Source organism: Aulonocara stuartgranti, assembly GCF_965226115.1.
Source record: "Aulonocara stuartgranti genome assembly, chromosome: 15".
NCBI lineage: Eukaryota > Metazoa > Chordata > Actinopteri > Cichliformes > Cichlidae > Aulonocara > Aulonocara stuartgranti.
The window spans coordinates 22,841,421-22,911,064 of record NC_138951.1 but is presented as its reverse complement, the minus strand read 5'-3'; the positions used below and the strand labels follow the sequence as shown (position 1 = coordinate 22,911,064).

General features: G+C 40.0%; 7 protein-coding genes and 2 long non-coding RNA genes across 15 annotated transcripts in view; 5 read left to right on the top strand and 4 right to left on the bottom strand.

Moving 5' to 3' along the window:
• Positions 1-2,915: 2,915 nt before the first annotated feature.
• Positions 2,916-7,036, top strand: atf3 (activating transcription factor 3). The gene is made up of 4 exons (XM_082505181.1): positions 2,916-3,055; positions 4,227-4,485; positions 4,617-4,724; positions 4,896-7,036. Exons 2-4 carry the CDS (start codon positions 4,228-4,230, stop codon positions 5,196-5,198), a joined length of 669 nt encoding a protein of 222 aa, XP_082361307.1. The 5' UTR covers positions 2,916-3,055; position 4,227; the 3' UTR covers positions 5,199-7,036.
• A 5,434-nt stretch (positions 7,037-12,470) lies between these two features.
• LOC309689041 lies at positions 12,471-23,878 on the top strand. Its single transcript, XR_014271234.1, has 3 exons — positions 12,471-13,477; positions 19,707-19,786; positions 21,832-23,878. It is a non-coding gene; the product is annotated as an uncharacterized lncRNA (long non-coding RNA).
• Positions 23,879-23,972: 94 nt separating this feature from the next.
• On the bottom strand, positions 23,973-26,300 carry batf3 (basic leucine zipper transcription factor, ATF-like 3). The gene is made up of 4 exons (XM_082505182.1): positions 26,072-26,300; positions 25,623-25,727; positions 24,604-24,648; positions 23,973-24,427 (listed from the first exon to the last, which is right to left on the bottom strand). Exons 1-4 carry the CDS (start codon positions 26,144-26,146, stop codon positions 24,284-24,286), a joined length of 369 nt encoding a protein of 122 aa, XP_082361308.1. The 5' UTR covers positions 26,147-26,300; the 3' UTR covers positions 23,973-24,283.
• An 824-nt stretch (positions 26,301-27,124) lies between these two features.
• Positions 27,125-34,846, bottom strand: nsl1 (NSL1 component of MIS12 kinetochore complex). 2 transcript variants are annotated; one of them, XM_082505179.1, is made up of 6 exons: positions 34,596-34,846; positions 32,958-33,030; positions 32,720-32,853; positions 32,409-32,463; positions 28,008-28,075; positions 27,125-27,914 (listed from the first exon to the last, which is right to left on the bottom strand). In XM_082505179.1, exons 1-6 carry the CDS (start codon positions 34,785-34,787, stop codon positions 27,657-27,659), a joined length of 780 nt encoding a protein of 259 aa, XP_082361305.1. In that variant the 5' UTR covers positions 34,788-34,846; the 3' UTR covers positions 27,125-27,656. The 2 variants fall into 2 exon arrangements, with proteins under 2 accessions (XP_082361305.1, XP_082361306.1); XM_082505180.1 differs by having other exon boundaries at positions 32,720-32,850.
• A 36-nt stretch (positions 34,847-34,882) lies between these two features.
• tatdn3 (TatD DNase domain containing 3) lies at positions 34,883-43,459 on the top strand. Of its 2 annotated transcripts, XM_082505177.1 has the most exons (10): positions 34,883-35,048; positions 35,196-35,228; positions 35,451-35,524; positions 35,958-36,042; positions 39,075-39,137; positions 40,966-41,075; positions 41,508-41,563; positions 41,632-41,744; positions 41,835-41,915; positions 42,003-43,459. In XM_082505177.1, the coding sequence occupies exons 1-10, from the start codon at positions 34,992-34,994 to the stop codon at positions 42,135-42,137; spliced, it is 807 nt and encodes a 268-aa protein (XP_082361303.1). In that variant the 5' UTR covers positions 34,883-34,991; the 3' UTR covers positions 42,138-43,459. The 2 variants fall into 2 exon arrangements, with proteins under 2 accessions (XP_082361303.1, XP_082361304.1); XM_082505178.1 differs by lacking the exon at positions 39,075-39,137.
• LOC309689040 lies at positions 36,583-38,498 on the bottom strand. Its single transcript, XR_014271233.1, has 3 exons — positions 38,189-38,498; positions 37,902-37,989; positions 36,583-37,217 (listed from the first exon to the last, which is right to left on the bottom strand). It is a non-coding gene; the product is annotated as an uncharacterized lncRNA (long non-coding RNA).
• Positions 43,460-43,465: 6 nt separating the features above from the next.
• spata45 (spermatogenesis associated 45) lies at positions 43,466-45,439 on the bottom strand. 2 transcript variants are annotated; one of them, XR_014271232.1, is made up of 2 exons: positions 44,155-44,530; positions 43,466-43,546 (listed from the first exon to the last, which is right to left on the bottom strand). XR_014271232.1 is itself a non-coding variant. In XM_082505183.1 (2 exons), exons 1-2 carry the CDS (start codon positions 44,896-44,898, stop codon positions 43,527-43,529), a joined length of 261 nt encoding a protein of 86 aa, XP_082361309.1. In that variant the 5' UTR covers positions 44,899-45,439; the 3' UTR covers positions 43,476-43,526. The 2 variants fall into 2 exon arrangements, 1 of the variants encoding a protein (XP_082361309.1); XM_082505183.1 differs by lacking the exon at positions 44,155-44,530 and adding an exon at positions 44,658-45,439 and having other exon boundaries at positions 43,476-43,546.
• Positions 45,440-45,586: 147 nt separating this feature from the next.
• Positions 45,587-62,452, top strand: flvcr1 (FLVCR choline and heme transporter 1). Of its 4 annotated transcripts, none has more exons than XM_082505164.1 (11): positions 45,587-45,830; positions 46,840-47,606; positions 48,073-48,217; positions 48,957-49,097; positions 51,756-51,823; positions 53,857-53,960; positions 54,881-54,991; positions 55,391-55,496; positions 55,826-55,937; positions 56,075-56,142; positions 57,977-62,452. In XM_082505164.1, exons 2-11 carry the CDS (start codon positions 46,908-46,910, stop codon positions 58,073-58,075), a joined length of 1,653 nt encoding a protein of 550 aa, XP_082361290.1. In that variant the 5' UTR covers positions 45,587-45,830; positions 46,840-46,907; the 3' UTR covers positions 58,076-62,452. The 4 variants fall into 4 exon arrangements, with proteins under 4 accessions (XP_082361290.1, XP_082361289.1, XP_082361288.1 ...); XM_082505163.1 differs by lacking the exon at positions 45,587-45,830 and adding an exon at positions 45,841-46,091; XM_082505162.1 differs by lacking the exon at positions 45,587-45,830 and having other exon boundaries at positions 46,107-47,606.
• A 5,380-nt stretch (positions 62,453-67,832) lies between these two features.
• Positions 67,833-69,644, top strand: part of LOC309688643 (uncharacterized protein) — a 3,892-nt gene continuing 2,080 nt past the window's right edge. The window contains exons 1-4 of the mRNA XM_082504521.1: positions 67,833-68,525; positions 69,094-69,275; positions 69,434-69,535; positions 69,613-69,641. Coding sequence (XP_082360647.1) covers positions 68,254-68,525; positions 69,094-69,275; positions 69,434-69,535; positions 69,613-69,641 — 585 coding nt within the window. The 5' untranslated portion in view covers positions 67,833-68,253. The remainder of the gene's footprint in view (positions 68,526-69,093; positions 69,276-69,433; positions 69,536-69,612; positions 69,642-69,644) is intronic.

Below are 69,644 nucleotides of genomic sequence, written 5' to 3'. Positions count from 1 at the left end.
TTACATGAATTTCTAGATCAGTCATGGCAGTCATCGTTCATGTGACAAGTCATGTCTCCTTGGCTTCATTTCAAGTAAAGTTAAGAAAAGATGAGATGCAAACATAGTGACCACTTGATGATCACTCGATTTTGACATTTCATAATTTCATGAAATAGTGAAGCAATATTGTTTCCAAGAAAGTCTTGAGTTGGCAAAACTGAAAGTCAATTTTGTTGGTACACTCAGAGAAACTGGGAGTTTCAAAATTACAAAACCGAGAGGGCATTATACTGAAAATGGCAGGAAATGAGAAAAGGAAGGAAAAGATAGAAAGACTACAAGGAAATAGGAGGGAAAGAACCTTTTCTTCAGTGTGTGAAATCACTCGAACAAATAAAAAAAACCTATGACACTTACAAGTTAAGCACATAAACTGCAGTAGAGGTCAACAAGATGCCCAAAAGCTTGCATCTTTTAATCAGAATTAAAACATCCTCATGAATCAGGTCACTTAAAATCTAGTAGGAGTAATCTAGTGGAAGCAGGATTTTACAAAACTGCAGAGCTGTTGTTGCATGGTTCGTGTTAGATAACAATCTATCAGGAAATTATTGTATCATGTACGCAAAAGTTGAGCCGAGTTTTCTGCTTTGACAGGATATGTAGGCATCATAACAGACACACACACACAAAATAATAACGTTGTTCTGTTTTCTGACAGAAATATTTGAGACAAAACAATCTGTTTCTTCTCTTTTCTTTCTTTTTTGGAATGATTCTGAATCAGGATGACGTCAGCATGCTCTGCTTGTCTTTGCTAGATATGTGTGCACTTTAAAGCCATGCTGCTTTCTGCTTTATGGCTGCACATTAAAACAGCCCAACATAAACAGCTGCACCTGATGTGGGTCAGCCCATATGGAAAAAAATAAAATAAAATAAACGTGCGTTTCATGAACCATCTTCTTTTCCAGTTTTGGACAATTCAGTAAGCATAAAATAAACATTATGTTACAGTAGCAGAGTTTTATAGCTAAGGTAAAACCCTTTAAAATGTATTTTCCTTTAATCTGACTGCTAGGACGAGGACATTACTGCTAGTGCTGAAGTTGCAGGTGTAACTTTGAAACTATTATCAATAATAATACATAAAACTAGTGTGAAAGACTGCTAATAATATCGATTATTATGTCTGAATATTATTAACATATAGATGCTTACTAGTTGTGTATTTCCACAGCTGCCACGACTTACAATTTAAATTTAGATGTTAAATAGTGAAAATTCGCACATATTTTTGTATTCTGAAGCCAAAAACCAACATTCTCACAGGAAATCTGTGTCAGCAGTCGAGTAAACAAGATCATCTGATTACGACTAATCAAGAAAATCCCTGCGTGTAGATTACATTTACTGGCAGTCTACAAATCTGTGACACACACACACATGTAAAAGCACAAGTAGTTCAGAAATGAAAACATGCAGAAAGTTTTCTTTACCTGTCCTCACATGACAGGTAAATGTCATCATATCATCAGACAGGAAAAGGAAAATCATTATAATCCTTCCATCCATCCATCCATGCAAAGGTCCATATCTGTCTGCATGTCTGTCTAACCTCTTTTATACCCCAGCTGGTGAGTGTGGTGTAACCGCACAATAAATAACCATCCACTGTCACTCAGCCTGAACGGCCTTATTCACTCGTTAGTGTGGAATGCCTGGAATGGAAATCCATGTCAGTGTCAAAACAGGGAGAGATGACAGAGAGGGAAGGGAAGCGTGTGAAGAGGTGATGCTTATGGAAACAATAATGGAGGGCAAAGAGGAATAATAAAATGAGGCTGATTAGTACAAGACGGGACATGTATGGGGGTGAAAAAAGTGGAGGAAAGAGAGAGAAGAGAAATAAGATAAAAGAAGTAGAAGAAAGAGGGCAAAAGACTTCAGGTGAATAGAAGAAGGAAAGATGTACAAGTACTATGATGAAAGAATATAAAAACATGGATAATTAAGAAAAAAGTATCAAAGTAAATACTGGGAAAAAGTGAGCAGAAAGAACTTGGAAATATAATGATGGAGGAGTGAAAAAGGAAAAGACGTGAAGGTTTTTAGTAGAAAACAGGAGACAAAATAAAAAGGGAATAAAAGAAACTGCAATTTTAAAAAGAAAAAGATCAAACAGGTTAAACTGGTTATCTGTAAATACCATCAACCTACCAGGTGTCGCAGAGGAAAATTAGCCCGTATTTCTAAATTTGGTAAATTTACGAGACAATAACAAAAAAAGATTCAAGTGATTAGTGGAGATGCGTGTGCAGGAGGTACAGCAACGAGTGGAGAAGAGACAACTGGAAATAGGATGACAGAGATTAGATGGGAGGGAAGATAAGAGAAAAACATGTTATGAGAGTGGCAAAGAATAGAGGGATTTTGGGACATAAACCATGGAAATTTGTGAAAAAGGCCAAAGCTGATGGGGGGGATTAAAAAAGGAGGGGGATAGAAACTATACCAAAAAAGAGGATTGGAGATGATGAATGAAGTGTTGAAAAAAGAGACAAATATAAAAACAAAAAAGGAAAAAAAAGATTAAAAGATTGGGAAAGGAATAACGCGTTGGTGGGAAGAGGGTAGGAAGCAGAGAGGAGGAGGAGGAGAATGAGGAAGAGCTGAAAATCTGCGGGAGGATAGGCAGAGGAGGAAAAAACATGAGGAGGAGGAGGGAGGGGACGCCTGTCCTGTTATGGCAGAGAAGAACACTCGGGGTTGCTAGATTGCATCATCGCCGGATCAGCCTTCTAAAAATAGGATGACGTCACCCCCCCTACTCTCAGGCTCCCAACCCTAGCACCCTCCCTCTCTCGCTCTCTAGTAGCGTTGCGTTGCGTCATGTGTCCCGCCCCTTCAACCAATTTAAAAGCGCGAGGTGACGCAACGTAAAGGCCACAAGAGCAACCGTAGCCAACGACCAGGAAGCCGACACAGGAAGAGCGGAACGCACAGACATAAGAGAAGGTTTATTTTCTTCACGGCGCACTTCATCCGATCCGGACACTCACAGCTTTAACAGGTAGGCTGGAGATCTGTTTCCCGTGGAGGAGGACGGGGGTGTTTGAGCGTGTGTGTGAGGGGCAGAGAGGCGGTGTTGTCGCTCTTTGATCCCGGTGAGAAGCGCAGAGAGCCGGTGTCTCCGTGCGCTCCGTCCCGGGACACTGCGAAAACTTCCGCGCGTGTTTTTGCGTGAAAATATAAAATATATAAACAAGCGCATCTTTTTGGAGCAGTTTGCACTAACGATTTTTCTTTTTTTCTTTTTTTTTTTAATTTTAGCGTATTTTGTATTTATAAAAACTTGTTATTGTTTTTGTTTCAAATATGACATCATGCGACGTTTTTCTTGGATTCTGCTTGAATGCATTTTGTTACACTTTTTTTGTAACTTATTTATAATCAGGTATTTCGGATTTTTGCACTTGTTTCCTCACTTTTGACGAGACTTTTAATATTGTTGTTTCTTTTTTTTCTTCTTTCTTTTGAGTTAACTTTATAATAACAAAACCAAAACAAACATATGAATAGCACAATTCTCTTTTATAATTACCTGAACACATAATAACGAAACTGAAGGGAACAGAGGGAGGCGGTGGTAAAATATTTGTAGAGCTAACAAGACTTTTTAAAACTTTTTTTTTTAATTCTAAGAAGGTGCAGCTGTGTGCAGACTAATACAAACCATATCATTAATGACTTCGTTGCAAATGATTTATTACTGGAGAACATAAGAATATAATATAAATGTGCTTGTTTTGGTTTTGGTCTCAGAGCTGATGTAAACACCTTCTTATCTGGCTGATGGCCATAATTCAACTCTTTTCACTTCTCCGTTTAGATAACAAACATCCACACCTCCCTAATTAATGAGCCTTTTTTACAGCATGTTTTCCACAAAGCAAATATTTGCTCAGTTTTGAATGACACAGCTATTTGTCTTGTCATCACAATCTGTTTGTCCTCCTTAACATGCCATGTTGACCTTTCAAACCGATCTTAGCTTTGGACTTCCTTCTGACATTTGTGTCATTGTTACTCAGCAAAAAGTTGAACATTCCTTTATTATTCTTCCCACATTATTTATCTTGTGACTTTCAGCGTTGGGTTCATAATGACTTTAGCTCAGTTTCTTTTGAATTATATTAAGTGTTTCTAACCCACCTGATGATTTTCATCTCTTGCGTTTACAGAATGATGCTTCAGCACTCGGGTCCTTCTCTGGCTGACATCAGCTGCTCCGCCTTGGTTCCTTGCTTCTCCCCTCAAGGCACACTCACCCTGGACGACTTCACCAACTTCACACCCATCGTGAAAGAGGAGCTCCGGCTGGCAATCCAGAGCAAGCGACTGTCCAACGGGCTTAGCACCGACATGAGCTCCGATGGTGCCAGCTCCAGCTCGGATCGAGCCTCTGAGCTAACTTCATACAGGAACGGGGTCAAGCGAGAGGTAAGGCAGAGGGGGAATTACAGCATGTAGTTATCTGTAATGTGTCTGTTATATACATACATACATACATACATACACAGAGAGAGAGAGTATTTTTTTCTTAATGGTCTATATTTCTCACTTTTTTTTAGTTGACATCTGAGGAGCATGAAAGAAGGAAAAGGAGGAGGGAGAGAAACAAAATCGCTGCCGCCAAGTGCCGCAACAAGAAGAAGGAAAAGACTGAATCACTCCAGAAGGTAGTTTTCCACTTTCATCAATCTGAGCATTGGTTATTCTGCACCTACTCTTAGCTTTTTGCACCCTCACAGTTAGACAATTTATAAAGCATGACATTCGCAGCTTGCGGTGAGAAGTAGCTTATGTTTCTCGGGTGAATAACAGTCTTCTTCTTCCATCCTTCTCTGCAGGAGTCTGAAAAGCTGGAGAGCATCAATGCCGACTTAAAAGCTCAGATTGAGGAGCTTAAGCAGCAGAAGCAGCAGCTGGTCTACATGCTCAACCTGCACCGGCCGACGTGCATCGTCCGAGCCCAGAACCCCCAGACGCCCGAGGACGAGCGAAACCTTTTCATCCAGCACATCCAGGAGAGCACCTTACAACTCCACAACCTCACCTCCACCACCACCTCATCCGCATCCACGTCCACAGCAGCGCCTCTCGGCGGAGGACTTCTGACTCTCGATCATGTCCAGTGCCCCAGTCACTTATGATCGCCCAGAGTGTTATCTAGGGCTTGCAATTCTTCCATCTCCTGCTGCTGATGTAGGACTGACTGGTTTCGCAGGAGGTGGAGTTGCCACATACAAACTTATGACCTGAGAATGAAACGCCACCTATGACTCCTCACGCCCACCTGCCGTCCATAATGCTGCTAGAGAAAAAGAGAGCGGTGTAAAGTGACCTCAGCACCTTCCGCTCCCTGAACCCGTAGCTGCTGATTGGACAGGAGTGAGAAATGATGGACAGCACTTTGACTTGCATTGTGTTTCTTTTTTTTTTTTAAACATTTTAAAAAGTCAGGGCCAAGAACAGATGCTAAAGCACTTAAACAAAGTTCAACAGCTTTTCTTGATTTATTAGTATTTTGAATAGTCGATGGTCTGATTTTTGTACCAAAGCACGATTTCAAGGTGATCAAGGCACATTATTTAAGAGTTCACCCCGACAGTAAGGAGATTCAGAATGACTGTGTGAGTGTGTACAGATGCAAGTCACTGACTTTAAAAAGAAGCGGTCTCTGTTTAGTGTACAGCAAAGATGACATATTTATTAAATGATTACTGTATGTTAGGATGTTGCTGTTTTAACCCTGTCTGCTTGTCCTGTATACAAAGTGAATTACTAAAAACGCTGCTACTACTAACCACTCAGGACCTAGGTATGCTATAGACGTCCGTTTTGTTATACATAATATGAGATGACTCGTCCAAAAGCATGAGTACGGGTCGGGTTCCTTGCTGTGAGTGTAGCAGACACAAAAGGGAAATGTACGTTGCAGGCAGGGTTTCTAATTCTGCACTTAATGAAAAAAGCCTAGTACAAAAGACAGTGTAATCACATGTATAGATAAGTGTTTTGTTGTGGGGTTTTTTCTTAAGAATTCAATATTTTATGGCAATCACAATTGCCCAATGGACACTTTATTTATCACTGTGTTCTCTCTTAAAGCAAAGGGGATTTTTTTTCAACCTGTTCTGTGACAATGAAGCTACATAAGTGTTATTTTACAGATGTGTTTTCTACCCAGTGTCTTGTATAAAGTATCAAATGCATATTAACTATGTGCTGCTGTATGTAAACACCAATGCCTCCTTTGGTCTCAACAGAGCAAAACCAAAAGTTATTTTTTTAAAAATGTATTTATTGAAAACATTTGGTCCGGATGTTGTGTTCATTAGATATCGTTAGCTAGGTATCAGAAGCGCTGCATCAGTTTACTCTGAAGTTATGCAAGATTTGTTGACACGTTAGAATCTAAGTGTGTCGTGAACTTCCACTGTTTGAAAACGAACTGCCAAAATAGTTGTTGTTCACTTGCACACCCTTTTCCATTGTAAAAAAAAAAAAAAAAAAAAATAGCCCAAGGAAAAAAGCAGTTTATTGCTCAAATTGCTGTTTGTTGTTTATTGGCAGTAAAATAAAGCCAAACATGAGATCAGAAGCCCTTTATTCCTGAGCGACACTCTAACTTCTCATTCTCAATCAAACTGAAACTCTGACGCACAAAGCGAAGGATGAGTACATACCAGAAGGGGTTTCCTTTGACAGAATAATAATGAATTTTGTAGACTGAAGTTGTATTCCTCTGTTAGAAGGTTTATATTGTTGTATGTGTTGTGTGAGAGTCACATTGTTAAAGGGACGCAGGCGTCTTTGTGGTCATAGTACTTTTGTCACCTGTTGTCCCGATGCTAGTCATTACTAGATAGTCACTGAGCACTGAGTGCATGTATTCATATTGTGCCTATTTCTACTACTGAAGACTTTTTTTTTTTCTCTATAGCTGTGTCATAGCAGAAATAAATAAAGGATGTCAGGTACAACTGCACTGCTACTATCACTGTGTAACTACTTCCATCTTTGTTTTGATTTTTGATACTTTGATAATTAAAGATGTGAACTGAAAATGCGACCTGTGAGATGCCTTTTCTGGAAATGGATGGGCAGATGTGACATCAGGAGTTTCTGGTAGAGAGCAGAATTCATGTTTCCATCAATTACAGCAACCAGTGAGGTCCTGAAACAGGACAGCAGTCCCAGACCGTCACCCTGACACCACCATGTTTGGCTGTCGTTTAATGAAATGCTGTGTTAGTTTCACACCAGATGTAACGGGACTCATTATTGAAAACATTTGGCTTTGTCACCCTGTCCAGACTGATAGATGTTAGCGACTAGTTATCTCTTTCTAATATTATATTTTGTTTGATGATCTGAAACATGTAACTGGGACAAAAATGCAAAAAAAATTGTTATTAACATATCAGTAGTACATAATAATAATAATAATGGTTAGAGCTTAATAAATGTGCAGCAATAATTGTAGAACCAAAAACAAGCTCCCTGAAGCTCAGTGGAAGTGGGCTGAGTAGCTGATTTCTTATGATAATCTTAAATTAAATTATGATATGATTATTGCTACAGTGAGCTCACATGATGCTGTTGGAAAAAAAGCTGTGATAGTACGTTGATAACACTAAACAGAGCAGAAACAGAAATATTAGTGCCTTGCTCTTCGCTGTTGGAGCTGTACAATATCATATACCTATAGACTTTCTGCACTTATGAAAACATGTGCCATCTGATGCAACACGTTGTAAAACAAATGTTTGCAATGCTTATCATCAATAATCACCACTTTCTGACAATGCAGTTGACCGGTCAGTTGCTTTGGATTGCATCAGATCAGTTTTGAAACAATGATTTTCATTTTGTAGCCATTAACCCGCTCGCGTATGTCTCATGTTCTCCATGTCTGAAAATGACAACAGCAGAACTAACAAAACTCATGCTTGATCTTTAGAAAACTAACTCTGCAGCTGTGGTCTTCTGCTTTACTTTAGGAACACAGTTACATCAGCACCGGGCCCTCTCTCATTAAAATAAAGAGTGTGTTATGAATATCAGGAAAAATAACACAGTTTCCTTGAAGGATACTCGGTTTTAAAATGTTTTAAAAGCTTACATTCCCAGATGTACTAGCAGCTTCCTAGTACCCATGGGTACTAGGAAGCTGCTGTACTTCTATCACCATGTTTTTTTTCCACAAGTGGAACAATTTCACAACATAAACGTTTGCTTACAAAAATCTCCAACAGAATTCCTACATGTAATCACAGAGCAACTGTGCATGTGATGGAGCTGAAGGACAAGACTGAACATGTTCTCTTCAAAGAGGTAGAGGCCGGCAGAAGGGTGAGGTAACACTGCCTTGTTAGATATGACTGGATGTTTTCTACAGTATCTGTCCAAGAAGGCTCTGACATGCAGTTCAAATAACAACAAACCCGCCCAATAAGGCCACTGGCCTTAGAGATGTGCGGTACATCACACCGTAAACAAGCGTGTTCAAACACGAGCCAATATGTGGAATGTGCAAAATCAAATCCATTTGTTTCCCGTCTTTTTTTTAATACATAGTTATGCCAAAGTTGCAACATAGAATGATGTGAATGATGTGATAGGGAATTAATCCGATGAAACCATTCAAATTAGCTTTCTGATGAAACGTGACATATGTGTTCTAAACAATCCCGGCAAACTGAAAGTGTATAAACAGATAATTATGTGATTACACAAGAAGCTTCATGCCCTCAAGCATCAAATCTCACCCACCTGCACCAGGACGTTAAAACTCACACAGAAAATAACTTGTTCCAGGTCTGCCAGCCCGAGATCTGCTATGGTTTGACCCCACCTAGCTGTCACTGAAAGTGGATGAAAGCAAACATCCAGGTATACAATCACTGTAATCAATACTTTGCACCTGTCCTAGTGAGTTTCACGGTACCAATAGTTAGTATTCCGGTAAGCTGCCCAGAACCTAGAGAACACATGACGTTCCGCCTCTTTCCTATCACAAGTATTCTGATTTCCTGTTAAACTCCTTAAAGAGCAAGTCATCTCATTTCAGGAAACCATGCATGGAATAAAAGAGTGAAAACAATCAATAAAGAAAGAGTTCAGTTCACAATTGTGCTGATATTTTCAGAAGAATCCTTGTGAGTAAGATTCTCATAAACCAAGCAGCGTGAGAAAAAGTGGGTGGGGCAGCATTTTACCGAAGTTGATGTCTAAACCTGCCCATCAGTTTAATTTACACAACTGGTATGTTAATTACAACTCATCACAAACCAAAAATAACATTCCAGTTACTCTCAAGTTTCTTCCCGCTCTGTTTCCATATTGACATTTTAATAATTTCCCCAAATACTTCTCCTAATAGGGAGAAGCAAACCTTTTTGATGTTGAGCTCGGTGGCATTTTTTGTGTTCACATGTCAATTATTCAAGGCCTTTCACAAAAGCTCTTATCGTTTATCAATCTAGTTGTTGAAGTGATGAAATAACGACACTCTTTGAGTCTATTGTACACTGCAGCCCTACAGGTGGTGTCCCAGCCTCCAGATATATGTGGACATCAGTAGTATCAGTCTTGGGTTACCTAAGATTTCAGTGGATATTAAGGTCAGGTTCAGGATCTTTGCGCCCATATATAAATCTCTAACCTTGTGCTGTGTGTGGGCTCATCTCAGGCATTTCTTGGCTGGCGTTTAGTCCATTTTTGATGTTTTTATGCTCTCAAATGATGTTTGAACATGAGAGACTTTCAACTTGTTGACATTTTAGAGAAATGTATCCTTCTACAATTTCCTGTAAAAAAAAATAGCTCACAGATCATATCTGCCGGCTAGTCCAGGTTCACTGACACTCACTTCTGTTGATACCTGTCTCTGCTGACATTCAGAGTTGTTCATGAGACCACTGGGATCTGCTTGGCTCTGAGTCATCAGACATTGAGACCGAGGGTCCATGTGGATGTCTGCATGCTTGCCAATTTTCGTGACTGCACAGACTTGTCGACAGATCATTTACATCACGTTACAATGTACCGACCATACGATATGACAACTTTTTTGACTTCTACTTCTCCAGCTCCGGCAGCAGAGTACAATTGAGGCCTGGATTTTGGATGTAGTTTTTTATTTTTTACAGATGGAGCTCCCAGACAGAAGGAGGAAAAGAGGAAGACCACGGAGGATTTGTGGATGCAGTGAAGGAGGACGTGCAAAGACTTGGTTTGACAAAGGAGGATGATAGGGATAGAGTTAGATGGAGGCAGATGATCTGTTGGGAAGACCCCTAAAGGGAGCGACTGGAAGAAGAAGAATTTATCTTAAGTCCAGAATTGAATCCACACCCTAAACACTCCTGTCTATAAATGCCTCTGTGCCCACATACGTTTCTCATTGTTTCTATGCCCTACCCTCTCTCACGCGCACTTTGTCAAAGGTATCAGTCAGGGAGCTGCTGCCAATACTTCATAAGGCTCCAAGCTTTGTTGCTTCATTATTATAAAACATTCACATGTGGGGTTTTGGTACTTGCTAGTGAATGATGAGTGCAACAAATAGAATAAAAGAGGACTCCACTCCTCATTATTCAGTTTATTAGAACGCTGGGATGAACAACAACGGGACTGTGACCAATTTATCACATCTGTATAAACACCTTAGTTTCATTATTATCATCTTGTAAAGAGATGACTTCAGATTGGCTTAAGGTATACTCCTGTGTCATAAAAAACTACAATAAAAAGTTCAAAACTGTGTATGGGATCTTTTCAGAGGTGAGCCAAGGTTCAGCGTTCTTCAGCTGCAGGCTGTAATTAACAGGTTCAGTGGGAATGTCAGGAGGAGATACATCAGCAGAACAGCATCTCACATGAAGGCGTTTGTAATGCAAATGGGATTTCTCCTTTGCTTTTGAGAAAAAAAACAGTTCCAACTATTTGGTCAATCTTTTTGTGCGCTCGTTAAAAAGGAACTAAGATTGCACTACTTCACAGTATGCAGGCATGGGGAGTGTCGTTATGCACTGATATGACAATAGTTTTCAAACTCATTAAAGTGTTAGTAATGGTAACTAAGGTGAACTCCCAACTCTTGAGCCACGATCGCCCCGCAATCTCATTGCACACAATCACAAAATTAACAAACATTGCTAAACTGTTATAGTGTAAGGGCATAATATGTGGCAGATAACATTATTTCTGGCCCATAACTTTTAAGTTGAGTTTTTATGTTGCTTGTTGCCATGCAGGAATGTTTACTTTTGGCAGGTCAACAAAGTTGTTGGGACAAGTTTAATGGCAACACCATTAAGGGCAGGGTGGCTTACATAAGTGTTATGGTTTTATAAGCATGCACACATCTGTTTGGGTCCGAGTTGTGCTCTGAGACAAGTTACGAAAAAATTGTGCGTCCGTTCTTCAGCCTGATTCTAAACAGACTTTAAAAATAGACAACTACTTGTCCCTGGCTCTGTTTCAATTCATTTGACACTATGTGACATAATAATCAGTTTGTTTGAATTTGTACTTCCCCTCCTCTACCAATCCTAAAGTTCATTGCTCTATAGTGCCTGCGACCTGTTGATTACAGTGATGTTTGGCCATGTTTTAGGAAATGTCAGACACCAATGATGCTGGAGATTTAAGAATATTTTCCTTCTGTAATCATTATAGTTTGTTTGAACATTAGTCTATGAATAAAAGTTTATTTACAAGAAGTGAAAATGGCTGATGTTTTCAACCTGATGAGAACTGTTCTGCTTCATTGCTCAGTTTAATGTCATTTTGAATTCATTAATAATAAATAATTAAGTTAAAAAAAATAAGCTGCTGAAATAAAGTTTTATATTTTCAACAGCAATCAATCTGTAACTTAACTTAACTCAAAAATAACTGAAACACAAATTAACATCCTTTATGGGTTGTTTCTCTTTAAATTATTTTTTTTTCTTTTTAAAAAGTAACTTTGTTTCTCAAATTTCAAGCGGAAGTAGAAGTGGGAAGTGCATGCTTTGACACACCCTGAGTGCTGCGAAATCAGAGGACAGTTTATCCTTGGGTCTTTTTGGGGTCAAAAGGTGACATCATGTTAAGTCATTCCAGAGGGCGAACTCAGTTTCTACCTCTATGTTTGATCATAGTTGGTTGTTTCACTGGCAAACACGTATTGCTGCCTGTGGTCTCAACTGCTGGTTGTTTGTCTTGAGTGTGTCCCATGAGTTGTTGGCTAATATGGAGCCAAAGTACACACAGGCAGGAAGAAGGGGGGTTGTAATGGAGAGGAAGGATGGTTGGTCACTTGCTTAAATGAGAGGGAAACTGAGGCAATTCAGTGACAAACAGAGGAAAGACAACTGATGAAACAGCAGTGTCATAATCTCTAACCAATGTCACCCTGTGTGGTCAAAAGGTCCAATGAAGACTAAAAGGTCATTAAGGGAGCAGTTCACGGTTAACGAAACTACATTCAGTGCATTCGCTGTTCTAATCATCACAGCTGCTTACTTAGCTACTGACGCATTAACAGAATACGAGAAAGATGAGTGTGAAATATGAGGAAAATCTGGCATCCAAAGGGCTCCATTTTTCAAAGAATCTGTCTGGGTAAGTATCCGCTAACATCTGGGAAATGATTTGGTAACACTGGAATGTATTGCATTATTAATGTAGGAGTATCCTGTCAAAACATTTGATTTAATTAATATAGTCACCCTGGTGTCAAAACCAGTTTCAACAGCTTTGATTGTGTATTTTGTATTTTGTGGTAAAAACACAGCACATCCTCTTATAAGGTTTGATTTAACAGCACAAAAAATATTGGTCATTATGAGGTTTTAAAAATTACAACCTGTGTCATTATCTCTTTATTTGTCAAAATACAGAAGGAGAGTGTAGATAAACGGTCTGATTTGGCAATGGCCCAGGCAAAGTCCACATCTTGAACTGATTGAAATGCCGCGTACAAATAAATGCCTGTAGTCCTCAATGAACTGACGCAATATTATCAAGAAGGGAGGGCCAAAATCCCCCCCCCCCCCCCCCCACTGAAATGTAAGAGATAAAGATATGAAATTACACAGATGAAATAATAAGATAAAATTACACAGAAATGTATCACTTACTTACTCAGATTCTTGTTACGAAGGGTGGTTCTACATTCCTGTTCCTAGTAATTCAATTCAATTCAATTCAATTTTATTTATATAGCACCAAATCACAACAAAAGTCGCCTCAAGGCGCTTCATAGATACAGAGAAAAGCCCAACAATCATATGACCCCCTATGAGCAAGCACTCCCTTTTAACAGGAAGAAACCTCCGGCAGAACCAGGCTCAGGGAGGGGCGGCCATCTGCTGCGACCGGTTGGGGTGAGAGAAGGAAGACAGGATAAAAGACATGCTGTGGAAGAGAGACAGAGGTTAATAACAGATATGATTCAATGCAGAGAGGTCTGTTAATACATAGTGAGTGAGAAAGGTGACTGGAAAGGAAAAACTCAATGCATCATGGGAATCCCCCGGCAGCCTAAGTCTATTGCAGCATAACTAAGGGAGGATTCAGGATCACCTGGTCCAGCCCTAACTATATGCTTTAGCAAAAAGGAAAGTTTTAAGCCTAATCTTGAAAGTAGAGATAGTGTCTGTCTCCCGAATCCAAACTGGAAGCTGGTTCCACAGAAGAGGGGCCTGAAAACTGAAGGCTCTCCCTCCCATTCTACTTTTAAATACTCTAGGAACAACAAGTAGGCCTGCAGAGCGAGAGCGAAGTGCTCTAATAGGGTGATATGGTACTACAAGGTCATTAAGATAAGATGGGGCCTGATTATTTAAGACCTTGTATGTGAGGAGCAGGATTTTGAATTCAATTCTGGATTTAACAGGAAGCCAATGAAGGGAAGCCAAAACAGGAGAAATATGCTCTCTCTTTCTAGTCCCTGTCAGGACTCTTGCTGCAGCATTTTGGATTAGTTGAAGGCTTTTCAGCGAGTTTTTTGGACATCCTGATAATAATGAGTTACAGTAGTCCAGCCTGGAAGTAATAAATGCATGAACTAGTTTTTCAGCGTCACTCTGAGACAGGATATTTCTCATTTTAGAGATGTTGCGCAAATGGAAGAAAGCAGTCTTACATATTTGTTTAATATGTGCGTTGAAGGACATGTCCTGGTCAAAAATGACTCCAAGGTTCCTCACCGCGTTACTGGAGGCCAAGGTAATGCCATCCAGAGTAAGAATCTGGTTAGATACCATATTTCTAAGATTTTCAGGGCCGAGTACAATAACCTCAGTTTTATCTGAATTAAGAAGCAGAAAGTTAGCGGCCATCCAGGTCTTTATGTCTTTAAGACATTCCTGCAGTCTAACTAATTGGTGTGTGCTATCTGGCTTCATGGACAGATAGAGCTGGGTGTCATCGGCATAGCAGTGAAAATGTATGCTATGTCTTCTAATGATGCTGCCTAAGGGAAGCATGTATAATGTAAACAGAATTGGTCCTAGCACTGAACCCTGTGGAACTCCATAATTAACCTCAGTGTGTGAAGAGGACTCTCCATTTACATACACAAATTGGAGTCTATTAGATAGATATGATACAAACCACTGCAGTGCAGTACCTGTAATACCTACAGCATGTTCTAATCGCTCTAATAGGATATTATGGTCAACAGTATCGAATGCTGCACTAAGGTCTAGCAGGACAAGCACAGAGATGAGTCCACTGTCAGAGGCCATAAGAAGATCATTTGTAACCTTCACTAAAGCTGTTTCTGTGCTGTCATGAGCTCTGAAACCTGACTGAAACTCTTCAAATAAACCATTCCTCTGCAGATGATCTGTTAGCTGTTTGACAACTACTCTTTCAAGGATTTTTGATATGAAAGGAAGGTTGGAGATTGGCCTATAATTAGCTAAGACTGCTGGGTCTAGAGATGGCTTTTTGAGTAAAGGTTTAACTACAGCCAGCTTGAAGGCCTGTGGTACATAGCCGATTATTAGAGATAGGTTGATCATATTTAAGATTGAAGCATTAATTAATGGCAGGACTTCTTTGAGCAGTTTTGTAGGAATGGGGTCTAAAAGACACGTTGAAGGTTTGGAGGAAGTAATTATTGAAGTTAACTCAGAAAGATCAATTAGAGAAAAAGAGTCTAACTTAACATCAATGGTACTAAGAGTAGCTGTAGATAATATTACATCTGTGGGATGATTACTGGTAATTTTTTCTCTAATGATAAAAATTTTATTTGTGAAGAAGTTCATGAAGTCATTACTAGTTAACGTTAAAGGGATGGTTGGCTCAAAAGAGCTCTGACTTTTTGTCAGCCTGGCTACAGTGCTGAAGAGAAACCTGGGGTTGTTCTTATTTTCTTCAATCAGTGATGAATAGTAAGATGTTCTGGCTTTGCGGAGGGCTTTCTTATAAAGCAGCAAACTATTTCTCCAGGCTAAATGATGATCCTCTAAATTTGTGACACGCCATTTCCTCTCCAGCTTACGAGTCATCTGCTTTAGGGTACGTGTTTGAGAATTATACCACGGAGTCAGATACTTCTGATTAGAGACCTTAGTTTTCACAGGAGCTACAGTATCCAGAGTCGTACGTAGTGAGGAGGTGAAATTATTAACAAGATAATCGACCTCTGTTGGGGTAGCGTTCAGATAGCTGCTCTGCTCTGTGTTGGTACAGGGCATTGAAGATGATAACAGTGGGTGGATTATATTCTTAAACTTAGTTACAGCGCTTTCAGAAAGACATCTACTTTGATAAAGTCTACTCTCCACTGCTGTGTAATCAATTATTGTAAATGTAAATGTTATCAGGAAATGATCAGACAGGAGAGGGTTTTCAGGAAACACTGTTAAATGTTCAGTTTCTATGCCATATGTTAAAACAAGATCTAGAGTGTGATTAAAGTGGTGGGTGGGTTCTAAACAAACAGTAAACAAACAGCTACAGGGTGGATTGTTCACATGTTTGTTTCAGTCTTCACCCCAAGGCTAATTTAACATTGCAGGCATGTAGCTTTAATTTCCGAGATGTGTCAAATCAACTCGACCTGACCTTATTTATTTGTGAGGGGACCAAGTCAAGTTGTGGGCGAATGCGCTGGGAACAGTTTAAAAACCAAAAAACTACTGAAATCCAATAAAGTTTACCTCTAAAAGCAGTAGTATTACAATATACAGTTTGACTGTGGTGTTCAAAAAGATGATGCCTGAAGGGACATGTGGCTATTACATTACATGACTGGTTGTAGGATGTATTGTTTTTAATTTGCTATCTCTCTAAATAACATTGGAACGAATGGTATAACCTTCCTGGAAAAAATTGGGAAAGACTCTTTTGTGCTCAACGGCACATGAATCCACTGTAGTTGCTCAGGTAGTTACAGGAAGCATGGTTTCTCATGGTGTCAATGACGTCCAGCATCAGACCTGTAAAAAAAAAAAAAAAAAAATGGAAATACCGCATATAAAAAATGAGGGCACCTGTCTGTGATGGCCTTTACGTGGAAGGTTAACATTGCATTAAAGTGCAAGAGGTTCCAGTGCAAAGACAGAGACACCATTTTGCTTTGGCTTTGTAAACACGTTGCTAGAAGCAGCAAAACAAGCCCTCACTTATAATTCCAGAGTTAAAAGAGGATTTGAGTGAACTGTGTGATGAAAAAGGCATTCAAAAAGCTTTCAAAGTGTTTATAATTATTTAGTGCTGCTTGCACTAAATTAAATCTATTTGTGAGTTGCAGACCAAAACCTTAGACACTTAAACTACTGCAGAAACAGATGATCTGTCCATTGGCACAACCACTACTCTTCTAGGGAACTTACTGAGAATGCAGTTCATATTTCAGCAGAAGTGTGTGTGTGTGTGTGTGTGTCTGTGTAGATGCGTTGGAGGTGAATGGAATTTTTATGTCAGTATGTGGGTGCATTGTGTCTGTGTGTGAGATAACATTTTTTATTTTTTTTATTTTATATTTCTATTTTCCCTCAGCTTTCCATCAGTTTTTGAGAAGTTTCTAAAGGAAACTGGAATTACTCCAATGCTATTTCATGCACCCCACCACTCAGCAAGTTAGCACTTTATTTTAATGTCTCATAATAAATCTAGTGAAAGCTTTATTAAATAGATGGTCACCAATAAACTGATAAAATAAATCATTTTAAATTTATAATATGTTCATGATCTCCCTTTCTATCCCTGAATTATGCAACTGAGTAATTGCTAGAAACGTTATGGTGTAAGTCGACTTTAAAAAAGACAGAGAAGTTGTAATTTGATTTAATTTGATCTCATTAACATTTATGAATACATTTTATAATTCGCCTAGGAACTTTTGAGCTATGGTCACTGAGGTCACCCATTAGCTTACTGAATTTTTCGGACCATGAGGCGCACAAGATTTTAAGGCGCACTATTGATGAACACGTCTGTTTTCACATCCGTACATCCGTACCATTGATTCATTAATGGCCAGAGGGGCCGATGGCGCGATATGGCAGCCTCGCTTCTGTCAGTCTGCCCCAGGGCAGCTGTGGCTACAACCGTAGCTTGCCTCCACCAGTGTGTGAATGCGAGAGTGAATGAATAGTGGTATTGTAAAGCGCTTTGGGTGCCTTGAAAAGCGCTATATAAATCCAATCCATTATTATTATTATTAATGTTGAATTCTTTCGCAGCTGCTCTGTTCCCGTGTTGTTGCAGTATATGAATGACTAACCTCGTATTGTGGATACATTACCTCAGTTGTTCTCCTGACTGAAGTTTGGTCCGTTTATAGCATCCTGCCATGCGATTGCATTTGTCCCTAACCATCGGGAACCCTTGGGTTTCCACCCTAGTGGAAAAAACGCATTCATCTTCCAGCTTCACTGTGTTTATGTTGTGCTAACATAGCTGTGCCGCTAGCGATCACATGGCACATCATTATATACCAGCTAGTCCAACTTCAGCAGCCCTACAAAAGTAACTGCTGTTTAGTTATCTGTCTTCATTTATGTTGAAAGTGATAGCAGAGCTGTAAGTTTTAATTATTTCAGAAATCTCTCAGTCAGAACATAGTATATCATGTTTACGTGGAAACTAGCGAGCTAACTTCCTGCTAACTGTGAACTCCGTTAAATGTAATAAATTCTGTTTTCGTGGTTGCCTGGATGTGAAACTTAATTGTTACACCTGGTAAAGCAGCAACGCTGATCATTTTATTAAAGAAAGAATTTAGAAACAATTTAGACAGTTTTTAACTCTCAGTGATGCCGCAGTGTTCTTTTGAATTTGGGACCTGAAACAGACGGAGTTTTGGACCCAGATTACTCTGCGAGGCTCCTGACTACTCTGACAATCCATCAAGCAGTGCAGCTTTGTAGCTTACCAAAGTCGTACTAAAACATTTTTTTGAATGCCGCGTACCACATAAAATTGGTTTGAGGACAGTAAGTATAACCAGAATTCATACATAAGGTGCACCGGATTATAAGGTGCACTGTGCCTTATGGTACGGAAAATACGGTAGTGCTGTAATTTAGTATCATAATCATCTATTTTATGAGTGCAGCTCACAGAGACACATAATAAAGAACTTTCATTTCACCCACAAAACTGAAGTGCAAGCTTTCCAAATAGACTTTCATTCACAAAGAGCCAAATTATATGTCAGATAATTAAAAATCAGTCAATTCATATAATTCAAAGACTTGTGTTGTCAAAAGTAAAGCTTAGTAGTCAGTAATCAGCAACAATGCTTTTTTTCTGGCAAGCCCGAACATCCTAGTGTATTGCATATAGTTATAGAAACACTGTAGATATGTTTGTTTCACAGCTGAAGATGGACATTTTAACATGAGAGACTATGGTGACTGACTCACTTTTGGAGACAGCCTCATGTGACCATTGGAACTGCAGTTTTGGCATTTCTGCACTGGCTTCACCTTTTAACCATGAAGGTTTCCTGTTTTTTTTATCATGTCGTTCTTTGTGAAGCCACTTCGATCTTTTAAAATCAGTTAATCAGGTCACGGCTGTCCCAAGAATAACCAATCACAGTTTGTAGCAGGATACCAACACAAAGGGAAATAAACTGTAGTCTGTGAGAGACTTGATTTAAAATATAACAACGCCTAGGCTAAAAAACATGGACTTTAACAAATACAAACAAACAGCTATAAATTTGGTAGAATTTGAAAAGTTTAGTGTGGGGATACTGTACAACATCATACTGTCTAAACATTGTCAAGCTAAAAGGCAACAATGGGACTCAAACTGTACTCTCCTGAGTAAATGTCCTCCTTTAAAACAAACACTTGATCCCATTCCCATGCAGAGTTTGTTTGCAATTTAATATTGGTCACCTCTGTCACTGGATAAACTTTTCCATTACAGTATACGTTTCCTGAAAAACGGAAATTTTACTGTGGAATTTCATCTGATTTATGATCTCAGCATTTCTAAAACATTTCCTACAGCCCTGTTCTCATCATTCTTTATCTGTACACAGAATGAAAGATTGTATCAGAATTTCAGCAGAACTCTGTGGATATTTGTGTGTGTGGTGTTACTTCACAGCTGTGTAGGTGCCTGAATGCCTTTATCTTTGTTCTGTGTGATTGAACATATATTTGTAGCTTAATTATCTGTCTCAGCAGGCTGCCTACTGGATTCCTCTGAATAAGTCAGTGACATATTCGTTTCCGCCTGGGCAGCGTTTCCTTACTTATTGTGCAAGGTGAGTTGTTTTAGAGAATGGTTCACTTATACGTTGGTCTTGGCTCAGTTTCATAGAGTCTGTGCTGCCAGTTTCCTGAGGATGTCTGAGGAACTGGAGAAGCCAGGCCAAATATGGTTTAATTTGTGTAACTTGGAGACCTTGATGGGTGGAGTTCAGCACAGTAAGGCAACTGGGAGTTGTCCAAGTTTTTTTTTTCCCTGAAACTGTTGATCTGTGTTTCATTAGAAAACATTTTGTACTGTTTTTTGGCCAGTGGTGTTTACATTGCAGCAGATTAATGAGTGGATGTACGGTAGGTCAGCTTTTTCTGGGTCCTAAGAATTTTTTTTTCCAATATCCTTGCAAAATATTTTCTCTTAAATTCAACAGCTTAACATGATTCGTTTCTTCAGGCTGTAAAAGGTAAAACTTCCTCATTTTCCAAAGTATTCAGACACATGGACAATAAAATGAACATTAGAAATAATTTAAAACCACTTGTGGAATATTTTAACCTTCACGCTGGGGGAAGCAATTATTTGATCCCAACTGAATTTGGCAGAAATGACCAGTCTCTCATTTTTACGGTAGTTTTATTTTAATGAAAAGAGAAAATATCAACCAAAACTCCAGGAAAAAACACATTACATCGAAGTTATAAATTGATTTCTGTGTCATTTAGTGAAATAAGTGTGTGATCCCCTACGACACAGCTAGAATTCTGGTTCACACAGGTGCAGTGTGCCCATGTGACACACAGATTCCAATCAGTCAATCAACCAGTAAATCAGATACTCATGAGCTAAACTTGTTATGTGTACAAAGCACACCTGTCCACAGAGTAAGTTTCTTCCATTCCAACCTGTCTATCACCATGGGCAAGACCAGAGGAGGCGTCAAAGGACATCAGGGACGATCCGCACATGGCTCGATTTGACAATATGACCATCAGCAAGAAGGCAAGTGAGAAGGTGCTAGCTGTTGGTGTGATATAAAATAACCCTCGGTCTGGAGCTCCACGCATGCAGAAATGGGGGGGATCAGCCCAAAATTACATGGAGTTTTTTAATGATCTGATAGATTGAAGTCTTGCAGTGCCCCGCAAGGTGAGAATGACCCAAAGAGCACCATCCCCGCAGCCAAGCACGAAGGTGAAAACATTATGCTTTGGGGCTGTTTATCTTTTAGAGGTACAGAACTTCACCGGGATCAATGGACAGGGGCGTGTATCGTAAATTCTTGGACCACAACCTCCTTCCCTCAGCAAGAACACTGAAGATGGGTCATGGACATGTTTTCCAGCATGACAGTGACCCAAAACATATCACCAAGGCAACAAAGGAGTGGTTAAAGAAGAAGCACATTAGGGTCCTGAAGGCATACCTCAGTGCCAACTACTGGAAACATCTTATCGCTGGCTTTGCCAACAAGGTTTTCTCCACTAAGTACTATAACATGTTTTACGTGGGATCAAATAATTATTTCTGCCACTATACATAGAGTATGGGTTAAATTTGACCTGCTGCAGCCTATCCCCACTACCATAAATTCTTTTAACCTGAAAATTAATGACTTCTCTTAAAGTGTGCAAAGAGGCTTTTCCCGGTCAAATTTGACCTGTATGTGGTTAGATGGATTTTAGAGGGAAAGTTTCAGGGAATCCTGAAACTGTGAAAGCATACTATGGGAGGAAGTGGGAGTACTTGGAAAGAACTTCCTCAGAAAGAGGGAGAACATGCAAATTTCACATAGAAAGGCCCAAATGTGAATTTGACCAGGACCTTTTTGCTGTGAAGTGACATATCTCTTTAAGTGTTTATTTAAAAAATTCCACCAATGTTAAAAAATATCCAGAATCTAAGTAGATTTAAAGTTTTAAAGAAGTTTAAAACCTACTATTCATCACACCTCTTTAATAATACATATTATTATAATTTATTCATTATGTAGACATCATTAATGTTGTTTTGACTGATTTTCCATGGAGCCGCCTACTGCCAGCTGTAATTCTAACACGCTGAAAACAGCTCACCTTCTCACTTTGTTTCTTTTTGTCTTCAAAGAATTCATCAGCAGGTTTGTGGAAGAAAAGCATCCGTTTGGCTTCCCTGAAATCTTTTGCTACGAAATGGTTGGTCTCTGGTGGTTTGCTTCATCATATTCTGTGTCGAAATGATCCACTCACCTCTTCATGTGAAGGGGGAAGGAAGGAAGGAGGAAGGAAAACTGAAGTGGGCTCTGTACTGTGCTGTCTTAAACTCTGATGCAGTTGCGGTCAAAATGGAGAACTGGTAGCATTTACCAACTTATAGATTTCTATTCATATGCTCAAAATGACCTCAGGACTTCAAGTAAAAGGATGTGATGTCCTCAAAGACGTTTCTGTTACTTAAACTGATGATGGTGAGCATTAGCTTCGCAATTAGCCCGTGACACAATTGAGAGATTTTGCAGTTTTCATACATCATGCAGGTCTGGTGAGCTTGACCTTTTGTGATTTTGACCCACACAAACACACACAATTCACGGTGAGCAGTTTTAACGTTCTCGTTGTTTGGTGTGGTGTCACTGTGGGACTTTGAGAGGCAAGCATGGGAAGAACATGGAAACTCCACACAGAAAGGCCCCATGTGACCAGGAGATTTAAAACCAGGACCTTTATGTTGTGGGGAGACGGTGTGCTAACCGCTGCACCACCGTGCATTAGAAAACAAAGCTTTGATTCAAAGTGTGGTCTGTGGGTTTAGTACTTGACGTGCTAACATTTCATGTGTCTCTTAAGTGCAAAATAAAGTGCATTGCTGTGCTTTTCTTTCAACCAGGGCTCATGGCGTATTAGCATATAGCAGCACAAAATAATGCTAAAGGAACATTTTACTTCAGTGTCAGCTTCTTTAGGGATTATCATAAAATTTGGTTTTAAGATTTGACTTTTTTTTAATCACTGGCAGAGTGAAACAGCTACTGGAAGAAGCATTCTCACAGAAACTGTCTGTCTCTGAATTAAAGTTAATAAACAGGTTATTAACGGGGTTTTTTAATATGTCTTGTGCTTTAGGAAACTGTATTGCCACACCACGTAGACACAGTCAGAAAAACCTGCTGAAGTTCAAGCCAAGCATCGGAGGAGGAAAGAAATCTGATTTACACTACATTGCACTCAGTATGGTTGTTAGTGCCAGATAGGCTGGTCTGGACATTACAGAAACTGCTGATCTGCTGGGATTTTTCTAAGGCCATTTCTAAGGTTCACAGAGGATGGTCTGAACAAGAGAAAATATGCAGTCCTCTGGGCAAAAATGCCTTGTTGATGTCAGAGGTCTTAGGGGAATGGCAGACTGCTTTGAGCAGACAGGAAAGAAACAGGAACTCAAATAATTACTCATTACAACCAAAGAAGGCAATATCTGTATGCGCAACAGGTCCAATCTTGAAGCAAATGTGCTCCAGCAGCAGAAGGCCACACCAGCTACCACTCCTGTCAGCTAAGAACGGGAAACTGAGGCTACCGTTCACACTGGCTCACTGGGCTGGTATTGTATTGTAGAATCAGTATTTGGTGAAAACAACATAAAGCATGGATCCATCTAGCGTTGTAACAGCAGTTCAGGCTGCTGCTGGTGTTGGAGATATTTCCATAGCACACTTTGGGCCCCTTAGTACCAAATGAGCAATGTTTAAGCCTGAGCAGTGATTATTGATGAGTAGGGTGTGTCACGATCTAGCAGGATAACACACCCTGTCACAAAACTCATCTCCACCGGGTTTCTAAAACATGACAGGGAGTTCGCTATACATGGATGACGTCCACAGTTACCAGATGTCAATCCAATAGAGCATCTTTGGAATGTCATGAAACAAGAGATTCTCATCACGGATGTGCAGGACCTGTGTGAGGCTATCACATCAACTTTCCAGCACCTCGCTGAAGCTACGCTACACTATGAAGAATTATAGCAGCTCTGTGGGTTAAAATAGGGTCCAGTCTTGTACTAGTGAGGTGTACCTAATAAAGTGGCTACTTAATGTGTAATTTCTTTCAATCCCTATCCCTGATTAAACTAATGTTGTTTTATGAGCAAAGGCTTCAGACTAGCTTCTATGAGAAGAAGAAGGAGATAATAGTAATGGCCCATCTTTCATCATTTAGGAACAGTGAAAATGTATAACCAGATCCTTTTTGTTAAACATATGTCCACATACGAATGAGTCAGTATTTTATTCTGATCACAACAAAGATAACAATATTACACTGACGTTACTTTTCGACTGATAGCTTCGTATTTGCTGCAGCTCAGGTCTGCTCTCAGTAACATGATCAGCTCTATAACAGCACCACCAGAGGACGCTCTTCACCTGGATTTCAGATCAGCAGCAGCTCGAACCTGTTGCATCGTCACTGTGTGTAAGCGTGGTGAACAGCGCTCTCTAGAGGTTCACTGCAGCATTACAGAGACACCAACTCTCAGATACATTCAGAAGTTTAACTCGTCTTCAGAGACTTTGTTCCCTGCCTCAGACAGAACGGGCTGCCATGTTCTCGGGCTGCAGGGTGGAAGAGGTGGAGGAGGCAAAGGAGCAGTGCATGATGGGACAGAAGGGCTCGTGGGCTCTAAGAGCTTCGGTCAGCAGGTGCTGCTCCTCTGACAGAGAATCCACCTGGAGATGAATTCACTCTGTTACTGCTGTGTAAAAGCAATGGAGGTACACCAGAACTATTTGCTTTCATTTCTGCTGTGTTTTATGCATTTCATACAAACAGGACTTGCTGCTGTTTGTATAAAATAAAATTGTCTATAAAAGACGAACAGAGACAGAATTAGCAGTGTGTTTACCTCTCTCCTCAACTTCCTGTTCCTCTGCTCTAGCAGCTCACAGGCCTGGAGGTGAAGAGGGGGAAACAATGTGGGAAATACATGTTACATTAAAAAACAAAAGCTTTCATATGAATAAAAAAAAATATTTATTTGAAAACAAAAGCTAGACTGAACATTTCATCTTTGGGGTATTTTGATTGGGATTGTAACTTTGGAAATGTGATTTTTGCATAGACACATAAATGTGGCTGCCACACATTCATTGCATAAATGCACAATGGGATTTTTATTGCTGCAGTCCCAGCTTGTAAGCACTCAGTCATCTCTGGATTTGAGAATATGGAGACAGAGAAATCAGAGAGCACTCTCCTTGCCCTATTTCAAAAGCCAACAAACAGTCAGGAGACACGCATCACTTTTTTTTTTATTAATAAATTTAAAAAAAAAAAGCTATAAAAGTAATATTAATTAACTCAATTTCACTTCATATTTTTATCCCGGTGGTCCACATGTAAATTTGCTCTTCAACTGACAGTTTGCTTTAAACCAGCAGCTTCAAGCAAGAAAGGACCTGTCAAAATACTCACTCTAGTTTATCAGCCACATACAGCCCAATTTGATCTGAACTGTAGTAAAACCTAAAACAGTTTGAGAAACAAAACAGCCAGCCAGAAACACTCCAGCTGTAAATCAAAGAAACGTGTTGGCATGGTCGTTGGTTTAACCACCTCACTTTAGCCGATGTGTTATGGTCAGTAACAAGTCTGTAAAGGTGAGCGGGCGGTCATCTGGCTGTGATGAAATTAACGTCTCAGACAACCAGTCTCAAAGACACAATCTGTTCTCAGTGACTTGCAAAATAAACCTTCATGGAGGAAAAAAATACAGTGCAAAAAATATTTGCAACATTTTGCAAACCTGTTAAGAGCCCAAAAATAGACCTTTTGGTGGGCCACTTTGGGCCCAAGTGCCATATGTTTGACACACCGACTTAATGCATATATCAGAATCTGATCAGCAGAAATACGTTCACCCACCTCGTGCAGCAGGTCGGCTCTCTGAGTTTGTCTTTTGCGGCTCTTCTGAGCTGCAACTCTGTTCTTCTCTCTCCTCTTCATCCTCCGCCCCTCATCCTCCGAACACTGACACAAACAAACAAACACTATAATCCGTTGACACGTTCTACAATTGTGATATTTTACGTCTCGTTTTTTACTGCTTAACCAGAGTTTGTTTGTGCAGATTCATGTGAGGACACTGGCAGCGTTACATCACATATCTGCCTATTTCTCACACAACCTCCATGTGAAGCACCGAGGGCGACCATAGCGATATCAGCCTATATACACAAGATGATGTTTTAAACCATCTTTAAAACCTCTTGACCCTTGACCTCCCCGTGGATTAATAGGAAGGTAAACAGTAAAAAAAACAAACCTAAATGTACACATGTTAAGAAAAAACACGATGACGTGATCTTTCTTACCTCCCATCCTTCACAGAGCTGGTTGGTGCTGATGTTATTCTGTTGAGACTGGCATGAAAAACCAGAGACTGACATCACAGGCTTTAAAATCAAAACCTAAAAGGAAAGACGACGGTGTTCTTAACACTGGTTCTGTCAGGAGACTGATAGGTGTGTGTGTGTGTGTGTGCTGGGCACTGAGTCCAGTCAAGTTCAAACACACTGGGTAGAAAACTAGCTCGAGTTTCACTTCAGCTTACTTTTCAATTTCGCTGCCTTTTTTAAAGAAGTGGCGAGCACAGTTAATGTAAGTCACGTGACTTGTGGGGCCCCATGGTTAACCTGTATTTAGCATATGGAAGAAGTCTGTCTTCAGGACTACCAGACAGCCAACTGAGATAATCAACAGACGAAGCAGATTCTATTTAAAAACAACAAACTGGTGAGACGCAGGACTTTCACCCTGGAAGTTAGGGTTCAGCTACTGTTTACACTCACACATTAGATTTATGCACCAAAACTATTTGGTTAGATTTACAGAATGAAATGTTGTGCATTAAAATACACACTTCTTCCATTCATAAACATGTTTTAAAGTTTCTGTTTTTACTGTGCGCACAGATCATTCCCATATTCTGCAGGTGACAACTATAAATCCACTACTTACAGTTTCTCTCAGTTAAAGTTTTGAAAAACAGAAAAGGGATTTAAAGAGTTATGACATAACAATATATTTAACTAAGCCGACAGCTTTTACGGAGTTTTAACCATAAATTTAAGGTTTATGAAGCTCTTTAAAGTGGATTAAAGTGACCACAAAGTGACCAATATGAGAAAGAAGTACAAGCAAAGCCCCTGGAATTGTATTATATACACATCATGCACAAGATAACAGAAATGACATAAATGATTTAATTTGATTCAACACTAATCAGTTTTTCCTTTACAAAAATCAATTTAGACTAACAAATCTGATGCTGATCAAGTTGAGATAATATGCAAAAACATGCTGCACGTAACTCCACAAGATTAAACCTCTGATGCTACTTTAGTCCTTGCAAGTGGACAAACAAATCAGCCAGTTTGAGGTATTTTTATTTGTGCTTTTGACTTGCCAAACAGTATCTCTGTTGCCGCCCACACATGGAACTGAAACTTCTGTTTGGCTTCATGGAAAAGAATGATCATGTTTACACTTATTAATTTCAGCCACAGACTGGATATTAAAAAGGGATGTATCCACTTTGACACAATCTGGTATATTTTAAGGCCCCAGTGTTGCTATTTTGGCCACCACAGTGCTGGTGAAGTGCTGACAAAGAGAGCAGTGAAAAGTTTTTGGCTAAGTTTGGACGGCAAGCTGCATACAGACACAGACCAGATCATACTAAAGCTAAACCTTGTACAATTGTTAAAGAGGGTGGAGCAGGTTACAGAGAGCAAAACATTTTTGTAGCAGCTTGTAAAGCACATTTATTTCCGCTGTAAAGTTAGACATTTTAATGTGGGAGTCTATGGATGTGCTGGCTCTTGGGATCAGCCAAGTGGCCATTAGAGGAACTGCAGTGTTTGGGAATTTCACACTGGTTTAATGTTTCTTGAAGTGTCACTCGAGCTTGTCCTCTCCCACGCAGCACTCTGGTTTCTTGGCTTGGGGCACATAGCCCTCTGCGGCTGCTGCTTCCTCTACAGCTCTCTTAATTGGTTGCTTGTTTCCCATGGCTCTTTTCGCAGGAGGAAAAGGAGCCTCTGATTGGTCATTAAAACCAAACACTTCTCTGTGTATCTCCAGAGAGGCTTGGCTGGGTTTCATTTTGAGGATTTCGCATAGGCCTTCAACTTGTGTTTGCAGAGTGTTGATTGACTGTAGAAAAAAAATATGTGAGTAATGACTCCATACATGAAGGTGTGACTCTATACATGAAGGACAACTTGCTAAGAGCTTTCAGTGTGTTACCTTTATGACCTGGATGGCCTGCTTTACCACACTAGGAGCGGCTGCTGTCAAATCATTCATGATGTTCTCTGGTAAAACACACAAGAACGGCTCTGTTATCGAGGGTAAACTGCACGTCAGCTGTGTCTACAGTTAGTCTTGTCTGTCTGCTTAGGCATTGTGGAGATTTGCTGCAAAATAAAAAGAACTGTCCACACTGATTTAACACAAAGAATATCACAAAATAGTCACAGAATCATTGGAAATACTGAAACTAAACTTACTCTAGGTGTGTGCAGAAGGGAATACTGTCTGGTATAAAATTTGTAAGGAAACAGTGACTATATCTGGACAAATACTGCGGTTTTATTTATATAGGACTGGATCGAAACAACAGTTACCTTGAGTTAAAGACCCTACAATAATACAGAGAAAACCCAACAATCAAACAACCACCTACAAGTAAGCACTTAGTGACAGTGGGAAGGAAAAACTCCCTTTTAACAAGAAGAAACTGCCAGCAAAACGAGGCTCAGGGAGAGGTGGCCATCTGCTGCGACCGGTTGGGGGTGAAGGTAAGAAGACAGGACATACTGTGGAAGGCAGCCATTGATGAATAACAACTAATGATTAAAAGTAAACTGGTGGAAGAACTCATCTATTTATACACCATATAAACATATCTGCTTGAGCCATTTGCTCCTCAAGCATCATTTATCGTTTTCAAGCTAATGTTGATTCAAATTTATTTTAAAGCGATTGATTCGGCGGCTGTGGCTCAAGAAGTAGGTCATGTACTAATTGGAAGGCTCCAGTCTTCATCTCCAAGAATCAATGGGAAATATACTGAGTCTCAAGTTTCACAGAATGATAAAATGCACTAACACGTAGGAAAACGTGAAAGTGTGTAAATGAGTGATACCTTATATATGTATGACTGATAAAAATTTTGAGTGGCAAAATAAGGTAGAAAATTCTGTGCATTTACCATTTAAAGTGGCGCTATATATATATATATATATATATATACATATATATATACATATATATATATATATATATATATATATATATATATATATACATATATATATACATATATATATATATATATATATATATATATATATATATATATATATACACACACACACACACACATATATATATATATATATATATATATATATATATATATATATATATATATATATATATATATATATATATATATACATACACACACACACACACATATATATATATATATATATATATATATATATATATATATATATATGTGTGTGTGTGTGTGTAGCGGAAGGGGCTACATGAATAGGATGACGGACCTATGGATTCTTCGATACCCAACATCCACAATGACGGCGAAACAACTAGTAGCTCAGTGTTCCAACATTCGAAAGAAGGGACTGCTCTCACAGCTAGAGATTGACGAGGTACAACACAAATGCTACGGCAAGGAGGAGTCAGGACGCCAGGTCAGGGGGGAGATATCATCAATAATAAGAGAACAGCACCACCAAGGCTGGAGACAGAGCAATACTGGAAGAGCATATGGGAGAAGGACGCAACCCATAACGGCAATGCTCAGTGGCTAGTGGATCTGAGGGCAGACCACAGCGACCTCCCTGAACAGGGTCCAGTAACCATCACAGTGGCAGATATCCAAGAAAGGGTCTCCAGTATGAAGAGTTGGACAGCACCAGGGCCCGACATGGTTCACGCCTACTGGCTAAAGAAGCTGACTGCACTCCACGAGCGTCTGGCAGCACAAATGAACCAGCTGCTAGTTAACGAGAGACACCCGGAATGGCTAACCGAAGGTCGGACGGTCCTGATCCCCAAGGACCCCAAGAAGGGACCGGTCCCCTCCAACTACCGACCAATAACCTGCCTCAGTACTACATGGAAGCTCCTGTCAGGCATCATATCGGCTAAGATGAACAGGCACATGGGTCAATACATGAGTGGGACACAGAAAGGAATTGGCAAGAATACCAGAGGCGCAAAACACCAGCTACTGGTAGACAGAACAGTCAGCCGAGACTGCAAGACCAGACTGACCAACCTGTGCACTGCCTGGATTGATTACAAGAAGGCCTATGACTCAATGCCCCACAGCTGGATACTGGAATGCCTAGAATTGTACAAGATCAATGGGACCCTAAGAGCCTTCATCAGGAACTCAATGGGGATGTGGCGTACAACACTAGAGGCCAACTCCAAGCCCATAGCACAAGTCACCATCAAGTACGGGATCTACCAAGGAGATGCTCTGTCCCCACTGCTGTTCTGCATAGGCCTGAACCCCCTCAGTGAGATCATTAACAAGACTGGCTACGGATACCGACTACGGAACGGAGCAGTTGTCAGCCACCTCCTGTACATGGATGACATCAAGCTGTATGCCAAGAGTGAACGAGACATCGATTCACTGATCCACACTACCAGGCTATACAGCAATGACATTGGAATGTCGTTCGGACTGGAGAAGTGTAGTCGGATGTTAACAAAGAGAGGGAAGGTAGTCAGAACTGAGGGGATTGAACTACCAGAAGGCAACATTGCAGACATAGAGGACAGTTACAAGTACCTGGGGATCCCGCAGGCAAATGGGAACCATGAAAAGGCCGCTAGAAAGGCTGCAACCACCAAGTACCTGCAGAGGGTCAGGCAAGTCCTGAGGAGTCAGCTGAATGGTAAGAACAAGATCCGGGCCATCAACACGTACGCCCTGCCCGTGATCAGGTACCCTGCTGGGGTAATAGGCTGGCCAAAGGAGGAGATAGAAGCCACTGACATAAAGACAAGAAAGCTCCTTACCATGCATGGAGGGTTTCACCCCAAATCCAGCACCCTGAGGCTGTACGCTAAGCGGAAGGAAGGGGGCCGGGGACTGGTGAGTGTCAGCACCACAGTCCAGGATGAGACAAGGAACAGAATACATTGGGAAGATGGCCCCAACTGACCGAGTGCTCAGTGAATACCTCAGGCAGCAGAAACCCAAGAAAGAGGAGGGAGACGAGGAACCATCATGGAAGGACAGGCCCCTGCACGGTATGTACCACCGGCAGATAGAGGAGGTGGCTGATATCCAGAAATCCTACCAGTGGCTGGACAAAGCTGGACTGAAAGACAGCACAGAGGCACTAATCATGGCAGCACAAGAACAAGCTCTGAGCACAAGATCCATAGAGGCTGGGGTCTATCACACCAGGCAAGACCCCAGGTGCAGGCTGTGTAAAGATGCCCCAGAGACAATCCATCACATAACAGCAGGGTGCAAGATGCTAGCAGGCAAGGCATACATGGAACGCCATAACCAAGTGGCCGGCATAGTGTACAGGAACATCTGTGCCGAGTATAACCTGGAAGTCCCGAGGTCAAAATGGGAGATGCCCCCAAGGGTGATGGAGAATGACCGAGCTAAGATCCTGTGGGACTTCCAGATACAGACGGACAAAATGGTGGTGGCTAACCAACCGGACATAGTGGTGGTAGACAAACAGAAGAAGACGGCCGTAGTGATCGATGTAGCGGTTCTGAATGACAGCAATATCAGGAAGAAGGAACACGAGAAGCTGGAGAAATACCAAGGGCTCAGAGAAGAGCTCGAGAGGATGTGGAGGGTGAAGGTAACGGTGGTCCCCGTGGTAATCGGAGCACTAGGTGCGGTGACTCCCAAGCTAGGCGAGTGGCTCCAGCAGATCCCGGGAATAACATCGGAGATCTCTGTCCAGAAGAGCGCAGTCCTGGGAACAGCTAAGATACTGCGCAGGACCCTCAAGCTCCCAGGCCTCTGGTAGAGGACCCGAGCTTGAAGGATAAACCGCCCGCAGGGGCGTGCTGGGTGTTTAAGTTATATATATATATATATATATATATATATATATATATAAAAACATTTTTCATGGCAACTGTATGAATGACTGTGTGACCTGCGATACTACAGTAAAACTATTGTTATCGCTTCATGAGTCATTTACAACCTGCCGATATGTTTTTATTCACAGCCTTTGCTTCATTCTACTAAAAACGGTGAACAAGAAGTACTGATGTGTTTAGGTATTTCACTTCAGTGATGCTGAAACTTTCATGTCTGCCTTGAAAAAGAACCAGTTCTTCCTAAATGCACTTTAAAATAGCAAACACCCCCTCACTGAACAAAGGGCGCTTTATGTGTTTTTCTTTTGACTCTACACGTAACCATAAGATGTCTAAATTTACTCTCCAAAGTAAGACAGTAACACTGTCCTGAGCCAGCAGTACAGCACTCTGTAGCTGGTGCTCAGCAATTCAAGTCAGCTGCAGGTGAACAGTCACTGGTATACCTGTAAAGATTTGGGGAAGAAGCTAAAATAAAAAATGTCTGTGTCTATAGAAATGATCAGAGGCTACTACCTTGATCAGGATCTTTGACCACCTCTTGAGGTTTGATGGCCTGCTCATACAGCCCCTGAAACATGAAACAGTTTGTTTCAATCTTTAGACAAATATCTGTTCATGAAAGATTCTGTGAAATCTATAATTAGCAATAAACATTTTCTCAAAGATAGAAAATACTCTTTGCTTTGAAAAACACTTGCCACTTTTGCACTTTAGTTATTCAATATATTTGTTTATTTTTATACAAAAAACTCAAATTGAGAGTAATGCACAATAATCAGAGCTGGTAAATCAAAAAATAAACAAGGAGAAAAAAAAAGCCCCACCATGATTTTCCGTTCAGCCTTGAGGGCATGCACCACATGAGGAAGGATCTTTTTGGGGAATGTACGGCGCCTTCTTGTGGTCTCAACAATAGTATCGTCCAGGAGGCTTTCCAGATCTACAGCTTCATCCTCTGCTGAGGGTGTTGGTGGTAGAGAAACAGACAGCATAGTTGACTTAATAAAGCTTTCCTTAAAATATAATAATTGAAACAAGAGTATGAAAAGGGCGAAGGATCACCTTCATCATCGGGCGCCTCCTCCCAAGGCCGTCCATTCACCAACACGTTAGCCTGAACAGCAGCCTCAAAATTCTGCACAGTTTCAAATAAACAAACACACAATCAGTGGCAACACACATTAAAATATGATGTCAGCTGTTCAACTGCAGCAGGATCAGATCAATTTGATAACGTTTCTATTTTGGTCAACACAGGAAGCCATATTACACTTTATTTTGCAGGACTGTCCTGATTAATCTAGTCCCAAAGAAGACTACCAGGATCATTTTCAGGAAACTCTGTTGCTGTTATTATATGAACACTGTACAGTCCTCCATACAAAGGTCAAACGTTGATCACAGTTGTTTCTGTACTTAGTTCACATGAAGCTTAAAGTGGGCTACAAATAATCTGCACAACTGAAACACTGTTTTCCCCAAATTTCCATGAAAACTTGGTTTCTTCTGCTGCAGCGTGATGATGATTCAGTATGAAGCACATAGCTCGAAATACGTGGGATGCACTTACTGTGTACTTAAAATAATAGTGTGATAAAAAGACTAAAACAGTCATGCCTGTCTTTGAGGATTTAGTCAGTGCAAAAACTGACACGAGTCACAACATAAACTTCAAACGCTGCGTTGGTTACAATAAAATAATTCGTTAGAATACTGACAGCCGGCAATATCTGTAGATTGTAAGTTTATAACGCAAGTATCCACACAGCAGTCAGCACAACTTAAAACACAAAACAAACAAACACACAGTATTTACACACTCTCCATTTAATTATTCTCCATCCTAGAGCATTTAGACTACCCCTAAGTGAAATTTAGTACTGTCACCATATCAGATTTCCTCTATGTAATTAAAAAAAAAAAAAATCACCATAGTGGCATTTTTTCAGCTGTCTGTCTGTTGTCTCTTTTTGGCACAGACAGTCTGTAATCATAGGTGCATAAAGGATTTGTAAAAATAACTAGATCAAAAAAATGGGGTCATCACAGCATATCATCTGTCTCCATCTCATCCTAACCCATGCATCCTCATCTTCTCTTCAACTCCATCTTCAACATCCATTGTCCAATAGAGCCATTATCCCTCCTCTGCACTTTTCCACACCATCTGTACCTCACCTTTCCAACTTTGTCTCAAAATGCTCAACCTGAGCTGTCCTTCTGATGTACTTATATCTAATTTTGTCTCATCACGTTCAACTATCATCTTTTTCCACCTCTCGCGTGCACTGTCCATTTCTTTGAAAGGTGACCCCAGGTATTTAGGCTCCTCTACCTTCGCTACATCCGCTCCTTGCATCTTCGCTGCTACACCTGCCTTCCTCTCATCCACACATATCTATCCTGTCTTGCTTCAACTGACTTTCCAGAGCATACCTCCATTTCCCCTCTTCCACCTACTCTCAGTGTGGTCTGCTAACATCACAGCCCACAGACACTAATGCCTGACCTCATAACTATTACTGGTGAGCTTAACAGATGTGGCTTAATAATATCAAGCTGTAAAGTATATATGCAAAGATTTTATAAATACGCCTTCATTAAAACAACTATCAGCGGCCTGGCATCTACAGTTTAGCATTGCCCACATCATGTTCAGTTACAGTCAATCCCAAAATGTGAGAAAGGACTCGGACTCACTGCCAGCAGCTCCTGCAGTAAAACTCGCTTCGTCTCCTCCGGAAAGTCCTCCGGCTGCCCGTCCAGAGCCGTCTTTAAAAGTTCTTTGTATTTGTTCACCTGCTCACTTACTACTTTCTTCGAGGTTACCTGGACCCTGTACTCTGGATTTGTTTCCTCACTTGGTAAGATTTCACTCTCTACAGCCTCCATCTTTACCGCCAACTTGTTTATATTTTTTTTTTAACGCAACCCGGAACTGAACAGAAACGAACCGGTCCTTCTACCATAAATGACCGTGAAGGAACAACGTTTATTTCTGGAGGAGTGTTCCGGGATGGTTGTTAGCTATGCTACTAACGCAGAGAAGTTATTCTAATATTATTTGGTCTCTTAGCTTTTATTTGTTGATTTTCAATGGAGAATGGCTTCGTTGATTGTCACTGTCATATCTCGGCTCATGAGTTTGAAGAGGTAAATTGTCACATGTTGGAAATTATCCGTCACCTCTTCATGAACTGCAGGAAATTTGGAGCATTATTTACTCTTTTTATTTACAGTCTGATTACAGCTCCTAGCTTTATATATACTACTCAAATATAGCCTTTCTTTTACTTTTAGGATTTCGAGGATGTGATCCTGAGGACGAGGGAGGTAAGCATAATGAATTCCTTTTATACCTTCACATATGCCTTACAGATCTTGGCCATTTGAAACCTGTAGATATTTTCAGAGCCATTTGGAAATACAGCCTGAAACTACAGATGAAGAAAACGTGTAGTTGTATGTTTCATCTTGTTTCACACAAGTACAATAAGTGCAGTTTAATATAATATTTAAAATAGTAAGCATGCAGTTATGTGTGTCTATGTGTAGGCTGGTGTGAAGACTCTGGTTGCAGTTACAGAAGAAGTCGGAGAGTTTGCCCGAGTTCTCCAGCTGCAGGAAAGGTCTGCACGTCTGCAAAGCACATTGTCTGTCTCACAAACATATATTATGCTGCTTGCTTTTTATTGAGAGGACACCAAATTGAAGAAAAACGACATCAACAGCATAAAGCCTAAAAGAATCATTAAGCTGAAATAAGACAGGAGAAAAAGAGACAAAATTTCAGTTATTTGCTGATGAAATAAATACAACTATCCAGGAACTTAGGTGCAACTAAAGGTTAGGTTTTCTGAACTAATATTTGTATAGTAAAAGTACACAGACACACTGAGGTGCGCTCACAGTAAGAACAGAGCTTGTGTTACTTTTCCTCTAAAGTCAGTCATGCAGAGTGTAAAGAAAACAAATGTGTATATACTGTTCTGCACAGCTGTTCACAGCTGGAAAGCATTGCATTTATTATCTTTGATGTTATGTTGAATTCCTTTCTCACAGCTATCCAGATCTCGTGGCTCCGTGTTTTGGCATCCATCCGCTGCAGGCTGCCGAGGGCCCTCAGCAGCGCAGCGTGAAACCTCAGGTAGTGAACCAATGTGTAGCGCATCTGTCTTTTAAATATTTTACTTAAATAATCATGAAAAAATGGGAAGGAAATCTGTATCCAGACTGTATCCAGTGATTCATGTAGTTTGCTTACTATGGTAGAAATCTGCTTTAATTCTTCATGGCAGCAATTCAGCCAGGTGCTTGAAGTATTCCTCAGAGATTTTGGTCCAAGATAGCATTATCCATCCAGTACAGATTTGTTGGCTGCAGATCCATGATATGAATCTCCTGTTCCACCGCACCACACCCTAAAGTGCTCTGTTGGATTGAGATCTGGTGACTGTGGAGGACATTTGCATACATGTTCAAGAAACTAGTTTGACAAGGATGTACCAACCAGCTTGAAGCAACCATCAACAGACAGGCACACTGTGGTCATAAAGGGATGGAAATGGTCAGCAACAGTAATCAGAAAGGCTGTGATGTTTAAAGGATGTTCAATCTGTTCTAAGGTGGTGCAACGCAGAGGCGGAGCCAGACATTTGAAACACCCGGGGCTTAGCCCTAAAGGGTAGTATGCATGTGGGATTTTTTTTTTTTTTTTTTTTTGGGGGGGTAGAAATGACTGAAAGATTAATAGGCTCTGTTTTGACTTTTGTTCAAAAAAGAATGACTTCATATAGGGAAAAATATTTATCACATGTGCAGGACACCTTAAACTAGTTTTTTAATTAAGCAGCGAGGCAGAACAAAGTCAGGGCTGTATCAAGACACGAGGACTAAACCCCAATTCAACCAGACCCAGAACTGATCCGGAATTAAAACAGGACTACAACAGTAACCAAGACAGAACCAGAATCAGAACTAGATGATAGTAGCACTAAAAATCATCATAGACCTGCACTATATTTATTTTTTTAATTTTACCAAAGTACAATATTTAGATTGAGAAAAGTTTATATAATTATTTTGGCCTTGTTGTGCAAACAAGCTGCATAACTTAATAAATATAGAATTTGAAAAATAGCAAACCTAAAAAGAAACACTAGGTACGAGATACATGAGGACCTATGATACAGTTATACTTTTGGTAAACAACCATTTGACTAACATGTGTGTCTCACCTGCTCTTGTTCATCTCTGTTCTGTCCTCATTCTCCATCTCCCTCTCTCTCCCTCCCTCTCTGTTCCTCTCTCTCCCTCTTTGTGCTGACAATCATCAAATATACAGATATTTACAAACTCTTCAGATAAAAACACTTTTTAATTGTAACATCAAATCAGACTAAATGTTTATTTTTTAGATTAATATAAAAACATATTTGTTAACTTTCAGAGTAAAGAGAGAAACTATCTGTATTTCTTAATTGCAAATGGCACCAAATTGTATTCAAAATTGAGCCACACTTATGGAGCTCCACAGTTCTTTTCCTGGTGTTTTGTTGACATCTCTTGATGTTCCCATGTCACAGAAACAGGCTCTGTGTTTTGCCTTATTTGCATCCACAGCTGTGCCACCAGTTTACTCACATGGACTCTACTAACCTATCAGAAGCTTCTTCAGCTCAGAATGGAATCGTCTGGAGTTTCTTATTATTTAACAATAAACTTAGTGTACATGTACTCCTAAATTTGATGAAAGTGATAAAAATAGACAGCTCTGTCTCTCTTTATTCTGACATTTAACTAATTCAAAATATATTTCAACATTTATCTAAAACAAAAGTTTACTCTAAATTGATGTTGTACAGTAAAAATGTTTTATGTTTTCTCCCTAAAGTGTAAATATCTGGTTACAAATGTGAATATCCTGCTGTGTACTGAAATCCCTCTTGTTTTGCATAGAAATATACTGAACAACATACAAAGCATAATATATAAAATAACATTTACCTGAGTTTTTTCTTTGAAAGAAGCCTCGAATGTCCATTCTTATGTTTCAGTACATAACTGAAACCGATTTAGTCGGGGAGGGTAAGAACTGAAAATATGAAATAAACACACGTAAGCTAAGACTATAAAAAAAATAGCATTTGTTCGGATTTTCATTTCGCCATTTGTTGATTCACTTGAAGAGCAAGTAAAATAATATTGGTCAAGTGATCAGTTTCATATCAATCTTTCGTGATGCACCGTCATATTTACATTATTTGTACGGTATGAATGATTTGCTTTGGTACCTTGTCAAACTTAAGCTCTCCTTAGTATGGCTGGCTCCGTCTCTCCAACAGCGCACTCACGGGCAGCAGCTGCCCCGCCCCCTCGCTCAGTCGCTTAGTGCCTGAGCTTGGATCATACCAATATCAGGGGGGGATTCACGCACAGTCGTAAATTCCCACAGTGTGCACTATGTGCTTCGAATATTGTGTGTACTTTTTGTTTTATACAGTTGTCAGCCAGGCATCTAACTATGAAAAAATTACACTCCAAAATACCCCGGGCTTCTGACAAAACAACCCGGGCTTAAGCCCCGTAAGCCACCCCCCCGCTCCGCCCCTGGTGCAACGTGTCAAACCATTACACCACCGCAGACTTGAACAGTTAATACAAGGCAGGATCCATTTCATGTTGTTTATACCAAATTCTGGCTTTCTGTTTTTCAAATTTATTGTTGTTTAATTTTAGCGTCAGTTTTCCTTTCTTCGCTGACGGGAGCGGCAGCCCATCAGAAACAGAATGCTTATTAATCCCTAAGGAAATGATGTAATCAGACCACCATTGTGGTCTTCTGCTACGCATTTGCTTCAAGTATCTGTGAGTGCGTGTCTGTGTGCTCAGAGATGCTCTTCTGCACACTTTAGCTATAACAAGTGGTTGTTTGAGTTATTGTTGCAGCAGTCTGGCCATTCTTCTTTGATCACTGTCATTAACTTCACATTTAAACTCACAGAACTGCTGCACACTGGTTGTTTTCTCCTTTTCAGACTATTCTCTGTAAACCCTGAAGATGGTGTGGGAAATTTCCAGTAGATCAGTGTTTGCTGAATACCCAGAAAAATATTTTTTTAATGTTTTTTTTTTTTTCTTTTTTAAACCTCACCTTTAATAAAGAAATATGTTCTACAGGATCTGGACGTTGCCCTTCCACACTTCTATAATCACAAAGAACGCCTGGTTGCTGTTGGAGAGGTAGACTTTTAACCTCTAACTGAACCTTATAATAATCTCTTTTATTAAACTATTTTTAATTTTTCTGCGGATTTAATAAAACATGTTTATATGTCTAAGCTAAACGTCTTTTTAAATTGACTAAGAAGTGTGCTGCATCTCAGACTCCATGAAATGGAGCTCAGTAGGAAAAAGTTTAACCAAAGTTTTATATAATAAATAATTCCATGACTGGAAGACTTCATAGATAATTTAAGTTATATCAGCTTCTGAAGGCTTAAGGGTGGTCATGGATTCAACTGTTACAAACACACACACTAACACACACTGTGTCTGCCCCATGTTAAAAAAATCTTTACATTGTTAACGTAACCTGTCTTGAAGCAAAGCAGATTAAACTTGTTAAAAGCCCCGATTTACCTGCTAATCTCGCTTGTAAGAAAAGGTTAATGCACACGGTCAGTAACAATCTTTCTCAGGCTCACAGACAGTCACACACACTAACTGCTCTCCAGCAGGCGCTGATGGTGCAGGGAATTTCTACATGGTCTCAATGAGGAATGTGTGTTTTTTCAGCACATTTCAGGCGTCACAGGGCTAAATCGACACTCTCCTACTGCTGTTTCCAGCTGTTGGATTAGGTTGGAGACGTAGAGCTCCATCCTCTGCTTCACTGAGCACATTTTAGTTCAGCTACAGTTTGAATCTGTAACCTTTTCCCTCATATCTGGTCTGGCAGTTTTTTCTTTAATCTGCGGATGCTTGAGTGGTTGAGGGTACTTTGTGGTTTTAGGTTGAGCAATCAAACCAGTTTGACTCGACTTCATTTGGACATAAGCTCTGTGAGAACTGACTCACTTGAGAGATGGCGACTTAAACCTCTTCCTTGCCAGAGGCTCATGCACCAGAGCAGGTGTCAGTTTTTAAGGTGGCACACACAAATCCAATGTAGCATTTGGTGCGCCTCATTTCTGTTTCTTATAGAAATTTCTTATGTTTCTTCTCTTATGAAACTTAATCAGTAACGATTCACTGACATAGATCAAAGTTGAGAGTTTAAAGAGCGAACCTGAGACCAAGGTTTAGTTTCTACCGTAGCATGCATAAACCCTTTGAATACTGAACTTGTAGATCAGTGCGTTAAATGTTTATGTCAAGTTAATGGTGAGCATTAAGATGCTAGTCTGAGTGTACCTTTTCAGGAAATGAAATTTTGATTAAATTTGTTCTAAAAACGACTTAAAATTTGGAACGATCATAGTGAAAAAGAAATGCAAAGTGATTCTGGTCTTCTAAAACTTTTCCTACATTAATAGTAGTCTGGGATGGGATGACTGATTAAAAAAAAATGTATTTATTTTTTACGATTTGGGCTTGGGGTGTGTAAGGTCCTACTTTCAAATCCCGGATCAGCCCCAAACTTTTACGTACTCTTAAAGGGTCCAGGGGATGAGGGAAATATCTAAAGGAGACGTGGGAGGCAAAATGGTTAAATTAAAGGGTTTTATTAATGTTTTTATTAGTAATTCAACTAAAAGAGACGGACAAGCCCTATCACATTTTAAAGAAGGAAAACGACAAAACCCAGTAGTTGGTCAATAAACTGAAAAGTAAGTCAAAAAAGGGTTAGTCACCGAAACACACTCCTCTCCACAGAGCAGGCCACCTACAAAACCCAACAAGGCTCTTTGGCACTAGACCTCACCTGTCTCTGGTCCTAATTGCTGATTAGAGTCAGCTGTGCAAAAAGGGTGGCACCTACGGTAGGAGAGAGCAGGACACACCCACACAAGTTCAATTTCACAGGAGGCCCTGCTAGGGCCATAACAGCCTTCTTTTAATTTTTCAGATTGGTTTAGACTTCACTCCCTGGTGCGCCCCGACTCAGCAGGACAGAGATGACCAAGTGACCGTCTTCATCAAACAGCTCAGCATCGCCAAGGAGCTGGACTTACCTGTGTGAGGACTAATTAAAATAGCTGTTGTTAGAGTTCAAATTCAAGTTCTTTCCCTTTTCACAAATATAACACAGGGTTTATATTTGTGTACTCCACTGTGTTGAATTCCATTGTTTCATTGCTTTAAGGTTTGAACTTCTAAAGTGTTTGAACTTTTAAATGACGGATTTCATTTAACACATTTTAGGACCAAACAAGATCTTATAGCTTAAAGAAGTCCTAGTGCATCAAGACTCAGTGTAAACATGAATGAACAAATCATGCAGAGTCCAAGAATAAAAATATGAAGCTCACATTGAGCTTTTTACCCCGAGCCTGTGTTTCCCAGAAATAATCAAACAGTCAGTCTGCCGAGCATGCACAAGTCGCTAAGTGAAGGTTTTTAATCCACATAGAAGTCTGTGTAACGTGTCGATTGTGAATTTCTGTTCAGGAACGTCCACTCCAGATCAGCTGCTAGGGTCACGATTGAGACCATGAAGGAACAAGGTGAGTGTTAGATTCCAGCGAACCGTGCCGACATCTGAACGTTATCTCATGTTCTGTTTTTCTGTCAGGCATCAGCCGAGCTCTGCTTCATAACTTTGCGGGGAAGCCATCGGTCGCTCTGGAAGGTGTGAAGGCGGGCTACCTCTTCTCTTTTCCCCCCGCCGTCTGCAGAAGCAAACAGGTGAGATGAAAAATGTCGTCCTGTGGAAAAACATTTTTTAACATTTTTTGCTGAGTCACCTGAATAAACAGTTTTAGTACCGCCACACAGAGAGACAAGTTAATCAAGCAGATCCCATTGGAGCACATTTGTCTTGAGACCGACTCTCCTGCCCTCGGGCTTCACCAGCATGTAAGTTTTAAAGGCTTTAAAGTCATCATCATATTGAGACACAGCGCCACAAGTGCAGACATGTTTAATCTGTCTTTTGTCTGCCAGGTGAGGAATGAGCCCGCTAACATCATCCTGCCATGTCGCTACATCGCCGATGTTAAAGGTCTCCCTCCAGAAACTGTTCGGCTGGTCACCGCACACAATGCATACAGACTCTTCCCCAAAGCTAAAACACGCTGACAGTGACATGAGCGTGATTTCGAAATCCAAGGCTCACCCAGTGTGTGACGTCATGGAAAAGATAACTCCCTTTACTACTTAGGGGTGAATCAATTTTTTAATATAAATTTATTTTGCCCAAAACACCAGAATCTCAGGTTAAACCTCACAAAATTTCAACAACCACCAAACAGCTAAAACAGTAAATGCGAGCAGGAACACGGATTCTGCACAAAGACGTAAACACAAAGCGCGGACCTGCTGACGAATCAGTGAGATGTCGCCTTTCTCACCCGACGGCACGGACACGTTCGGGGCTGAAAGCGGTCGCGCTTTGTGTTTACGCCCTTTTTGCGCTGATTCTAAAGCTGTTAGTTTTATCTCTCTCCAAATATATTGACTGAACCAGCAGCAAAAGAAGATCCAAACGCTTCACATAAACAGTGTCATGAATTCACTCTGACTTTTGCCGTTTTGCTTCCACCACGATAAAATCACACTTCATGCACAGCTCTCTCTCTCTCTCTGTACTGTTTTCTGCATTATTCGCTTGCTTGTTACGCACAAGTCTACCGTTGTTTACAGCGCTGTCGGCCGCTGTTTTCCCCCCCCCTTCTGAACAAATTTAAACTTTTTAAATTATGCAAAACGCTTAGCCGTGTCTCTAATAAAACCTCTGTAACTTCAGAGGTAATGTTCATATGTTGATTAATGTTTTTCTTTCGTTTTTGATCTACTGCAGCATATTTTTATAAAATCCCAGGCCAGGAAAATCACCTTCATGTTTTTCTGTGTTTTATCTTCAGCTACTTTGACACAAAGCCATCTGCTCTGATGCTCACACCTATATATAATATTTCTGACTGTCTGAGGCAAAATTTCCCAGATTCAAATCGAATCGAATTGAATCGAATCGATTCGGGACCTTGTGAATCGGAATCTAATCGATTCTAGAGATCAGTGACGATGCCCTATTACTACTGTCCGCCTCTCAGTGTTTCACTGCGAGGCTGTGAACTTTTTTAAACACGTGATGAACACTGCTAACGTTTGAATATCAGAAAGGTTTTTCTTTACTTTTGAGGGGTTTTTTTTAAGTTTCACACAAGCTAGAAGCTTTTTGCAAAGTCTTGCAGATGATTTTAATAATTAATGAGATGTGTCTTTCTTGACCAAAGCGAGTGATGCATGGAAATTATTTTTTAAAAATGAGTTTTTAATTTCGGTACTGTCAATAACAAGTACAATCAAATCTTTTAAGACCTCATGTGCCATGATCTCCAGCGTATTTGGGGTTTTGTATCACGTCATATATTAGTTGTGAAAATAAAATATTGAAAGTTGCCCCACGTCTGGGTCCCTGGTGTATCTGCAGTATGAGCTCAGGTCATCTTCTAAGGCTGCAGCTCTCTAGACCAGGTGAGTTTTATCTGGAAGAGAAGAGACAGATCTCAGGAGTCAACAGCTGCTCATTTTCTTTTTGATCACTTTATAGAAAATCAAATAATACGGCTGTTCTCAAACTTGTTTTTCAAACAAGTTCTATTGAACATTAACAAAACAATACTTAAGTAGAATTTCAGTTAAATAAAAGCAAGAAGAATAGCATCAGTTTTGTTTTCCTCCATAAATCATTGATACAGCATAGTTCCACCTCATGTTTTTGATAAATATGTTTATGTCAGCCTGATCAAGACATGCAGCAATTAAGTGGTGCACTACAGATTTTAAACTTTAAGCCAGTTAACTACAGTACAAGTGGTAAATTTGCATTAGATGATTGCCTGGGTAAGTGATGTGAAACTCATTTTACTTTGTGGGCCACATACCATCAATTTAAGCTTAAGTAGACTGGACTGGTAAGACCACTGCATCAAGTTTTTAACATCAAGCTAATAATAATACGCCTCGTTTTTTACTTTTCCCATCTACTGTTAGAGAAAGGCATCAGCGTGGCTCCTAGGTGTAAGTAGATTAGTAAGGTGTTGTATGACACATTGTGGGTAAAATCTTTTAATGAGAAGGCTGAGAAACTGACCATGATTCAGGGTTGAGGCTCAGATTTAGCACGTTAAACAGCCATGCTCTCCTTTTCTGCAAAACCATCCAATGAGGTGGAAAGGACCTACTGAGGCTGGGTCTGTCAGCAAAAACATGTGGGCCACATGTTTGACAACAGCAGTCATAAAACAGGTGACCTGTAGGGTCCTAATGTAATGGCATGTGTGCAAACTATCTCTCATTACTAACATTTCATTTCTCTGTACTGTGGAGCAAATGAAGGTACTAAACAAATTTCATCTTTAATAACGTAATACGGGAAATTGGAATATCTGGAAAGTGGGATTCTTTGATAAACTAAATAACTGTGGATACAGGTTTGCTGTAGTTTTAAAATATTGAATCTTTCAGCCTTTTAGAATTTAATTACCTAATTAAATATTAATATCTTTAAAGTATTTGGGACAGACACACAGTTTCTCGTGTCCATATCAGATCTACAGAAACATTTCTGTAAAATCTTCAGAGAAGCCTTCTTACAGCCCTCCTCGAAGTGCCTTCTCTCCGGGAGCTTGATGGGGGCAGGCCGCTGGGTGCAGGCCTCTCTGCGCTGCGGTCCGCCGGTCAGAGCTGTAAGGAGAACCGAGCTGGACTTCAAGTGACTCCGGTAATGTCTCCTCTGTGATCTCTCCCAGCCCTGCCGGGGGTTCATCTCCACCTGACACCACGTCTCCCTGCTCTGATTCAGCTCCAGCAGAGCCCGATCCTCATACCCGGACATTACTTTTTATCTTTGTAGGAAGTATTAATGTGGACTAGATTTCCTTTCATAAATTATCCAAAGGTAAGCTGTGAGAATGCACTAGTTACCTGGGCAACAAGAAACCGGAAGAGGGGTCTCAAAGATAATTTATTAAGGGAGATGAGCCACTCTGTGCGAGCAAAAGTAGAACATCCCTCGCCTCGAGATTACTAGAATGTAGAGTAAGAATCCCACATCAGATATTAAATTTCAAATTTAGTCGAGGTGTGATCTTAGTTTCCTTTGGTTTTGTTTTATTCTTTAGTTGTCAGGCTTTCATAAAACACTGATACATGAGAAAACAAGCCTTGTACGAGATTCAACCTCAGGTATTCTACAGTCTGCAGAACCTGTAAAGCCAGCTGCATAAAAACAAAATAAATAAAACCAACCACTGTGTATAATTAACGTAGTTGTGACGTCCGGAGTGGACAGAAGTTTGATTAAGCCCACTGAGAAAGAACCTAATAATAATAACTGGGATATTTACAAGCTGGAGATTTATAAATGATTGCAAGCTGAATATTTACACATTGTTCAGTGAAGTCAAACAACACTGCACTGCCATTCATTGGAAAAGAAACACAGAAAGGGCTGTGAAATGTTGCTTGCTTTGCATTTTAAAGTCCAGTAAAGAGATCAGATGCGTGTAGATTTTACTGTAGGTGTGAATCACCTGTAGGATCAGACTTGCTGCGGCATCCAGTCTCACTGGGTCACACTAGGATTAGAGCAGATAATGCTCAGCATATGGACAGGCTACTTTGAGTATATGGAACAGGCAGCGTAGCTACAGACTAAAGGAACACTGATTAGTTTTATATTTTTTCTATCAGTTCTGTTCATCTTTACTTGTATACCATTTACAGTATTAGAGGAAGAACCCCTGCAATCTGATAATCCCCATTAAGGTAGGGCTTGGCGACTGTGGTGAGGAAGAACACTGTTTTATCCACGTCTCCCATAGGCTCAGGGAGGCACAACCATCTGTTGTGACCAAAGAAAGAGGAGTGTAGACAGTGTAAACATAAAATCCACGAGAGAGTGGCCAAACATTAGTCGCATAGAGTAGTGGCATATTAGCAGCAGGAGTAAAAAGAAAAAGAAGGAAATGCTTAGTGCATCATGGGAAGTCTCCCAGCACCCTGGGCATACAACAGCATAAATATCAGGTGAGTCAAGCGTGCCTGCTCCAGCCCTGCTTTAAACAAAGCAGCCTCTACTTTGTTTAAAGCAGGGCTCTAAAAGTAGAGGGTGTGTCTATTGCTCCCAAACTGAGCTGTTTCCACGGGAGAGTCTGACAGTTTAAGGCCGTGTTTCTAGGAGCCGCTGACTATGGTACCGAGAGATCTCACAAGAAGCACAGATTAAAATAACTCACTCATCTAATTTGGTAGAAATTAGAAACAGTCTAACATCCACAAACATTTAAATGATCTCGCGTTACTTTTTTGGTATTAGAAAGCAGATTAAAGAGAAGATGATTTAGTGACGAAACTGACTCGTTTTGACTTCCTAGCAGAGACTTTTCTTTACGTGTGCATCAGAGCTTCCACGGTTACCATTCACACATACGCCCAGACAGGCAGCACTACTAGATACTACTACAAGCTCATGCTGCTCTGCTATTGGCTCATCGTTATCGAAAGGCTTTGTGTCAGAGTCGGCTTAAAAGGTAGAGAGACGTATTGAAACCACCAGACAGGGAGAGAGAGAGAGAGAGAGAATCAAGTGTGTCAGACCGGGAGCAGCACGCTGTTTGACAGAAGCCGGGTATTGTTTTCTAAGGAGTGTTGAGTGTTCGAGTATTTTCATATTTAAGGATATGTAGTCAGCAGTTGTTCATATTTCAGTCATCTGCAGCTCAGCCTTCTTTTTCACCGGTAACCAAATGAGGAAACCTCTCTGTTTCCTGCTCAGCTCGCCTCAGTCGATCATCTCTGGACTCAGCATCGCGCAAAAAGAGCAAAAGGCTGCGAACACGCATCATGGTCGCCGGTGAGCTCGTGCAGGAGCATCTGCGCGCGGGTACCGGCGCACCTGACGACATCACGGTCGGCAGGAAGGAGCCAGAGGACGAGGAACGGCCAAACGAAGCGGTGCACGCGGGCGGGGCCGGGGAGACAATCTCAAAGCGCGCGCAGGAGCTGGAGGAGGACAAGGAAGCTCCGCCTGATGAAAGAGAGGTGATGCTACCTAACGGAGGAGGAGGAGGAGAAGGCGAGGAGGAGGAAGAGAAAAGGCTGGAGACCAGGGTGTACGCCCGCCGGTTCGCCGTGCTGGCCGTTTTCAGCCTGTACTCCCTCGTGAACGCCTTCCAGTGGATCCAGTACAGCATTATCACCAACGTGTTCACGCAGTACTACGGGGTGACCAACGACAAGGTGGACTGGCTCTCCATCGTCTACATGGTGGCCTACGTGCCGCTCATCTTCCCCGCCACCTGGCTGCTGGACCGAAAGGGTCTGCGCTTAACGGCCCTGCTGGGCGCCGGCCTCAACTGCGCCGGCGCCTGGCTGAAATGCGCGAGCGTGAACCCCCAGCTGTTCGCAGTCACCGTCACCGCGCAGGTCATCTGCTCCGTGGCGCAGGTGTTCATCCTCGGCCTGCCTTCCCGCGTGGCTTCGGTGTGGTTCGGACCCCGAGAGGTTTCCACTGCGTGCGCCACGGCAGTGCTCGGAAATCAGGTCAGCGCGTGCGCGTGTCACAGATTATTGATAGGTTAGGTTTGTGTGGAGTTTAGTGAGCAGACCGAGTCAGGGGGGAATAGAGACGTGATTCTATTTTAGTGATCATTCAAAGTTTTTACAGCAAATGAACAACAAATACAATAATAACAGCCAAGAACTCACTGACAATTATTGACCCCCCAAAAATCATTGTACCCACGAACGAACAGTCTAAATTCCAACATTTTCATTACTAGAAATAGAGAAATTAGAAAAACTAGGGACCAGTGGAACATACTAGGACTAATAAAACCTAAGAATAGGCCTATAGTAGATGAAAAATCATTTCTTAGCCACAGCCAACTAATGGACAACACTATCATCACCAGATTATCAGCTCTTTATATGCTCAGTTTAGCAATAGTAATATTTGTGTAAGTAAATAATCTCTTCTTCTCTCTCTTCCTGTGCCTTTTATTTGTAGTTGGGGACAGCCATTGGCTTCTTGTTGCCTCCTGTTTTGGTTCCTAACACCCCTGATAATGTTGAACTCACAGGTCACAACATCATGATTATGTTCTACGGTACAGCTGCCGTCTCCACGGTCCTCTTCGTCCTGGCAGTGATAGGTACACATTTAATATCACACAGTCGCACGCTGGCTTACATTATGCAAAGCAGCATACGTTTTCTTGGTACTGCCAAATGTTTCAGTTGCCAGGGAGTGGTGCTCAAACTCAGACTTCTGTTGTGTACATGTGTACAGAGGCCTGCAGGTACAAAGAACACTGGCACACCTCTGCTTCCAGGTACACAGGTGTGCAAGTATGCTTTTGTGCATCTAAGGGCCAGGTTGTCTTCTTGAGACTAAGATTATTGTAAATATTCTAAAAAACACTAAGCATCCAGTTAAGGATCATGAATTGGGTTTGAGATTAAGATTCTGCATCATTCTGTAAAGTGGGGTTAATAGTAGGTGTCTTTAAATATCTATGACACCGTATGTAAACACACAGTGTTGAAACTGCAGCTGCAAACGAGCCAATCAAGAGTTGACATATTATCAAAGTTCCATTGCAGTAATTTCAGGAACTCCTGGTTTTGGCAGCTGACTTCCTGAAACTACCTCAGACTCTATAACAAATCTCTGATTTAACCTCATACTTGAATTGAGTCAAAAATAATCTAAATAAATAGTTTATAATTCAAAATGTGGGCTGTATGTACGCAGATGTGTATTATTTACATTTGATACCACATATCAATAATTTCCTAACTTTTCTGGTTCTTGTATGCTCACAGAGGCTCTGATTTATTTTCTTCTCACATAAAAGGTCCATGACTTCACTGTTTCTGCCTTTTCCACAGTCATAAAAGACAGACCTCCTCTCCCTCCCAGTCAAGCACAGGCTGTCTTACCAGACTCCCCTCCTGAAGATTACTCTTACAAACAGTCCATCCTCAACCTGGTGAAGAATAAAGCCTTTGTCCTGCTCCTCATCACCTATGGCAAGTGTAAAACACCTGACTTTTACATTGTTTGTCTTTATTTTTGGTAACATTTTGGAGACTCTTTCAGGTCAGCAGATCTAATACATTACCATTAGTCAAAACAAACCCTGGCCACACTCAGCATATTCAGCCCTGATATTTCCTCCAATTATTTGATATGATATGAAGCAGGAGTCCAGTAAAGATTGCGTAATACTACGATCATTACCTATGTTATCCGGACTTACGGCCTATGCTGTTATCATCATGATGAATAGTAGCAACTTCTTCTCACCCACCATTATCACCTATACAGATTATCATTACAATGTCACAACCTTATCACTATAAAGTTACTCCAGATAGCAGCATTACCCACAGTACTGCTACACATATTTTCTTTCATTTGGTATGCTTTCTTTTTATGCTAGAATTACTTCTCTATGCACACCTCTGTTTCTGCATTCTTAGAAAACAGCTGACCGCTGTCTCACCTTTGATAAGCTCCATTAAACAAACACTGTGGCACCAAGGTTGAATTTCATAACCTTTTTTTGCTAGTGTGTAAATTTCAAGATGCTTGGGGCGATTTGTTCTAAAAAGAGCAGCACTGGGATACTTAAATAATAATAACTGGATATGCTAATGATAACTGGGATGCTCACTTCATCTTCTCTCCAGGTGATATTTGAAGAGTCATTAATAAAACATTGTCTGAAAATCACTGAGGGTATAAATCACATCCTTTATAAAGAGTATGAGTTGAAACCCTCAAGAAAAAGGTACAGGGTATCAAACTGTTATCTTACATGATGTGTTTTCCTCATTTGTCCAAGACAATTTTCCCCTAAAGGAGACAATAAAGGCTAATCTAACACACACACACACACACACACACACACACACACACACACACAAACAGAGCTGTGCATTTAGTAATTTTCCATCAAATAAACATTAACTTCTAAAGTCGCAGCAATTCATTCTTGTGCTTTGTGAGTGAAATCAGTCTGAGGCCTCTGCATCAAGCACAAAGTATGCACCCTACATGAGTCCTACTGCACTGGCAAGAGGACATTGTGGGCTTTGTAGTGATGCATCCTATCTGAGGGTTGGGCTAACAGATCACATATTTTCTAAAATCATATCAGATTGTTTCTTCGATATGGGGTGCGTTAATTAAGTTTAGTAGGATTTCAGAAATATACATCAGTTTTACCCTTTTAAAACAAAGGGTATTCCGTGTCCTTGGCAGTGTACGTGGATAAATGACTTGCTAACTCTTGGTGTCAACCTACGTCCCTCCTTCAGGAAGCTGAGGAAAGAGTGAGGTAGAAAGGATTTTGCTCAGAATTGTAGAAGGAGAATCAGACCTATTGTAGTCAGAAGAGGAAGTGGAGGAGGGTAGGAATTAGAGCAAGATGGTGAAAGTGCAGAGGAGGCTGTACAAGTTATTGCAGAGCCTGAGCAGAGAAAAAGTGACAGCACCGTTATGGGTAAGAAGCAATTTGTAACCCAGGGCTTTAAAGCTTTTTGGGATTACAATGTGTACACTAAACACACACACACACACACACACACACACACACACACACACACACACACACACACACACACATAAATGTAGAATGCATAATGAGCTAAAATTTAGCTTACATTAAAAACTTTTTTTGATTTCTGTCATTAGTAATACATTTGCTAAAAGTACATTAAAGGTTGGCTCTGAGGGGAAAACAATAATGCCCTCTGGAAGGTGAGACCTCTCTTAAACGGACTGCAACAGGACTACATCAGTGCTACATCAGTAGCTGAGGAGATGTTCTGTTCTCCACTTTGTGCCAGAGAAACCAAATCCCACAACTTCAGCCTAACATACACAACACTTCGTATCAGTAATAAACTTCAGGTATAGTCATTTCCTCAAAAGTTAGTATTCCCTCCTCTGAGCTTTCCTGTTTTGCTGTCTGGCCCTTCTCTACCTCGTCTCCTGACAGCACTAAGTCTGAGTCCCCTTTCACAATTCTGAGTGAAATCCTTTCTGCGTCACTCATATCACTCTGTCATGTCACACATGATCAGTGGGAGATATGACCTAACAACCTTAGTGATAATCAGGTGTGCAGAACGAAGTTTAAGCTAAAACTTCTTTGTTAAAATCATGTTTTAGTCTTCAGACATGTTACCTTCACCTAACTGTTGATGTCCATGAAATAAAAATACATTTTACCAGAAACCCACACAAAAATGAAAACAATATCATTACATTAAACCATTCTGCAGTCAAGCAAGACCAGATGTCCTTTACATAGGACTAAAAATAAATATTTTTTTTATTTTACTGTCACATATTTCTTTCAACCACAATACTTATATTATATAAAAATAAATAAATATCAAAAACTTTGATATTTTGCTTTTTTTTGGGGTCTCAGAGGCTCAATGAAAGAAGAGCTATAACATCAATTTACAGTACATCACTACTACTAATGCTACTTTTACTGTTTGGTTCTTATTTTAATGTCTGCTTTGGGTGTTTACATTCAGAATTATACTTATTATTTATTATTTATAATTATAAACATCCAATTCTAGCTCAGTCATAATCCTCATGGATTATTTCAATTGTAAGCTAAATGCAAAACTGTGCTCACCTTTGCCTTTGCTGTCTGTCTGCAGGTATAATGACTGGCTCCTTCTACTCTGTCTCAACACTTCTCAACCAGATGATCATGGCCTGTTATGAGGTAAAATCATCCATCCGTCCCAGCTGAGACTGGGCAAGATGACTCTGGAGAAGTTATGAGTATCACGAGGTCATTTTAGAAATGCCAGTTAACATAACATGCATATTTTGGGACTGGGAGTTATCCATAGCACCCGGAGGCAAACCAAAGCAGGAACAGGGAGAGCAAACAGACTCCACACAGAGAGGCCCCACAGAGCATGTGAGGCAGTTAGTGCTAACCGCTGTTACACATTACAGTACAATAATGTAGCAGACATCCATGACTACAAACACTCATCACAATCAAGTTGATTTGATTGTGAAGAGGTTGTTATTAATAATTAACATAGTAATCGTTATTCTGAGCTCTTAGCTCATGACGATCTTCACAGTTTTGTAATTTTGATCAGGTTGATTGGTTCTGGTGTCATTAAACTGGTCAATGGATTGCTCACTAGTTTGATATACTAATAAACATATTAATAAATCTTGTGCAGACATTTTGATGTTTGCACAAGATCAAGCCCAATAACTCTGGAAACCCACTGGTTTGAAATTTCCATCTTACTTATTCTGATACTTTTGATGTTAAGAAGCTCTTTCGTTTGGTAAAAGCGCTGGAAACTTGCAATCAACATGCTTACTTACTTATTGGTAAGATAACTCCGTTTTCTTATATAGCAAGATGTTAAGTAATACCACACAACCTACTAACTTTATTCATGTTTATCTGGCTTTTTTACTTAGGCTAATAACTGTGATGCATCTGTTTTTGTTTTGATGCTTTTGAGACTTCAAGAAACAAGTAAAAGCCACCTAGAGACCAAAGTTGGGGAGTCATGAATGTGAGACATAAATGCTTTTAAAAATAACCCAAACAATAACTGGTGACAGTCAACAAAGCTAAACATCTCTCCTCCTTGCATACAAGTGTCTAATATATATACCGATTTCCAACCTCTACAACACAGAACTCAATAGACTCTTTAAACATAAAAAACGCTTAAATTACACATAAAACCATCTGATATTGCACTTTAATATCAGCAGCTGCAGTTCTGTGTGTACTGTATTTTGAGCCAAAGGGCAAAGTGAAGCCTTCAGTTCACTGTTTCTCTTTGATTTGACCCTCATGTTCTTAAAGGTTATGATGAAAAGAGCGTGAGTGTGGACGCAATGTGGGTAAAATACTGTCATCATAGTGGAAAATTGTTACTCTGTCAGCACATATGTGCACCAGCTGCTCCACTTCGACCACTGTAAACCATGTTTGTGTCATTTATGTTACTCTGGTGAATGTAAAATGCAGATAAAACAGGTGTTAGAAAACTGCAGAGTGGATGGAGAGGCTGAGAGGGAGAAATATACAGAGAGGTTATTGAGAAAGCAAAGAACAGAGCAACTTGTGACGGCTGCGATGAGACACGAGGTTATTGTCTATGGCTCTGAGTTCATTAGCTGCTTTCATGCATGCCTGCATCCCACCATAACACACACACACACACACACACACACACAAAGCTAAATCAACAGAGAGCGGGCTGATTCAGTCACTTTGAAAGACTCATGTCTTTTTTTCTCTGTCGCCATCAGACACTGTACACACACTGAGTGATGGAAAAGCTGATGCTCATTCAGCTGCTGCTTGTCTCAGCAATACAAACACACACACACACACACACACACACACACACACACACACACACACACACACACACAGATCCTCAACCTTACATGACCTTAAAAAAGTCTCCGTCTCTTGGCTAAACTGTTAGATGACTTTGCAGCCCTCTCCCACCAGAAGCATTTTAAACCTCTGACCCCCCTCCCCCCAGCCTCCAATTAACAGCCATCATAGTGACAAAACATGTGACTTTTTTTTAATCTCCACCTGCAACTGAGATACTGTATGCTCAGTTTAAACGGAGGCTAATGCCTTTGAATCAGCTGTCTGCACTGTGGCTCTTGTAACCTCTCCTCTCCTCTTCTCTCCTCTCCTCTCCTCTCCTCTCCTCTCCTCTTCTCTCGTCTCCTCTCCTCTCCTCTCCTCAGAACCAGGAGTTGAATGCTGGTAGAATCGGTTTGACTTTGGTTGTTGCTGGGATGGTTGGATCTATCCTCTGTGGCCTTTGGCTGGACCGCACAAAGTTGTACAAGTAAGCGACACTTACACACTTACACAAGCTATAGATATAGTTTATGTTATAGGCTGGTGTCAAAAATATGACCCATCAGCCTGCAGGATGGTTTCTGGATGGCAGAAATATTAGTGTATTTTGCACATCTTTAAGAACGGTGATCCATTAAAGGCAGAAAGACTTCCTAATAACAAAGACATTACCTTTGATCTGGCAAAGGACACTGAAGTAAGACTGTTAAACCAAGGAGCTGTGCCAGTGTGTTTCTGAGGGATATTACAAAAGGTTGATTGATTTAAGAAAAACTGAGACATATTGCTGAAAAGTGAAAAGTGTTTTTTCAGCGGTTATTATACACTGCAGTGTATAATAACTGCTATGGCATGCTATGGCATGCTATGGCAGCCTCCTCTGCTCACTGGACACTGCCACAGCAGCATTTGCTTGAATTATAAGGTCTATTTCACATTCAGCACTTTTGAATGTGTTTGAGAACAGGCTCTGAACCAACGGAGGAAGCATTTTAAGGTTGAGACAGGAAAAAACCCTCCCCAGAGAGCTGACATAACATTACTAAAATATTATTGTGAACTGTAGCAGTAAGATTCCCCTTCATGACAGCTAAGAAAAGGCTGCATACTTTTGATCATATAGAGGGATATCAGAGTTGTTTCATATGTCTGACACAAAGAGTGGTAATCCCTCAGCCAGGAGGGCAGGTACAGTAAATTAAAGCAGTCAAACACCTGCCACTTTGGCCATGATTCAGTTTCTGCAATTAAAGCTCTATTTTAATGTTTTCTCATAGTTTTTGTCAGTTTGTTTTGGTCTGTGTGGGAGAAAAAACAGTTTGATATGTTGAGAAGTATGAAGGCTGTGTTTGTGCTTGGTGACCATAGTACGGGGGCTCTCATGTTCGCGCTGTTGCTTTTTCACAGGATCACCACACTGATCGTGTACATCCTGTCGTTTGTGGGCATGTTGGTCTTCACCTTCACTCTGGACCTCAAAAACATCCACTTGGTCTTTGTCACTGCTGGAGTCCTGGGGTAGGTCCAGCTGTTCTTAAGAAGCATTAAAGAAATATATATACATAGAATATATTTAGTGTTATAGTTATATTATTTAATAACAACAACAAACAAACCAACAGAGAACAGGCTTTACCTTCCTTTTAAACTGAGTATACAGATCTCAGTTACAAACTGATTAGCTGCTTTTCATTTTGCAGGCTCTGTTGCTGATGCTAGTACGTTAAATTAGCTTGTTTGCAGGCCACACATCTTTCAGTGTTTTTTGTTGAAACACACCCCACCCCTAGGGAGATACAGTGCCGATGTTTACATGTAAATACCAAATGAAAATACATATTCTTGCACATTATGTAGATCAGGTCATTGGATTTTGTTTTGACTCTAAACCTCGTTTCTGTGACTTCTGTGTTTCAGGTTCTTCATGACAGGTTACTTGCCACTGGGCTTTGAGTTTGGAGTGGAGATCACCTACCCTGAGTCTGAGGGAACATCATCAGGACTCCTCAATGCCTTTGCTCAGGTACTCCAGAAGCTGTGCAACACTTTCTCATACTTAAGGAGCGCCTTCTATTTGCACTATGGGCCACATCTGCAGTAAGAAAACATAAGATTGGACCTCTTTCTCCAAACAGCTTTTGATTCCTCTAATAATAAAACATTTTTTTTATCTGAAGCATTTATTTAAAGAAGCTAAATATTATTTTTCATTTTATACCTTTTGGCTACAAATTTTCCACATCTTCTTATCACTTTGCCAGTGATCAGAGACTGGAATGTTTTTTAAGGATGTAATGTACTTTATTAGCAATTGTTGCTAACATGCTATGTGGGTGTTTACTTATCTTGCAGATATTTGGGATTATTTTCACTCTGATTCAGGGAAAACTGACCACAGACCATGGCCCACTGTCTGGAAATCTCTTTCTCTGTGCCTGGATCTTCCTGGGAATAATTCTTACAGGTAAGCAGTGTGTGTGTGTGTGTGTGTGTGTGTGTGGGGGGGGGGGGGGGGGGGGGTTATATGGATGTCACTATGTGTTCATGTGTTCATTAAATGAAATATTAGATTTCTAATATTTCATGATGTTTTGTTTTCAGCCTTAATCAAATCAGAACTGAAAAGACACAATGTGAACATGGGAGCAGACAGCAATCACCTGAAAGCGGTAAGTCCTTCCAGGAATGTTTCAACTAGATTAAACAGTTTAGCTAAACAGTAAAATAAAATATTAGTATTATAAAATGTAACCTAATAAAGTTCTTTGCCTCTTGAAAGTAGAGTCTTTATCCGGAAACAAACAAATGTAAATTCACACGCTTACAGAAAATAAAAATTATATTTTTATTGTAATGGCAGAAAAGTAGCAATAATTGATAGTAAATGGAAACCATTCACAGGCACCTTTCAAAATATCTCTTTTACATTATGTTGTTGGCTTTCTGTGTCCTGTACAGCTGACTGTATTTAGTTTGAGTGTCTCTTTGTGTGATATTTTAATGTGACCTTCAGAGGTGACAGATTCTTGAACCTTTCTCTACTTTCCCTGAACATTGAGTCTCTTTTTGTTTCTGTTCTGGCATTTAGCCTTGCAAATTGTCCTCTAAGCAGACAAGGCTTTAAAACCCTATCTTTCGCACATTATCTTGCTGCCAGCTGGTTGTTTCTAATCATTTTGCTTAAAACCCTTTAGACAAGCCAGGCCTTTAAATCTGTTTAAGGACTCTCCATTCAGTTGATAGACCACCTTCCCACCATCCTGCTGAGTCACAGTTGAAGCGCCCTTTAGAGACCCGAGTTTATTCAGGCTCTCCTTCGTTGCTTTTATCACGTTTGAAGTTTTTTTTTTAAAAAATGGTTCACACAATCTTTTGTAGGTTATGAGGTTACCACAATTTAATAAATGCAAAAAATAAAATAGCAAAAATGATTTGTCCAACTGTTCCTTTGCTTCAGGGGTCACAAGTAATGCCTGCATGTTTTTATTGGTGCCATCTGGTGGCAGTGTTAAGAATAACGTTTTAGTAGGTGCTAAATAGAGCACAGGACTGTGCCAGCTTCAATCAGAACAGAGATTTAATCACACAAAATCTACAAATAGTAGATAATAAATTACATAAAGAGTAATGCTGGATTTGGATAAAACCCTGAATTGCCACATTTCTGAAATCCACAGCTCAGAAAAACCTAAAACCATGAGAAGAGATGTAAATAAGGAAATTGTCACGGTCTGGCTAGGGCAGACCGTATGTTGCAGGGAAGGACTCAAGCGCAGACCAAAATGAGATGTGAATAACAAAACAAGCCGTTTATTAAGGCAAGAAATGAGGGTACAAAATAATAGGGAATCGATGAAAACTAAACAATGACCTAAACTGGGTGAACTAAAACGAAACATACAAAACTCTAAACATAACAAACTGACAGGGATACCTGGAGCGGAGACATAGGAAACAACGGAGCAGTACAACGGACGACCTGACAAAGAATGACTGAGAACACACAGACTAAATGGACACAGGAGGATAATGAGGGAAGTGGCAACACATGGGAACCTAGCTGACACATAAACATAATTACGTCACAGGGGGAGAGTAACTGAACATGATGAACACAGACACGCCAGACCTCTTCACAATAAAACAGGAAACACAGTGAGATATAGACATGACAACCTGAACTGACAACATAAGCCACAGACATGAAATACATGAAAAGCAGGGGAGACTTAACATAGTGGAAACACGAGGGGAAAATAACTAGAAACACCTAGGCATGATTATGATGAACTTAGGAAACCTGAAGGCTACATAAACTAAACACAAAACGCTGGGTCAGCAGACCCAGGGTCATGACAGAAATATCTTATAGTTACAAGAGTCACAGGAGTTGTTCTTTTGTGGGTTATTTGGCAGTTACTAGAAAAAGCCCAAAAAGAGATGTGTGCATCAAGTCTGATTAATTACATTACAGTTCATTTTGATTTCTTGTTTGTGTCCCAGCTTACTACTGATTGTCCTGGAGACTGCCCTTCAGAAAAGAAATCCAATGGAGACAAGATGGAGCCCTCAGTCAGCTTCTCTCGTGAAACCTCACTGTGACCTGCCAAGTCACACAATCACAAACAAGTGAGACTATCTCCCTGCTCCCGTGGGAAACAAGTTGGCATCAAATACCTACAGCAGTACCTGCTTTTTGTTGCCAAAAATCTCCTCCTTAAAACTTGGAAAGTTGAAGGCGCCGGGCGTGAGCCAGGTCTAATTAAAGACAGCCACAATCTACAGGTGATTTAGGTGATTTGGTTAATGTTGTAACCAAGCTGCCTGACTCCTTTCAAAGCTCCTGGAAAGATTGTTGTACACTGACATGCAGAAGACACTCCATTGCACTTTACTTGGCTGTAGGTAAAGGCTGGCACTCTTAGCTGGTTAGTGAAGGAAAACTGGCTGGAACCCCCCCCCCCCCCGCCAGTCCCAGACGACTGTGACACTGGTTCCTGTAACACTGCAAGAGAAAGCGAGCAGAGCAATCTTGTTCAGTTTTATACTGCCACAGATGTTAGGCCACCATTTCCTGAGTTTACTTGAATTATTCTTTGAAGCTCTACTCTAGATGTGAATCTCACTGTAAATATCTATTAAATTTTTTTACATGGCAGTAATCAAAAGGTCCTTTGACTCAGATTAACTCCTGGAATCTGTTTCAAACCTGCTTCAGCAAAGAATACGGAACATGTTTACTGTTTTCTATAAAGCAGCATGAATTGACTGTGTATAAAGGATGGATGTAGGCACTGTGACATCACCAACCCACAGTTTGAAACCTCAGCATTAGCAATTTGGAAGCTGCCACGCCGTGTTTCTTTTGGAGTCAGAAGTGACCATATTTAGATGAGAGGGTGGGGTGCTAGCTAGGGCTCAGCTAACTTTTGTTAGCAAACTGCATCCATAAAGTGCACAGGTCCACAAACACTGATCCTAAATAGTTCCAAGTAAAAGACTTCAAATTATGAAAATAATAATGAATATTTAAGTTTCACGGACAGCTTGGATGGGCTTTTCCACACAGACAGCCATTAAAAGTCTTTCACAAAGCATCGGCACAATGGAGACGTCAATTTAGGGAAGTTGGTTTAAAAGATTCAGTTCAATGACATTTTATTTATACAGCGCTAAATCACAACAACAGTCGCCTCAAGGCGCTTTATATTATGAGGTAGACCCTAAATTTATACATACAAAGCGAAACCCAACAATCATATGACCCTCTATGAGCAAGCACTTTGGCGATAGTGGGAAGGAAAAACTTGCTTTTAACAGGAAGAAACCTCCAGCAGAACCAAGCTCAGGAGGGGCGGGGCCATCTGCTGCGGCTGGTTGGGGAGAGAGAAGGAAGACAGGGTAAAAAGCATGTTGTGGAAGCGAGCCAGAGATTAATAACTAGTATGATGACTAGTATAATGCAGAGAAGTCTATTAACACATAGTGAGTGAGAAAGGTGACTGAAGAAGAAACACTCAGTGCATCATGGGAATCCCCCAGTAGCCTATGCCTATTTTAGCATAAGTAAGTAAGGATTCAGGGTCACCTGGTCCAGTCCTAACTATATGCTTTAGCAAAAAGGAGAGTTTTAAACCTAATCTTAAAAGTAGAGATAGTGTCTGTCTCCCAAATCCAAACTAGAGCTGGTTCCATAGTCGAGGGGCCTGGCAGAAAGTTACTTGCCTGTGTGGCACACCTGTGAAATAAAGGAGCCACACCCTCACTTTAAGCCTTTAACTTTATCCAGATGGATGGTTATAGCTAAAAAGAAACTCAGCTCTAGTTTAGTTGTCATGGTGGGAGAAATTAGCTTCGCCCAGCTGTTTCTTGTAAATATGTTATTTTCATGTCATGCTGAATTTGGGCATTTCAACATGGGCGTCTCTGGGAAATGACTCGTTTTTTGCGCCAATGGCAAGTGGCCAATCAAGGAATTGCACTTCTTTGCTAGATGATGTCTAAAAATCACCATGAAGACCTCATTGCGTTTAACTGTAGTTTCTTTTTACCGCAGCATTGTGTATAGATGTGTGCTGTTTTGCTGGACACATTTAAAGCTCCAGTGACATTTCATGGTGACTGAATGCACCTACTTGCTACGTCCCCCCCAAAAAGGTTCAATAGTTAAGGAAATGAATAATCCCTGAGCATTGTACCTTCTTTCTTCTGTTTACACACAAAGATAGTGTAGGATCAGAACACTTGATCTTAGAAGCTCTTTTTATAGAGACGCACACAATCATATCCTAATGTGAACACATGCAGTCACAAAGAGCAAATAGTTTAGTTATCATTTGGAGGGAAGGCGAAAGCTGATGACATGGTAACTCGGCGGTAATATCGCTCAGTAAAACAGATTGTGGAACTCATAAATATGTGACAAGTGGAATGTGCTGCAGTGTTTTCCAAATTTGGACCAAACAGAATGTAGCGCACAGTTCAGCGCACAATTTTAAACACAGGCACAACTTTAGGCCTTTTTCTGAAATACATGATTTCAGTTTTAACTCTATCCGTTATGCATGTCATGGCTGGTCGAGCTGCCGTTTGTGGGACGAGGAAAGCAGAGTGGACAGGAGAAGCACAAAAGTTTGACATCTGAATATTCTCAGTTTAATATTCCTACTGTATCCGTAAAAGTTTTTCTTTTTCCTTTTAAAGTCTTGCATAAACGCAGATACTTTGGTCTTAGCTGACACGTAGCCTTGTTTCATGTTTGTGTCCAAGCTCGTAAACCTTGTAAGAAACACATTTGTTTTCACTTATTTTGACCTCATAAGTCCTGGTCTATAATGTGAAATGCATGAAGTCAGACTTCGATTCTATTTTTACTTAAAAATTGTAAATTAGAATAAATAACAGACTTATTGAGTAAGTCTCATTACAAATGTACTAAATAGGATGCAACAAAGCACAACAAATCATATGCACCAGGTGGCCTCTTCAGTAGATGTGCCGCACTTGTCAACCTTAGGGCTAATTTGTTATGGCTACTCCTCATACTTGATCGGTAGGAGGGCTTAAAAAAATCGGGCTCACCATCACAGACATTTACCTGTCCATTCTTGTGTTCTTTTAATTCAGCTAAGAACTGAAAAGATGTAGAAAGAGAGCGTTTGTCTTCCTCCTATGTGCAAGAGTTTTTGGTATAAACATTTATTTTTCTGCTTTCTGCTGCAATCTCACCAACTCTTCACTCCAAGAGGATTCATGTCAGTTGACAGGGTCTCTTTGTTTTTCTGGAATTTGTAAGTAAATAAATATTGATTGACAATTACATATTGATACCACAACCTCAAACATTTTACTTTTTTATACCCTTACCTTTGAGATGGTAGGGTATTTCTCCAAACAACTGTTAAATCCTCCGTTAAACCTTTCTTTTTTCTCAGAATCTTTAAAATACTTTTATTTTATGCATTTTTCCTGTTTTCTGGCTTCTTGTTAATCAAGATATGTTTTGTTTTTTTTACTTTTTCTGACTCACTGATGTTTGTCATTTTTATAAACTACTAAAAGGTTTTATCTGGAATATAATTTGATTTTATTTATTTTCAGTCTATTTATTTTCCTGTGAGTATGTTACAGAAAACAGCACTTAACAATTACAATGATGAGGTGGTGAATAACATGGCCTTGTAGTCTGAAAAGACTTCAGCCTCTGGGGTAAAAGTATTTCATATTTTGTCAGCCATATTTTACACTGTCAACATCCAGTTTTGAACATTTCTTCATGGAAATAAATTATGTGAAATCAGTAAAGCATTATATGCTTCCTTTGTCTTGGGGATACTGTTTGCATTAACTGGGTCACTGGATTTAGTGGCTATTTTATATCAGCATTAGAAACAGTTTTTATGCAGCAGATGTTTTTAATGCTTTTGCATGATTGACAGTTTCTGTTTTCTGACATGTAAAAATCAAGTAGTTGAGGGTAGTTTGCGACTTTTTGTTCTCCCACACAAGTTTAATCTTTAAAGGCTAAATAGACCAAAACAAGCTGCTGCACATCGCACTGCATTGAGCCCCTAGCTCACTGGTATTCTCTCAAATGGTCAGCCAAAAGTTAAAAATAAAGAAAACTGGTTAAAAATTTGAATTTTTGCAAATGTGGAGGACTATTTTTTTTATCTGTGGATGGATACAAGAGATGTACATAAAACTTTTACCGGATTTTTTCTTGTTTTGGGTCTTTGTAGAGAATTCTGTTTTGACTGTAACAAAAATATGAATAATGTCACTTACCCGTGAAACAAGGATGTATATTGTAAATCTCAATGCCAATTATTGTTGAATATTTTCAAAGAAATAGCACAGTAGCCGAAAGTAGCTTTTATTTTCAAAGAACTTGTTATCCAGACAAGTGAAACTTAAAATAAGAAACACCAAGAAAATATCTTGTTTTTCTTCACTGTCAATAAAAGCATTTTACTGTAACATATTTGTTCTTACAGACTTTTTCTCGACTCAATAAGTAAACCCAGAAGTGAACAATCAAGCTGATCTACCTATAAGTTCATTTACCTGAAAGTGAGTTAGACTGAAAGTAACAGACAAAATAAGTTGCGTGCGAGCGACAGAGGAAAGTTTTTGTTTGAAGCTGTGGGCAGTTTGATAGTATGAGGTTGTAAGAATGTATTACGGATATTTACCAGAGAAAGACAAATACTTTATAAGACACTGCATAAAAATAGCATACTGAGGTAGGAGGGTTCTTCCAGGAACTGTGACACTGTTTTCCAGAGAACTGATCAGTAGGCGGTGACTTTGTACCTGTGTTATACCATAGATGGTTACAGCTGCGGTCACAAGTTTATAAAAACTCATCCTGAGCAAGAATTTCCTGTTAATTCTGGACTTTTAACAATTTCTTTGAACTGCTCTCTTTCCAGGATGCCATGATTGTAGTATGTAAGCCTTTAATGACTTTAATAAATAAGAATTAGGTGCATATAACAGCACAGTGGTGCAGTGGTTAGCACTGGTTTCTGTGTGCAGTTTACTTGTTCTCCTCATGTTTGTGTGGGTTCTCTCTGGGTACTTGGCTAATTGGGGATCTTAAAAAGGCCATAGGCGTGAATAGTTGTCTGTCTCTGTGATAGCCCTGCGTCAGAGTGGCGACCTGTCCTGGCCCCCATCCTACGATAGCTGGGAAGGACTATCCTTGTGTATGTGTGTACATTTTCCAAAGAGGGTGTTGGTTTATGTATTGGTGAATGTGGCTTGCAGTATCAGTACTTACCAAGAAAGGTATAAAAGTCAAACCAAGACAGGAAACGCATTCAAAAACTCCAAAGTGACCAATGTCAGTGGTCTTATAACATGCCCTTTCAACCTATTTTTGGCTGATGAGTTGGTGCTGTTACACAATTCTTTACTCATAAATACAACCATCAACAGGAAACACTATCACTTGTGTACCAGGAAGCCCATTTCGAGCCTGCGAGATGCAAGAACCTGTAATAATCCTGATTTTTATGCTTCCGTTTGAACGTAATTATTCCGATTTTCTTTTCTTGGTTCTGTTATCTATGTTGCGATGAAATATATACATTTTAATTGATTGTTGTTGCCATACTTTAAAAGCTTGAAAACACCAAAGTGAGTTGAAGCTTGAAATATGTAGGTTTTTCGATTTAAAAATGTAGCTAACGCTTACAGTTTAAGTTAGCAGTTAGCAGTATGAGTCATCTAAAGTGCCTCTTGAACAATTTGGTAGTTTTTGAAAACCTATAAACATAATACTGGATGAAACTAGGACTTTATTTCACAGTTTTGCTGTTACAGGAACACTCTCATGAGTTAGTACAGGAAAGACATGCAAACCTGTCTTATTGCAGGATTTGCTATAAGGAGGAGGCACCACCTTGTGGCATCATTCAGTACTGCAGCACATTTACATGACTGACTGTAGCAGCATACTAATCTGGTCTTTAAAGGGCCTTCAAGTTAGATAAGTGCAACCTCAGATGAACAGCAACATATGCCATTGATACTGTGTCATTTTTATTTAACAAAAATGAAACAAAACTGCATAAGCAAACATGAAAAAGCACAGCTTTCACTGGAGGTTCTGCCAAGAGAGAAAGCCTCTTGTCTCTTAAAAGAATATGGCAGCACAGTTTAGGTTTATAAAGTGGCACCTGAACAAACCAAAGAATATCATCATGTTTGCACAAAACAAGCAAAGCATATCAGTTCAAACATAGCAACCGTCTAAATTAACAACACAGGCATTATTTTTTATGTGTCTGTAATATCTAATACACCACCTGTTTTTGAAGATTTACTTGCGTTGTAGGGGAGACCGGGGATAGTTGTAACATTTTTGACATTTCTGTCTGTAAATTGGAGCTCGTTTAAGGTAGTGGATTCAAAATGTAATGCAAAGTATTTACATGTCTCGGCTATTAAATAGTGCAGCTATTTTCTCTGCAGCACAATTACCCATTGCATGGTATGGCCTCAAACACAAAGAGTGAAATGTTACAATTAACCCCATAGTCTGGGTTAGTTGTAACATATCCTGGGGTGAAATGTAACACAATGAAATAAGGGTACTAACAAAATATTAACATGTAATCTTTGTTTATTCAACACATGAATGCACTTAGTTGTTCACCAGCATCGCAATTCCATTACTTTTTATCATGGCTTACCTTGGTGTGGTTTGCAAAGTGCTTCAGAAAGATGAGGAAATCTGTTTCTTGCACCCATCCTGATTTATTTCCACTACCAGTACTTCCTACTGGTCCATCTCTGACACAGTGGTCTGCATAAGGTATGTGTGGGAACACAAACAGTGGAGGAATTGTGTTGCCAATGGCATTAACCGCATATACAAAAGCGACCAGTGAACCTCTCTCTGCTGATGTCGTTGCCCCAACTTGTTTAATATAAGTTAAAGTAATAGTGTGGTAAGTTGTAACATCTGCATTATTGTTACAACTAACCCAGACTGTTGCTGTTACAACTGACCCAGACTCCTATAGCCATGAACTAGCTAACATTACAGCCAACGGCTAAAACATTAGCACTAAAGACCTACACAGAATATATCCCCATAGGCATACAAATAACATAATTTAAGTTTGATGAGTTTAACTGCAAAGCAGATAATGCTATTAAACATTGAAATAAAGTAGAAAAACTTACTTTTTGGCATACAAATTACTTTTTTTTCGTGTTAAATTGTCTGTGTTTGACAAAATGTGCTGATTTTTCACATGTGATAGCAGAACTGAGTTGGGCATGCACAGGATGAGTCACATCATTTGAAACTTAGCCCTGATTGGAGAAATTGGAAGTGTTACAACTGACCCACGTTACAACTATCCCCGGTCTCCCCTACTTAACAGGTTGATGGTGAACGTGCTGATTTTGGTGACCCTGAAAAGCAGTGCTGAGCTCAGAGCACCAACTTTATCTCACCAGGAACAAAGAGTCATCATAATTCTTTTTAGTTCTTTATCATTTTATAAATAATTTGTATTCTTCAGAAAGATCATGTTTACTTTCTCTTTCTTGTGCTTTGTGGCTTCTCAGTTCCTGCACAAATACATCATGAAACCTTTGGATACTGAACAAGACTGAAACACACTGTACAATGTGTAACTTCTAGAAAAATTAAATAATCTAGTGGAAAATGCTTCATCTTCTGCTGTGCTTCACAGTAAAATTTTAAATGTTTACAATGTGGAAGAGTTTACCCGTAGCCGATGTTAAAATGAGGTTGGTAAATGAAGTGGATAATTTTCTCCCTCTGCTTTTTTAGGGCAATTTTTGTTGCTCACAGTGAGATATGTATTTGTATTCTACAGTCAACTGGATAAAAAAATGGGGGCTTGGTGCTTTTTATGCTCCTTTTTCATGGTGAACAGTGATATTGGAAGTCTTTTTTCATTAATTATGCCCTGATCAGCTTTTCTGAAACCAAACTTTCTGAAATTTCCATCTCAGAGTTAAGACCTCAGGATCCTGCTTGTGCATATGTGTTGACAAGTGATCAACACATATGCACACATGGTCACTGAAAAACCATGTGTCTCTAATTTGAGTAAAACTAGGTGCAAGTCAAATTTTAAATAACTTAAAAAAAAAAAACTTTTAAAAACGTAAACACATCATTGGCCAGCTAAATCGTTTTTTCCACCAATAACACAAATAAAATATAGTCAGATGCTTTTTGTGTCATTAAAGCATTTTCACTCCAACAAGCTTAAATGACATACATGTAAGGCAGAACCTGCATTTTTTCCTTGGACTTAATTTGCTGCAAACTACACTGCTGAACTAAACAGTCTATTTGAAGGCCATTTATTACTAAGAATAACCTTTGACTTTTTAAATAGATCAGATTTAAACGTTCAGAATTCCATCTATTCTCTTCTGCTCATCCAATTCAGGGTCACAGGGGCACCAGAAGCCTGTGCCAGCTGCAATAGGGCAAGAGGCCGGGTATACTCTAGAGAGGTCACCAGTCTGTCACAGGGCTAACACAGAGAGACAGACAACCATTCACACGTTTTTTTTTTCTTCTAAAAAAAGAGTCTATTAACTCATTCACTGCCATTGACGTCTATAGCCGTCAATTGCAGTGAATGAGTCAATGGGTTTAACTCATTCACTGCCAATGGCTGGCAGTGAATGAGTTAAACAACTGTTATAGCTGCTAAATTCATGGCCCAAAGGGCCAAAAGAGACAGGAGGGAGACAGTCAACAAAATCAGGTTTCTAGCTAAACTAATGGAAAAAAAACCAAAACTAGATTGTGATTAACTTGTAATTAAAATACACAAATAAAACAAAAAGGTAATACCCGTGGTGAGGGAGGAAGAGAAAGGGAACAAGATGTCAGCTGCAAACTTCCACGCTCTGACTTCTCTGGCTTTATATACGTGGACGAGTATTCTGCGACCAACAGAGCTGGTTAATGAGATGACAAGAAGACAATAAAAGGATGATGAATAAATCAGTGGCCCACATAACACCAGTAATCCCAAAGGATCACTGAAGCATTGCTCTGACCTATAGTGCCACTAGTGTGTTTTTTTCTCTTCTTTTTAGATAATTTATTAATTAAATTTATCAAATGCATATGCATGCGTTTGGCGTATTGCATTTCCAGGGAAGAACTTTAATCTAATTTAATACAGAGAATAACAGAGTTCTCAGCATATTTTGCCTTTCCTTGTGTCTTATCCTGTATATGTATTTAATTGCAGCCCAGAGTTTGAAATAATGAGTATGTGCAAAGCTCACCTCAGGCACACAGCTCTGGATGTGACAACAGTTGTTCGTTCAACTTTTGGTACATGTGTTGATGAGGAGCAGCCAATCGGAAGAAAGCTTATAAAGGTATAAATGAAGACGTTTTCTGTCAGACAAAAGATAAAAAGGGGCTATACAAGGAGTAAGTATGTATAATTTGGCCTTCTTGTCCTTCTTTTGTGGCATGTATTTTACAGACTTTTAGAAACTCTACCAGGTTAAATTAACCAAGACCTGTTTTTTCTTTTGTTTGTTTTACTTGCCCCTGGGCTTCTATTGAAAAGCCAGTTATACACCGCACTGTCCCCATAGCTGATTTAGCATCTACTGTGACATAAGATTGACCTTGTGGGTGAAACACTTCAGGTAACATGGTAAATGAATGGCAATGAGTATGTTGGGGTCCTGGGTCATTTTGACCTAGCACTCTCAGTTTTGTTGCGTTTCTGTATCATGCTAAGATCATTTGTCATTCTAAGGAGTTATTCTTTGTTGTTCGGTTTAGTTGATTGGATTTCCCCTTGTGTCTTTACCCCCTGTGTCTCCCTCTGTGTATTGGAGTTCTGGTGCCTTATTTTCCCTCCTTGTGTTTTATTCCATGTTTCCCCAACCCATCATGTCTGTGCTCTCCCTCGTGCTCCTCAGTGTTCTCTCTCCCCCTCCAGTCTGCCTCTCTGTGTATTTCCTGTTTTACTTTGAAAGTCTGTGTCTTACGTTAGTGCATTCTGCTTTGCTTCCTTGTCTCTTTGTGCCCAATCAGTTCTAGCTGTGTTGCCACCTGTTCCTCATTCCCTCATGTTCCCGTCTGTGTATTCAGTGTGTGTCATCTTGTGCTCATTGCTGGTTCGTCTGTGTTGTTTCCCCAAGTCTCCCTGCGTCTCTGTTTAAAGGTTTCTGGTATGTTTTTGTTAGTTTTTCCAGTTTAGGTTATCTTAGTGTAGCCAGGTGGAAGGTCAGTATTATGGGACATGCCACTGGATGGCGCTGTTTCTTTTGGGGTACCTCTGAGAGCGCAAGAGATGATGATGGGGATCTACAGAGACATTCACGGAAGTGCTAGCTTGCATTGGTGTAATGTGGGTGTGCAATGCCCACAATGTAATCACGACGGTTTTTCGCTGCGTGATCTGTTTGAAACGCAAAGTGTGGAACAGTTAAAGCACCAGAAGTGTCTGCAACCGACTTCAACCATTCATCTCAGAGGGATCTGTATTCCGTTTTTCTACTGGATTAATGCACTGTATGTATTTGAGTTCACACTTGTATTATAATATCTCCGTGGGTAAGAGGGAAAATGTACCTTTGTTAACTGTTTAATCTTGGCTCTGTCTTTCAGCAGGAGAAGCCACTACAATTATTTTTGCACTGCTGAGATTTTGTTTCTGGATGGGTTTATATCAGTCACACATTGACGCTAGACATCTTTGAGTTACAGATGCTGACAAAGTTGAGAAAATAACCTGCAGTAGCAGTGGGTTACCAGTGCACAAAGCTGTTACTGGATAAGAAATAAATGCATTTATTTTTACAACCTTTTTATTTCCAGCGCTTACTTTATCATTCAGATTAAAAGAACCCCAAAGATAATCTGTGTTCTGGGCTGGTTAATTTAGCCAGGCTACGTTCTGCACATGCTATCACCACTGCTGTTTCTACCCTCACCATAAAAATGAATCTTGCATCAGAAGCAGAAGCCTGCATCTTGGGTCCTAATCAGTGTTGGTCAAGTTACTTGAAAAAAGTAATCAGATTACAATAATGCGTTACTTCTATCTCTGCTGTACTCTCCCTCCTTGCAAACAAAACAGTATGCGTTGGGTGGATGAGACAGGAAGTGTGCTGTGGGACAGAGATGTGAAGAACACTGGACGCACGTGTGTTTCTCTTCTGACTGTGAAGCTTCAGAGTGGCAACAAGAAAAGATACACCTGCCAGTTTGAAGATAACAATACTGTGAAGATAGAAGCTCACTGCACACCTGTCCTCATAGGTAGGATTTGTATAACAATTAGATCAGTTTGACCCATGACATTTGAACTCCTAGTATAAATAATAATTTGGATTTTTACAGCAGTTAAAGTTATTTAAATACTTTGACTAAAAGATATCAAATTTATAAAGAAATATTTTGAACTGTGTGTTCTCTAGGTACCCCAGATCGGTCTCCTCTGAACTACATCACGTGGGCTCTTCGCTTTGTAGGACTCACAGTGATGATTGTAATCACGGTTCTTGTGATCAGACACAAAGGTGAGACAATTCAGATCAGTAATGAGACAGATTACCAACAAAAAGACCTTTGAATTTATTCAGTGCTCTTGTTTTAGGAAGGAAAAAGCCACCTGAAGACACGAATGTG

Coding starts and splice junctions, on each gene's coding strand:
- atf3 (XM_082505181.1), top strand. CDS start 4,228: ATGATGCTTCAGCACTCGGGTCCTTCTCTGGCTGACATCAGCTGCTCC. Junction 4,486..4,616: donor GGAACGGGGTCAAGCGAGAG/GTAAGGCAGAGG, acceptor ACTTTTTTTTAG/TTGACATCTGAGGAGCATGA. Junction 4,725..4,895: donor AGACTGAATCACTCCAGAAG/GTAGTTTTCCAC, acceptor CCTTCTCTGCAG/GAGTCTGAAAAGCTGGAGAG.
- batf3 (XM_082505182.1), bottom strand. CDS start 26,146: ATGTCAGTCTCTGGTTTTTCATGCCAGTCTCAACAGAATAACATCAGC. Junction 25,728..26,071: donor AGCTCTGTGAAGGATGGGAG/GTAAGAAAGATC, acceptor TGTTTGTGTCAG/TGTTCGGAGGATGAGGGGCG. Junction 24,649..25,622: donor GAGCCGACCTGCTGCACGAG/GTGGGTGAACGT, acceptor CTTCACCTCCAG/GCCTGTGAGCTGCTAGAGCA.
- nsl1 (XM_082505179.1), bottom strand. CDS start 34,787: ATGGAGGCTGTAGAGAGTGAAATCTTACCAAGTGAGGAAACAAATCCA. Junction 32,854..32,957: donor GGAGGCGCCCGATGATGAAG/GTGATCCTTCGC, acceptor CAACACCCTCAG/CAGAGGATGAAGCTGTAGAT. Junction 27,915..28,007: donor AGGCCATCCAGGTCATAAAG/GTAACACACTGA, acceptor TTTTTTCTACAG/TCAATCAACACTCTGCAAAC.
- tatdn3 (XM_082505177.1), top strand. CDS start 34,992: ATGGAGAATGGCTTCGTTGATTGTCACTGTCATATCTCGGCTCATGAG. Junction 41,076..41,507: donor AAGGAGCTGGACTTACCTGT/GTGAGGACTAAT, acceptor ATTTCTGTTCAG/GAACGTCCACTCCAGATCAG. Junction 41,916..42,002: donor CCCTCGGGCTTCACCAGCAT/GTAAGTTTTAAA, acceptor TTTGTCTGCCAG/GTGAGGAATGAGCCCGCTAA.
- spata45 (XM_082505183.1), bottom strand. CDS start 44,898: ATGTCCGGGTATGAGGATCGGGCTCTGCTGGAGCTGAATCAGAGCAGG. Junction 43,547..44,657: donor AAGGCACTTCGAGGAGGGCT/GTAAGAAGGCTT, acceptor CTTCTCTTCCAG/ATAAAACTCACCTGGTCTAG.
- flvcr1 (XM_082505164.1), top strand. CDS start 46,908: ATGGTCGCCGGTGAGCTCGTGCAGGAGCATCTGCGCGCGGGTACCGGC. Junction 51,824..53,856: donor TGATCATGGCCTGTTATGAG/GTAAAATCATCC, acceptor TCCTCTCCTCAG/AACCAGGAGTTGAATGCTGG. Junction 54,992..55,390: donor GTCACTGCTGGAGTCCTGGG/GTAGGTCCAGCT, acceptor TCTGTGTTTCAG/GTTCTTCATGACAGGTTACT.